Source organism: Manis javanica, chromosome 5, assembly GCF_040802235.1.
Source record: "Manis javanica isolate MJ-LG chromosome 5, MJ_LKY, whole genome shotgun sequence".
Lineage (NCBI taxonomy): Eukaryota > Metazoa > Chordata > Mammalia > Pholidota > Manidae > Manis > Manis javanica.
In genome coordinates, this window is record NC_133160.1 from 18,176,735 (window position 1) to 18,248,823 (window position 72,089).

General features: G+C 43.3%; 1 long non-coding RNA gene across 2 annotated transcripts; it reads right to left on the reverse strand.

The window, feature by feature from the left end:
- Nucleotides 1–29,934: 29,934 nt before the first annotated feature.
- Nucleotides 29,935–50,635, reverse strand: LOC108406630 (uncharacterized). 2 transcript variants are annotated; one of them, XR_012131934.1, is made up of 5 exons: nt 50,357–50,635; nt 44,382–44,440; nt 44,090–44,242; nt 32,753–32,861; nt 29,935–30,291 (listed from the first exon to the last, which is right to left on the reverse strand). It is a non-coding gene; the product is annotated as an uncharacterized lncRNA (long non-coding RNA). The 2 variants fall into 2 exon arrangements; XR_012131935.1 differs by lacking the exon at nt 44,090–44,242.
- Between the last annotated feature and the right edge of the window lie 21,454 nt (nt 50,636–72,089).

Here is a 72,089-nt window from a genome sequence, read left to right on the forward strand (position 1 = left end):
GTTTTGCTTGTTTTTTTGTAATATTCATTGAGAGGAAAAAGCCATGTGCCTGACTTCTGTGGTCACACCTGCTCCCAGACACCAGCACTGTTCCCTTGCCACCCAACGGCAGCAGTGACCTTCTTTTCCTGAAGAGCTAAGGTTGAAAAATAAAATAGGGCTGGACCATGGTGTGCCTTGGGTATCTGCTGCGGCCTTCATCCTTGATACCACACGTGACACATTGCATCAGAGAAAGAGAGATGCCCTATTGGACCAGCCCAATGCTCCCAACCCCTCCTGTGAATCTTTGTGTGTGAGCCTGCCTCTAGCCAATGTTTTGCTAGCTTGGCTTCAGAGTGGAAGTCTCCCTCTTTCTCTCATCTTTACTAGAACTTAGCATGAGGCCTTGCAGAAGTGGGAAGAAAATGGAATGGATCATTTGTAGATGTAAATGAACCCTTATTGATTGAGTGAATAACTGGCATGGCATATGCTTGGTCTCCCATGACAGATGTAAGCATTTAGAACATATAAATAAGTCAGGTGAATATCTCTGCTTCACAGATGTGCTCTTTTTTTTTACCTGAATTATTCAGTCTATTAGGGATAGGATTCCTAATCTTGACCATATGTTGTTTGAGGGCCTTGAGACACATGATTCCCCTTAAAGAGAGAATGGGAGTGAAGGCAGAAATGGGAATCCCGTTGCCTGTGCCTATTTTTCCACATTTTGTTCAAGAATGGGGCTCAAGAGGGTAGGACTACCCTGGAAAGGTGGGGTGCCTGGAGTGTTCTCTGCACAGCTGTTTACCACGTGTAAGTCAGGAGCCTGAGATGGTTCCAACCACCCATGGAGCAGAGCAGAATAAGAATAGGAATGCTGAGCACCTGGGCTGGCTGAGGAACCCGGTTCCCAGGGTTTGGCCCCCACCCCCACTAAATAAGCATGGAGCCACAGCTCCTTACAGTAGGTCAACAGAAAGAGGGAAAGCTGAAGTGCAATAGGAAAGTACACAAATTTTATTTCAGCTACAAAGACACTATTTAACTCCCCTCTTTTTACTCGGAAACTTGGTATCTGGAATAAGTCAAGCAATAGTGACAATCTTAGGTATTTCTTCTAATTACTCCAGAGTTATCTAACTGCCCAACCCAACAGCCTGAGCTCCTCCAAGCAAAGCCATTCTAATGATTTCGATTAAATCCTGGACTCCTCCCAATTGCACACAAATTAAAAGCATTACTGGACGATCCTAGTTCCAGCCCTTGGAAGTGTTGTTATATAAAGAAGGAGGAAGTTTGCCAAAGGCTCGTTGGCATTTCCTCAGTCATAGGAGAGGATTAACACCTTGGGTTTCTGGGATGGAGAGATTTATTTTTCCTTCTCCCAATTTCAAGTCTTTTTTTGAACTTTTCCTTCCAGCGTGCTTTAAACAGATTGGTGGTGTGGAAGACACGAATGAGTGTTTAAATAATGCACACTCCCCCCCAAAGCCTTAGGGATGCTAGCTTCATGTTTCTAAGATGATGTCTTGCCTGGTCACAAGTTGATCTGTCCCATTTTGTAAGGAAAAGGCCTGTCTCATTTGTCCGGAGACTTAATATGGGACTCAGGGGCTGCCATGACTCCTAGGCCAGCCTCCCTTAGCAACATCCTAGAGGAATCTAGAGTCATTGCTCAAGCGTCTGCTCCCCAGAGCTACCTGATGCCACAAGCTCACATCCCCACCTCTCTCTATGCTTGCAGGCAGCAGGCTGACAAGAGGAATTAGAGGAGAGGGAAGGGACCCAAGGAGAGATCCAGTCCCAGTTGCCAGTCCCAGCTGAAGGAACTGGAGCTGGGAGAAGGCATGTGGCTTGCTCGAGGACACACCTATAGCAAAACCTGAACCCAAGTCCAGGTCTTGACTCCTCTTCCAATTCTTTTTCCACTTCACTGCATCACTTCTGCACAGGAGAAATGCCTGTTGCAGGTCACACGAGCTGAGAGGGCGAAGGTGCAAGCAGAGGTGAGCAGAGGCAGGACTCAGGATGATGGGAATTCGTACCGGCTGATAGAGACTTTGCACCCTTTTTACTGAAGTGCTCTTACCACAAATGTACAGCTGGAGGTGTTTTTCCAAAACTGGATACACCCACCAATTAGCACCCAGTCAGACCACAAAACATCCCCACCTTCCAAAAGGCTTCCCCACATCCCCTCCCAGTCACGGCCTTGCCCCAGGGCGACCCCATCCTCTATCTAACGCAGAGAAGTTCCACCTGCTGTTGCGCCTGATTTCATGGAACCACACAATACGCCCTCCCCTGTGTGTCTGCTTTCATTTAACAGCATCCTGTCCAATTTGTCTTCACTTACATGCGCGGTTGTGGACTGCTCAGTCTCTGAATTGTAGTATTCCCTTGTTTAAACGGGACACAACCATACGCATGTAAAATTTATCTGCTCACTGTTGATGGGCACTTGCCACCCTGAGTATTTTTTATTGGCTTGATCCCCATTTGGGGCCATCACAAGGCATTTCTTAAAACCTGAACCACCTCCACAGAGTGTCAGGGAAATGCCATTCTGACAAATTCTTCCCCTCCCATTCTGGGCTGTCATGGCCAGTTTGGTTTCCCAGTAATTCTCTTATTCCTGAAGGGAGTTCACTTGGGTGATATGGGTGATTTTATTTTTTTTCCGTCCATCATCAGAGGAAAGCTTAAGGCTGAAAAAGATCACTGATTCCAGGGATGTGGAAAAGGTTTCAATTCCACTGTACAACCCTCAGCTACTGGAAATGGCCTCCCGGGCATTGGGATGAGAAGACGCCTTCTTAGGTCAGCAGCTGTGATCAATTAGCAGCGTCTGCCACTGGTGAGGGGTGAGGGGAACCATTGACATATAATGTTTTGTCCGACCTCCATTGTACAAACAAGTAGCTGAAACCTGGTCAAGTCAGGGGCAGAAATGTGCACGGGCCTGTTCTCTCTGTATGTTGATGAAAAATCATTGGAAGTGTTGGTTCATTATATGACAACATGGAGATCTGTTAGAATCTGTTAGGAAGACTTCTGGAGGCATAAATTATCCTTACTTCTAAGAGAAGTTAGGAAATAGAAAAAAAGAAAAAGGAAAGAGGATGAGCCTGTGGGCTGGCACCACAGCCACCCCATTGTCACTCCCGCTCCAACTCAGTGTCCACGTCTAGCCCGGCTGCTCCTGCAGGGGAACTCAGCTCTGTGGCCCAGGTCCAGAGGCGAAATCGCTGCCTGCCTCACTTCAGCAAATACTCTCCTGTCTCCATCAATCAGTGGGCTCCCGCTCAGAGCCCCTCTCAGCCCCCGCACCCTCCCCACAAGGCCCAGATGCTTTATTTATGGGCTGGTCTCTTTAGCGGGGAGCAAGTCACACGCACATCTTGCTTCCTGTTATTCATGAGTCTTAGGTACAGGGAGGCCACAGAGGCAGATGAGAAAAGCCTTCAATCAAATCTTGATGAAATAAACTAATTAGGGAGATTACACCTCCATAATGATGTTAATTGTACAGACAGGAAATCACAGCCTTCTCAGCTGACTCTGGCTTTGCCTCCACAAAAGCATCTTTCAGCATCTCCAGAATTCAATGGCAGCCCTTGTCTGATGTGTGAAGGGGGCAGCCACTGCCAGGAGCCCAGGGCTTCCCTCTAGGAAGACCAAAAGCCTTGGTTCTGGCCTCTCATGCTAGTTCTGTGGCAAGGAATAGGAGTGTGCCCCAGAACTTGAGAAAGATGGATTGACTACTTTTGTTGTCATTGTTAATAGTCCACTGGGAGTAGAGTGTCAGGTGACTTAGTAAGAGTCAGGTTTACAGAGAGCTCCCCAAAGTGGACACAGGGTTTCAACCCTCCTTCCTCTGTTCCCTGCCCACCCCAAGGTTTGCTGCAGCCAGCAGGTGTCCATACAAAGTCCCTAAGTGGGAATTAGAATAAAATCCATTCATTCATTCATTCATTCATTCATTCATTCATTGTTTCATTCAACAAATATTTATTAGGGGGCTACTCCATGCCGGGCACCATTCCTAGGGGTGAACAAATCAGAGCTCCTGCCTTTGCAGATCTTACACGGACTGAAGGAAAGAAACAATAAGCAAACATGTACATGAGTAATATGTTGGATGGTCATAAGCGAGTGCTATGGAGGAAAATAAAGCTGGGACGCTGGCTAGAAGTGGAGCCTGGTAATATTTCATACATGGTTCTCACAGCTTTCCCTGAAAGGTGAGGTCTGAGCACAGCTGGCTGAAGTGGAGGAGCTAACCATGGGGAGAGCCGGGAGAAGGGCTCTGGGTAGCTGGAACAGCACGCACAATTCCCTGAGGCAGAAGGGAGTTGGGTGGGCAAAGACCACTGGGGGGTAGGACGCATGGTGCATGGTTATATGTGGTTACAACAACTTCCTCTTCTGTTGGGCTGTCGGATCCATGCAGGCAAGGTCTTTTTGGTCGCTTATTTTTTCCCCCTCAGTACTGTACCCCTGCCCGAGCACATTGCCTGGCATATGGTAGATGTTCAATAAATACCTGTTGACTGAATGAATTGTTAATTAACTAATGAGGAACATGAGGGACATGGAAGGCTCCCTCTACCAAGGTGAGGGTTGATACAGATGCTTACTGTCAGTGAGGCTGAGACAAGGGCCTGGGTGGAGAGATGTCAGAGGTAAATGTGCCAGGACCTAACCCAGGCCCTACACTGGGGAGCAGAAAGGTCTGTTCATCCAGTTTCCCCGGCTTCAGCAGAGCCTCGCCAGCCCCAGTCCTCAGGATGGCCAGGATGGCAGCCTTCAACAGAACACAGCCGGCTCGGGAGAGCAGCAATGGTAGTCTCCTTACCTGAGGTGCTTCCTAACGCAGACCCCGTACCGTTATTACAAAGAACAAAAGTCTATGTGTGTCAAACTGGTGATAATACTACCCATGGGAAGTTTATGCAGCATGCAGGTGGTTTATATGTTTAAAGTACACTCTAAAATGCAGTACAGTGACTATGAAGCACCACATTTAACTATTAAATTAGTAAAAATACAAAATAAAATATTTACGCTCGATGCTAGCAAGAAGGTGATGAAACCCTCTTAATTACAAGTTGGCAGAGTATATATTGGTGACAGTTTTTCAGAAAAAACCTGGCAGTAGATCTCCAGAACAATAAAAAGAGTTTGTGAATATAACTCGGAGACAAGTCTGGGAATGTACTCAAAGTAAAATTCCTAAATATAGAAAAGCTATATGTTTGAAGATAGACATTCCAGCATTATTTGTAACAGTGAAAAAATCTTACAAGCAACCTGAATATCCAAAAATAGCCCTATGGATAATTTCATTTAATTTATAGGCAATTACAATATTATTAACATTTTCTCACTACAGTGGAAACACGGACACATGCTTATAAAACAAGAAACAATTAATTTATGTATGTAGCCATTAGTGCATTATATTTCAAGTATATGTCTGCATACGGACAAAGACACAAAGTGAATGACCAAAGATAAGAATTGTTTTGTTTGAATAATGGGAATACATTTATTTAAGACATGCAAATGCAAATAAACTTCCAGTTAAGCATTGGAGTCGCCAAAAGGCTCTACCTTAACCTGATACAAAATAGCAATAAGGCCGGGTGACAGCAGGTAAAGGAGGAAGAGCTGAGGTACAGAGAGTAAGATGCTTGCCTGTCTCCCAGTGAGATGTTTCAAATTTAAAACAGATTCCAGACTGAAACCCCTGAGTAATTTTGATTCAGTGAGGCCAGAGAATTAAAAAGCTTCCCATGTGGTTTGATACCAGCCAGGACTGGTACCAGGAACAGGAGGAGCAGGCCACAGTGGAAGCCCCGGTGCCCCTGGAGGCGTTTTACACAGGGAGCCCTGAATGCAGCAGTTACTGGGTACTGGCACGGTTCCCTATTAATCATTCCAATTGCCTGAGATGTAGGAGCCACTGTCATCCCATTTTACAGATGAGAAGACTGAGGCATAAAGAAGCACAGAAACGTGCAGACTATAGACCCCAACAGCTCCTTTACCTTTACGTAACCAGACCTTCCTTCAAGAAGGACCTACCACACTCAGGATGAGCTGCCTCCCCACAAACCAACCCAGGGACACCGGCTGCCATTCAGGCCACCATCTCTGCATGTCTGGGACCCTCCCCCCATTTGCACAACGCTTGACTAGGCACCTTCCTTCCTATGCCTCACATCATCCCCTTACCCAATCCCCGCACAGACCCATTGGATTCTGAGTGAACAAAGGGAGAATAACACACGCCAGCCCCTTGGGGAAGGGCGGGCAGGGACTGTGCACTCGGAGGTGTGGGGGAAGAGGCCCCAGCCAGTGTGCAGGGTTTATAGCAGCCAGCATGACATGCCTTCCCGGACCGGACAGCGCTCTGCGGCTGAAGATTGATTACGTGCAAACAGTTTTCGTAGCAATCGGCACCTGTTTTAACAAAATCCAATGCAGCCCAAATCAGACTAATTGTTTCAGAGCACAAGCCACCACTCTTGGTGACCTAGAGGCCTCATGGAGCCCCATGGTGAATTTGAGCTATTCATGGCTTTTTGTCACACAAATCCTAGGACTCACTTAGCAAGAGCCGGAGAGGGGATTTCAGTTTCCAACCCAGGCAGCAAACTGTTTTCACTAGGAAGTTACTCTTTTATTCATCCATTAGGTGCATTTAGTAGAAACAGAATGATCAGCCTCTCTGAGCTTGTCATAGTGACGGCCACAGGGCCAAAAGGAGGACGAAATTAAACAGGGCCTCTGCCCTCCTGGAACTCACAGTCGGCTTAGAGGAGACAGGCAGTAATTCAAGAACTGCATGAAAAACGCAGAAGCATGGACGAAGCTGAGAGCTGTAAAGTGCTCCAAGCACTTAACAAGGATTTCTGACCAGTTGGAAGGCCAGCAAACTTCCCCAAAGAAAAGGTGACCTGAAGAGATCTAAAGAATGAGCAAGACACTGACCAAAGGAAGGGAGAGAAGAAGCAAGTTTTCTAGAAACAGGAAAATACCTGGTTGGCAAGAAACACACAGAAATGCCCAGTTCATGGGAAAGGGGGCCTTGTAAGTGTTGCAGATTCTCGATGGGGCTTTTGCTGGAAATGACATCATCGAATTTGCAGTTTGGAGAAGGTGACTCTGGCTGCTTGTGGGTGACAGATCTAGGGGTGGGGAGCAAAAAATAAAGTGGACAGAAAGACGAGACTGTTTCATTCAAATCACGCTCAGGGGAGGAAACCTGTACCAGGATGGGCATTGAGGATGTAGAGAGGCACAGATGGAGTCAGGAGGAAAGTAGAAAGTGAAAATATCAGGACTTGGTAACAGAAGAGGGACATGTGCATAACCTCCAGCGATTACAGTTCAGCGTACGTGAGGTTCCACCTGGAATAAATACTCACTAAATTATCAGTGTTTGGCTTCTATTTGTGATTATTTTTCAACTTCACAAACCTGGGGAGAAAGTTCCAGGAAATTGGCCCTTGATAACTAACACCCATGAGGAATTCCTGGGGTTTTGTAGCCTTCAAACTATTTTCTGGTCCAGAGATACTGATAGAGGGAAGCGGGTGGAAGGGGTTGATTCAGGAGGAAAAGAACCTTCCTGGGCCCATAGGACCACCGAACAGGAAAGCGGCTGGTGGTCTGCTGTGGGGGTCACTTGTTCTCCATTGGAAATGGAGCCACTGGGCTGGATGTCAAAGGTGAGTCTGGTTGTGCCACCAGCTCATCTGTGACATGAGACAAAGAAGTCACCTCCTAAAGCTGTATAACTGCAGTTGGTGCCATGACAAATGCTTTATGGCTATGAACCTGGCACTGCCAGTCCGCAAATGGAAGGGCCAGTGTGGGAACCTCCCACCACTTAACAGCCACCGGCTCCGCGTGCCAAAGCCTCCCTGAGGGGCCCTGGGGAGTTGTAAAGAACAGGCAACACACAAACTCCAACCTTAACAAGGCTGCAGAAAGGCGGGGAAAGGTCAACGCCTGCTCCTTCTGCCCCCAAGCAGGGGAAGCTGTGATCAGCCTCTGCAAACAGAGCCCCAGGGGCTGCTCGGAATAAAACTGGTCACAGCTTTTGAAACAAGCTTCAGAGTTCACGTTCTCCCACACACTGGCAGCAGTCACAGTCATTGAGAACAATGGAAACTGGGCTGGTCTGCCCTGCAGAATAAAGCCGGAGGGAAAAGGCCTTGTGGAAATGAGAAATCCATCACCCTTGCACCTGCAAATGAGCAACCTCCCCAGCTCTCCCCTCCCCTCCCCTCCAGCATCCCCAGCCCCAGCAGGACTCTGGCTTTACTCCAAACTCAGGTCCCAGCGAGATCACAGGGAGTCTGCAGTCCAGGACTTCAGATGTCACCACCGCTTGGTGCTGGAACCTTGCAGAACAAGGATTTTAGTGAGAAGAGTATTTGTTCAAAAATGCAGATTCCTGGGTGGCACCTGCCAGAGCGCCAATTCTAGGCTAGGGCTCAGGACTTTGCATTTTTAACAAATGCCATCTGTGATCCGTGGGTCCATGTTCTGAGAAATACCTCTGGAGAGTCTGGATACAGTAGTATTAACATTGTACAGACTTGTTTGAGTATCTGCTGAAAGTTATGGATGTACTCTGCAAAAAAATCACATGTCCATTTTTTTTTTACCAGATTTTGAACAAATTGCAGGATTGCTAGACCGAGCTTCAGTACAATTCTTGTATCTCAGGGAGGAGTGAGTAATCTAAGGTGGAAGTCCAAGGTGTGGGGGACAGGACCTGATGCCAAAGTGGCTACGTGATTGATGTCCCAGAGGAACAGACCCCAGGGCTCTGAGCCCTGTGCCTCTAACGCCCGCCATGCTGGGTGCTTGACTTCCCACATGGAAGCCTGAAGCAGGCAGAAAGAAAGCTGAACAAAAGAAAGCAGGGACCTGGCTCCCCTGAGCTGAGGTTATGGCTTTTGAGGATGCACGTAAGTGCGCGTCTGCTAAGGAAGAGTTGCTGGGAAGTACCTGTGCTGTTCTGTGGATTGCAGAGCTGGAATGAAGAGCATTTACCAGTTTTTAAGAGATAAGGACATTGGACATATCAGTGCTGCCTCTGGATTCTGCCCTTTATTAGCCTTGTGACCCTGGAGATGTTACCAGATCTCCATGAACCCCAGCTTCCTCCCATTGGTAAAATGCAAATAATAACACCTAACTCACAGGGCTTTGTGATCATAAAATAAGACAATGAGGTGGAAGCACTTAGCAGAGTGCCTGGTGCCTGAGAAGGGCTCCATGAAGTGTGGTCATCAACGTTACCTTTCTTCTTCTTGAAATTAAGACTGTTCTGGCCGCTTCTAGTAAAAAGATGGCTCCTTCTCCATATTGGTAACCTACAATGCACCTAGTACTTAATAGAATAAGTATAAGGTTTTAATAGACGCTGGAAAGGAAGTATAAGGAGAGAAAATAAGCAATAGATAGAAAGTGAGTGAATGAATGGATGAATGATGAACATTTGAGCGAGCTGATCACATACCTTGTGGAGCATCCTGGTGTAAGTCCTTTTAGCATCACCATTCCAGATCAGAATTAGATTTTCTAAGCAGAGCCAAGCCTACTCTTTGTAGGCCTTTCATTTGCCAAAGAAGTGCTCAGAACTCATTGAACCGGCTGGTTCCGAAAACCATCGACTGTATTTTAGGGTAAATTGTCTCAACACCGTGGAGCCTGCCTATCTCCTGTTTCCTGCCATTGACAATTAAGTGGGCACTGTTAATTAAATTATCATCACACTTAATGGAGAGTCAGATAATAGTGATTTTAATGAACTTGAATTGCTTTTGGGTAAAACTATGCAGTCATTGGAGGAGCCACCTTCCTGCTATATTGCTAATCGAATTCAATCGTATCTGTTGGAGTGGGTAATAACAATCATACCAATATCCCGGACCTTCCCTTTAACATGTGGAGTGGATTTGGCATGGGGGTGGGAGTTAGTTATCCAGAACTTACTTCACCGGGATGGGAGAAGATGTCCCCAAATTTTGAATTTTCCAGCAATCTGCAGTGCCCCTCCAACCAAATGCAAACTAAGTCATATCATAAATACCAGTGTTAAAAAATGTCGAGGCCTGGGTTCATGGAGTCTGCTAATGTCAGTTGTCCATTCCAAAGTGCAAACAGATTTTTCTATCAGGAATGACAAAGGAAAAGACCAGTTGGAGTTATTTGAAGTCAGAGTGAAGGAACATTTTAAGGCAGGGGTTGGCAAACATTCTGTAAAGAGCCAGAAATGAAATATTTTAGGCTTTATGGGCCACATGATCTACTCAGCTTTGCTGTTATAATGCAGTCTTAAATAAATGGATGTGGCTGTGTTCCTATAAATCTTTATTTACAAAAACAGTGGGCTGAATTTGATGGCCAGAGGTCATAGTTTAAAGGAAGATAATTTCCCTATAGAATGTGTGGCAGAAACTGGCAAGATTGTTTTACACATACACATGAAACAACAGCTGGTGTTTAATTAATGAATAGATAAAAGTGATTTGCAATTGTCCATCAACTTTTTAAGCCCATAAATAAGTGATTTTGTGGGTCTTTTCCTCTGTATTTTTAGTTTCAAAAATAAAAACTCATTACAGAAAAGTTCTAAAGCAGAAATGATAAAAGAGATTTCTTAAGAGGAAACACAAATATAACTACCATTTTGGCATATTTCCTTCCAGCCAGGTTTCGGTGAAAACTTAACATAATTGTCATTATAGTACACAATTTTCCTAAACTTGTGCCTTTTACTTATCATATTACAATCATTTCAATGTTGGTACCTAATGTTCAAGGTCATTCTTTTAAGCAGGTGCATAATATTCTTTTTTATGTATACACTATGAATGTTTGCTAAGTCTTTCCTCTGTTATTAGACATTTTGATTGATTTCAGTTCTTTTACCATTATGACATCCTTGTGGTAACATTTTTGCATCTTGAGGTTGTTTTCAGGATAGATTCTCAAAAGTTGAATTATTGAGTCAAGGTCTCCATTTTTATAGATACTGATAAAAATGTAAAACTATTTCCCAAAAGTATATGTTAAAATAATCTGCAAATGGCAGTAGTCTAAGAGTGCTATTTCAAATTGAGTGTCTGGAGTTATGAAATTTGTTCTCTTTTGTAGTTTTGAACATAACCTTCTATGAGGTTCTAGCCTCATCCAAGTCAGAGAGGTCAGTCAGCTGTCACTGGAGGAGCAGACTTCGCGTGCAGCCGCGTGCAGCCCACCTTAACCAAATCTAGTGAACAGATGTCTGCTGCATGCTGATCGGTTAGGACAAGGCTCCCCTCCGCACAGCCTCCCCACAGCCTCAGAGAGAAACTGAGCTGCATGCTTGGTTGTGTCCCCACCCGGTGGAGGTGGGAGTGACCTTCCTCATCCAAAATGAATGCAGGAGGGGTTTGGCTGGGAGAGAAAAGGGCAGGAAAGTACTGGAAGTTGCCACCCCAGCCTCAGTGTAGATCCTAGTGAGCACTGAAACACAGAGGCTTGCTCTGAATCAAAATTCAAGCTTGAGGCTGTAATAGTTTCTTAGGGATGCTGTAGCAAAGCGCTACAAACTGGGTGGCTTAAAACAATGGAAATTTATCCTCTCACAGTTCAGGAGGCGCACAGCCTGAAATCAAAGTATCAGTAGAGAAGAACCCAAAGACTCTAGAGAAAAATCCTTCCTTGTGTCTCCTCGCTTCAGGTGGTTGCCATCATTCTTGGGCATTTATTGGGCTGTAGGTCCATCCCTCCAAGTCTGTCTCTGTCTTCATTGGTCTTCTCCTCTCTGTGTCTGGGTCTCTCTATTTTGGGGCTTCCACATGGCCTTCTTATATGGATACCAGTCAATGGATTCAAGGCACCCCTTCCAAATCAGCATGACCTCATCTACCTTGATTACATTTGCACAGCGCCTATTTCCAAATAAGATCACAGACACAGGCACTGGGGTTTAGGGCTTGGACATATCTTTTGTGGGGCACAATTCAACCCACAACAGGAATAACAGGAAAAATGAGGATAATCAAGACTGTCAGGGAGGCTGGTGGGGGACGTTAAGTAGTCACATCTTCCGGGGTGCTTTCCCTCGCTTCCCCTCCACCTGTGTCTTCTATGATGGAAAGCAAAGCCCTAAGCCATCATTATTACTTGGATATCTATGCTCCCAATAGACTATAAGGTCCTGGAGGAGAGAGGATGGGTGCTCTTGACTGTGTCAAGCCTTGGTAGCAGGCACATTGTAGGCAAACAGTACACTTGCATTAGGTAGATAGATGGGTGGCCAAGACCCATCTGTCAACTTGCAACATCAATTTGAATTTATTCTTCTTTATCCACCTTTGCATTCTACCAGTACTAGACGGACTGCAAACCAGAGAATTAAGTTCATTAATATTCATTATTCCAGCACGCCCATCCCCATCCCTTTGTTTTCTGCAATAGCTTCTTAGACTGAAGTCAAATAAGCTCAAGGAAAATGATGTGACTTGGCTTTGGAAATAGATTCCTCTGGCTGCCAGAATGGATTTAGCAGACCCCGAGCTCAGTTTGTCACTCCTTCCACGATGGCCTCTGTGCACACAAAGTACTAAGACAGTCCCTGAGTTATGACGGGCCATTCCAAGGCTGTGATGGATTTGATTGTTTTATGCGCTGACTTAAGATCTCATTTCCTGCCACATTCACAAGTGCTTTCTGGGCCGCTGCAGGGAACCCCCTCATGTTGGTTTTTGCTGCCCCCGCCTCCCTCCGGGCTCCACTGCAGACAAGATTGCGGAGCCCTGAGTTTCCTATCTGAGCAAAAGCCTCAAAAAGATCAGATTATTTAAGAGTTGCCAAAGGTGGTTGCTGTTATCTCCGAGCTAACCTTCCTGGATTATAAAATATCTACATATTTTTTAACTCTTCTTTTTTTTGGTTGAGTCTCACTGAAATACTCTGCAAAAGATGGGAAACCAAGGGGTAGGCAACTCTATTAGGCAAATAACAAGCTGACATCTGAAGAGCACTGGATTGGTTTACGAAGGAAAAGAATCCTTCTTTGCTGGAATGCCTCATTTGAAGAAGGCTCTTCGGACATCCCAGGTGTTGGGGTATCACTTGACTATCGATCTGACAGCTTCGGCATCCATCTGTATGTTTCACCATCGTGTAAACAAACTCTGTCATGTCTTCCCCATCAATAGTTAGGTTAATCACGGTTTGATGCTCTCCCCACATGGAGTGGGGGGTCCCTGAAGGCAGGGTCCAGCTCGGCCTTGTTCACTGCTGAACCGACACAGTGGTGCTCCAGGGCCTGGCTCATAGTGAGTCTCTGTCCCCAGCTGGAGAGGCCAGAGGGCACCCGTGTACCTGAGATGGGCAGTTAAGAATGCAAGATGAGTGAGTATAAAGTAGTCACTCAAAGTGGAGTCCCCACACCAGCAGGATTGGAATCGCCTGGGAACTGATTAGAATGCACATTCTTTGTCCATCCCAAACCCAGTGAATTGGAACCCTGGGGATGGGGCCCAGCAATCAGGGGGTTAACAAGGCTTCTGAGTGCTTCTGACACAAACAAATTTGAGGACCACGGAATGATAGAGATACGTACAAAGATGAAGTCTGTGTGCTAAGAGTGGGGCAAGTGGCTCTTAAATTGACTCCAAGATGATGCAAAATGTGTTAGGGAGACAAGTGAAGTTTAGAACAGTCAAGGGGGAGGCATAAAAGTCACTGGAACAAAATGTGGGGATGCCCCATCCCACCAGCAGCCAGAGAGAAGCAGCTCTCAGTGTCATAAACATGAAAAACTCTGTCAAAAACACATAAAACATGCTGTGAAACAGGTGTTATGGGTCTATTTGATTTGGAGGATGGTAAAAATGGTTTCTATTCATCAATACAAAACATTAAACTTATCACCTACAAACCCTAAGCAAATCTCAGTCCTGCCCCTTTTCTACCCCTTCCATCACACATCCTTCCCAAGGTATCCTCAGAGGTAGTGGTTGGTGGGAAAGAAAGAAAATAATTTCAAAGTCCAAGAATTTGGTGACGCTGGAATTTACACAATCATAAGTACAATCACGTGTACACATGTACGATTTTTCTTCAGGAGGACTTGCAGACCCAGGAAGGAGTGGAGAGAGAAAATGGCTAGGTTCTGTGGGAGATTAAGAGGGTGGGTGCAGAAGACAGGGTATGAGTCTGAGGAGAAGGACATGGGTGATGGGTTGAAATGGCTGGTCCCAGACCTAGGTGGTGTGGCATTTAATCCAGGGGAGGAGGTGCATGCCTGGAGACAAGGGGACAGAGCCGGGCCTCAGGCCCTGCGTCAGCTTCTGGACGTTCGACACCCAGTGCTGCCTCCCTGGTCAGGGGCAGGGCCTGACCACTGCTCTTCCCCAGACAGAACTAACTTGCCCTGAGCTTCCTCTTCTGCCCAGAGGAATCTTCACGGTGTCCTCTGACACTCTTACTGCCACTAACCAGTTCTGGGTTACAGGAAAGATGCTGAGGATGAAAAATGCCCCAGGTGTTCCCCTCGCCTGGCCTGGGCAGCAGAGCCACGCCGTGGTGAGTCCGCTCTGCCAGCTAAGATCGGTGAGCTTCCCGGCTCTAACTCCCATGCCACCCTGGGCCCCTTACCCTCCTCACTAGTGAAACGGGGGCGCTGGTGAGGATTAAGCATGCTAACCCAAGTGAGTGCAGAGTTTGGAACCCAGTAAGCACTTCCTCAGCACTGCTGTTATTAGCCTTCATGAAGAGAAGACATTCAAACCCACACTATCCCAGAGCACCTGTCCACCCAGTGTGAACACCCCCTTTCTGCCCCCACCCCACTTACCGCCTGCCTTCTCTCTCTCTCCCCATCCCCTCCCCACCTTCCCCCTCTCAGGTCTACAGACACATTGTCCTTTCCCCAGATCAGACCCAGGATCAGGTGCCCTGGAGGAAGGAGCATCAGGCCATCTATGCTCAGGAGTATGGCTGAGAGATTAAGAGTTAGGAAATTTCTAGAAAAGAACTCTAACCAGCTCCAGCTACCATTCGAGGAAGAAAGTCTTGCGAAGGCGACTCTTCAGTCATAGCCTCAGCATACAGGACTGTGGTGACGGGCTCAGAGGCTTAGGGGTCCTTTGGTCCTTTTCCTCCTAGCCCCTGGTCCATCCTCCCATCACACTGGCTGCCTGCTGTCCTAATATGTGTGGATTATTTATTGCCTGTAGTTGTGAGACCTTGGAAAATTTCTGAACCTGTCTATTTCTCTATTTACTCTCCTGTAAAATGGGGATGGCATAATAGCACACATCTCATAAATTCTAAATTGTAAAGATTATTAGGCAATATGACACAGGCCTAAAATTGTACCCCACACAATAAACAGTAGCACTAAGTTACTGATTTTGCCCCTTTAAAGCTTGGTTGTGCACATTTGGGCTTCTGGCTTCATGATGGACTCAGCTGCTATCCCATAGGGAACCTTTCCTAAGAATTGTCTTGGGCCTGAATTCTGTAAAATACCTGTGTGCCAAGGTAAAGCTTCCTTAGACGATGCCAGGACTCCTGAGGCTTTACTAGTGAGTCCCTTAACTTCCATCTCCTTCCATGAATGAAGATGGTTCTCATGGAAATAAAAAAGAAGGCCTCAGAAAATGTGACTTCAGGGCTGAGATGCACCGTGGGAAACTGCGGGAGGCAGTTTCAGGCAGAAGGAACAGGGTGCAAGGCTCCGACACATTGAAATGTTCTGAAGAGCTGGGAAAAAGGGTCCGTGAATGGGGGAGCAATGGGATGAAACCAAAATGCTCAAATTTGGAACTGGTATTGCTTCACAGAAAGGATAGACTTCAGGGAGCCAAGGAATGGTAAATTTACCTAGGAGGGAATCATCTGAATAAACACCATCCCTACCCTCAGGTATTGTCAGCACATCAAGACTCTGTATTGTATTTGTTTATGTATTTTTTCAGTGTTTCTCTGAAATCTTCCTATGTTTCACACCTGCTGAGAAGTCCATAGCCTGGCTGATGTAAGCCAAACTGCCTCCTGAGCAGGTGGGGACAGGGGGTAACCCCAGCACACCCCACACCGTGAACGTGGGTGAGGGGCTGCCTCTTCTCAAGGCTTGACTCTGAACCTCTTGGGTGTGCATTTTCATGAGGGAATGTATAGTCTGCCAACTTCATTGTCATTTATCCCTGGACAATTTGTTAACTTCAAGAATCCTTGAATGCCAACCTGGATGTCTTTATAATTGCTGTCTCTGTCAGAGCCTGTGTGAAAAATGTCGCTGGGAGAATGAAGTCAGAAAGCAAAGTTGCAGCTTGTTCTTCACAAAGGTGACAACGACCGAAAGCATTACTTGCTTTCAGGACAGTTTTGAGAACATTTCCAGCTCCTGAAAGAAAAGACATTTGTAAAATTGGAAACACTAGCTTGCTGACATTGACAGCGAATTCATAATGCGCATGTTAATCTACTTGAGGGGAGCAGGCTCATGCAGCAAAGGCAGGCTGAGACCCAGTTCGAAAAGGCTTTAATCAAAGGCAGGAAAGTTTGAAGAGTTCTGTTACAAACCATAAAAATGTGTTTTTTTTCCCCTGTCTCTTGAATATGCAGATATAAAGAAAATAAGTGACACTTCAGATTGTTTCTGCCTAGCACACACCACTACCTAGTTTTTTATTTGGGGGTGAGTCCTTTCATTTTGAATTTCATTTTCCTCTCAGTAGAAGAAAAATTGAACCAAGTCATCCTTAATAATAAGTTCTAAGTTCTCTGCAGAGACTGTCCACAGTTACAGCTGTCTACTCATGAAGATCCTTTAAGAGCAAGCACTCAAAGCTGCTGAGTAACTTCAGAGGTGGGGCTAGTCCCACCTCCTAAACACCTGAGCCAAATCCCGCTCTTGGGCCTCATACTGCCCTCCTGTCTGTTTCTGTAAGCAGTTTTACCGGAACACAGCCGCATCCATTTGCCTACTGTCTACGGCTGCTTTCCTGCTACAAACCAAGGGTTGTGTAATTGCCACAGAGATCCAGTGACTTGAAAAGCTGAGAATATTTATCTGGCCCCTGACTGAAAAAGCTGGTCAACCCATGTGCTAAAACATCTTCTTCACTCTTTTTAGCACTCTAAATATTATACAACCCTTCCTTCCCAAAAGAGCGTTCAATCAGAGAATCAGGCCTCACAGAGGCAAGAAATGCTATAGCGATCCCACTTCTGGGTATATAACTCTCAAGGTCATCACAGCGTTAGGTCTCACTAATCAAGACGTGAAAACAACCTAAATAGCCATTGACGGATAAACAGATAACAAAAAAGTGGTAAATGCATCAAACGCAGTATTATTCAACCTTTAAAATAAGAAGGAAGTCCTGCCGTTTGCAAAGACATGGGCAGACCTGGAGGACATTATGTTAAGTGAGATAAGCTGGATACAGGAAGACAAGGCTGTCTGATCTCACTTACGTGTGGAATCGGAAATAGTCAAGCTCATAGAAGTGGGTAGTAGAATGGTAGTTGCCAGGGAATGAGGGGCAAGGGAAACGGGCAGGTGCTGGTCAAAGGCACAAAGTTGCAGTTGTGCAAGCTGAGTAACTTCTGGAGATCTACTCTATAGCGTGGTGCCTATAGCTAACAATATTGTATTGTATACTTAAAATTTGCTGAGAGGGTAGATCTTATGCAAAGTGTTTTTGCCACAAGTAATAAAAATAAAGATGGCAGGAGGAAACTTTGGGGAGTGATGGATATGTCTATGTTCTTGATAGTGGTGGTGGTTTCAAGGTTGTATACTTACCCTCAAATTCTTTGAGTTATGTACATTAAATATGGACAGATTTTTATGTGTCAATCATGCCTCAGTAAAGTGGTTTCTAAAAAAAGAAATAGAAGTGCTGCTATGTTATTGTCTCTTATCCAACATCTGGCTCTTTCATCAAGCCTTGAGAAGACAATTCCTGTCCTAAGTTCTTTCTTATACTCACCAGAGATCTGCAACCTGACTGTTGCCCTTTGGACTCAGCTCTGCCACCTAGTGGTTAGTTTCTCTTCCGCGCTGCAGCTGTCTGGACAATCAGCAGGTGAGGTCCCTAGGAGAAGCAGTCCTAATACCTCCAGAGTTCCTCATGCGTTTTGGTTTAGCACGTATCCTGTATAGGACCTCACCTTTGGTCATTCACGGCTTCTCTGCCATTTGTACTGTGGATCTCACACCTGAGTTTACGGCCTGACTGCATTTATTGTATTGTGTGAGCTGATGAACAGCAGAAATTGAGTCTTATTCATCACTGTATCACCAGCATCTAGCACAGTGTTGGCACATCACAGACTGTAAGTACATTTTGTAAATTAGTGAACAGAGCAGAGATGTGATTTGGCCCCAGATTGAGAGAGGAGGGTCCTTCACACAAGGACCCGAACATCCTTGGACTTCTGGGCATTGTGTTTTGAAACTGAGTCCATGCAGGGCTCTGCTCCATACCACTGACATTAGCTCAGCTCTATAAACATTTTCCATAAGGGCTTCTGATGTCAAGCCACATCCTCTCAGCCTGTCACAGGGTAGTTAGGTGGTTAGGTCACAAGTTTTAGGTCAATATATGAACCTTTGCATTTAAAATGAAAACTGTGATCATTTATTTCAATGTATTCAGTTAGATGGGATCTGGGCATTGCACCTACTCTATCCAGATCATGCCTAGAATTGTGTTTACATTCATGCTTAATCAGTTCTCCATACTTACCCCTTCCACAGCTGCCATCCATGTGGAACTACCAAAATCTATCTAAACAAACTGTGTCCTCTCTGAGTGCCTCACCCTGTGCCTGTTGTATCTTTCTTTTCTCCCCAGCCAATTTCTCTGGCCAGTCCACCAGGCATCACGTCCTCCAGGAAGCCACTCCAGCTCTAGCAGATCGGGTTGGAGGCCCCTTTCTATGTTGCCCAACACCTGAGTTTACCTTCTGACTACGTTTATTGTATTGCATGAGCTGATGAACAGCGGAAATTGTGTCTTATTCATCACTGTATTGCCAGCGTCTAGCACAGTGTTGGCACATCACAGACTGTAAGCACATTTTGTAAATTAATGAGCAAATGAGTGGAGATGTGATCTGGCCCCAGACTGAGAGAGGAATCCAGCAATGGGGGGGTGTGGACTATGTTTAAGTGAGTTATGAGTATCATATGCCATGATGAGTTGAATTTTAGAAAAAAATTAAGGCTGCCCTAAATGGAGGCTGAATATATTGAAGAGGCAGAGATTAAAGGTTTTTAATTCAGGTGAGTGAGCCCAACAGTGGCAGTGGAGCTGGAGAAGGGAGAGCAGAACTGGAGAGATACCCCCGGCGCAGGAAGGGTAGGTAGTACGTGATGAAGCGTCAGATCTCCCACGGGGAGGATGATGTCCGCAGATGACTCCTGAATGACTTGATTCCATCCAGAGTTAAGTTACTCCTTGAAAAAGTCCCTGAAAGCACTTTGCTGTCTTTATCCCTTCTGTAAATAAGTAGTTGCTTACCCCCAAACCTGGCTGATAATTCAGAATCTCCTCAATTCCTTTTAAAATAATACAGATGCTGAGATTTACTGAATCAGAATAGTTTTTAAAGCTCCCAGGTGATTCACCTGCCACGTTTTGGAACTCCTGGCTTAAATGTCCAGTTTGATTGAAATATCCTTCACTAGGTTCCCCTAAGTTGGGCAAGTGGCTTCTCCTCTCTGCCCACTCAGGCTGGAAGGACATCCCCTCGTTAAACCACTATATTCCTTATCTTGACTGGCTTACAAGTTTTGTTGATTTCTCTCTTTCAGCATGCTTATTTTTTGGCACGTACCTTTTCTCTTTACCTCTGGCATTTACTAACAGAAGAATAGTGGACATGTTCCTTAAATTAATTGGAATTCAGCATCCTCACCTGTAAAATGGAGATAACACTGCTTCCTCTTTGGGGCTGTTATAAGATACTGAATGTAAAAATACATAGTACATGCATGGAGCAGACAGGGTGCCTAGTAAACATTTGGTCTCCCAAATCTCAGTTAAACTGCAGACACTTTTTATAGCAGAAGCATTCCTTAGGTGAGTGTCTTTTATATCCTAATAGAGTCTAGTCCAGCAACGTGTGCTTTTTGAGTGCTCAGATGGTATTGAACTAATGAATGAATCAATCAATCAATGGGTGAAAAATAAATGAACAAAAATATGGGTCTCTAGCAATAAGCAATTGACTGTCCATATCTGACCATCTCTAGGCTCAGAGCCTCCAAACCTGGCTGCACATTGTAACTGTCAAGGGACCCTTCAAAGAAAACCTCAGATGCCTAAGTTCTACCTCAGATCCATGAATCAAAATATCTGGTGAGCAGGACCTAAAAATTTGAATTTTAAAATGCCTTCTTATGTATTCTGATACTCAGTTCATCTGGGGAAGCCCCTGCTCTACAGAACCAGTAAGAGCCCATCTTGCTTTGTTTAATGTAAGCAGATACATTTTCTTGTTCTACAGTAGTTACTGAAAGTTTAATTCCAACTGATTGTTCAAAACATATCTATTAAGGTCCAACATCTGTTTAATAGGTATATCCTATTACATTCTTGTCCTTAAGGCCACAGTCGAGACCTGACATAATCAGAGACACAGCTTGAGCAAACTAATTACATAAGGGCACGTGGAGGCTAAGCTGAACAGGGGCCTTTGAACATGACATATGCCTTTAATCAAAACCAGGCGTCAGGCAAAAACAAGAAACCCCAAGCGTGAGTCAGGCAGCACACTGATTCTATGGCAGATATTCCCAAAGCCACCCGTCTGTGAACAATATCACCACTCCCCGCCCCACCGCCTCAACACATGACATCTCTGAGACCAGGCTGGGCAGACTCCAGCTGAGGGGGGGCAGAGCAAGAGAGCTCTGTCCGCTGTCCTGAAGCATGCTGTTTCTGGACCACGGAAGCTCCCTGGCAGGGCCGAGTGGCTGGTTCCGGCCCTTCATGAAGCAGTGAAGGTGTTTTCTTCCATCTCCCCGACTCTCTCACTGCTTTGGGGTCGCACTTTGTCTCAGATTCCCATCAAGAGGAGCCACACAAGGACACTCATTGCTAAGCCCTTTTTTGTGCACTTTGTAAACAATATTTAATCCCCAATTGTCCATCTAAAAGAGGTATCCATGTGCCCTTTTTTATAGGAAAGGAAATGGATAATCACAGAGTGAACTTACCCAAGGTAACCCACCTGCTCAGAGTGTGATTCCCAAGGCCCTGGTAGTATTTTGTTTGTTTAGTGGTTGGTTCTGCTCAGTTTTGGTCCTGCTCTTCACCCAGTTAGGTGTATCTGATTCAGCAAACACACTTAATAATTGTTACTATATGCTTAGAGTGGTGTTAGATGTTGCCAGATTTGCAATGGAGAAAAATTAGGAAAAATGGAAAAATGATGCAATGATTCTGGGCCGGTCCCCTGCCCCACACAGTCACACAGTAAAAGTATGGGGACCTGACCTCCAAGTCCTTTCTCTTCTCCTAGGTGACTCAGGGTTTCTCTCATTCAGTGGTAAAATTATCTTCCTGATTACATCTATGATATGATGACAAGCTAATTAATTTTTTAAGTAAACACCAGACAATATTATGTAATAAAAGGTCTGGGAAATTATGGGGCAAGGCTAGTGTAAATGTTCATATCCAGAACTCCAAATAGCAGCTAAGGTCGCTGGAAGGCCTATTTGAAGGAGGACATACAAAGAGGCATGATATTGGGAAAACACCCGACTTCTCTGAAACTTAGTTTTGCCACCTGAGAAACTGAAATAACAACTATAAAGTAATGTGTGGCCAAGTGTTTGATAAACTATAAAAGTTCTAAGCAGACATAAGTTATTACATTACACCCGGAGTTCAGAAAGACAATTAGGCACCCACATTATACCATGGATTCAACTTGATTAATATATTCACTTTAGAAAGTAGGAATTAATAATCATTTGCCATACATTCATTATGATCGCATTAATCATTATAATTGATTAGTTAATTAGCTAATTATGGTTATAATATAGATGTCATATGCATTTCCATAGGAATTCTTGGTAATTCATTAATTAATGCCTGACCTTATCTTGATGCTAAACAGATCATGGGAGTGACCTTCTAGCATTATTTTGATCAAAAGGGAACTCCACAGAAGAACATAGGGGGGCAGGCATCATGATTTCCTAGACACTGGGCTTTAGTGGGGAGGAGAAAGAATTTTTGAAAAGTCAGAAGCTTGGAAGGTTTTTTTTTTTTACAAGTACCTTTAAATTCTTTTTATTCCTTCCCTGCACATGCTCCATGTGGTAAATCTAGGTCCATATCGCAGTCCTTGCTCCCCAGAGCAAGATTTTTCTGAAAATGGAAAAGTAAGCATTTGAGAGTGAAACAGGAAACAGTTATTGAGAACTAACTACCTGCCCACCGCTTTATTGGTGTCCACAGGAACACAAGAGGAATGAGCTAGCCTCTGTCCCTAAGAATCCAGTTTGCTGGAGGCCTCAAGAGATGCACAAGAAATAGAGAAATTCAGTAGAGCATGTTATCAGAGAGATTTAGGCAAGTAAAATCTTATTTTTATTATTTATTTATTTGTTTATAAATTCTTTTGTTATACTCTACAGATTTGGGGATGCTTAGAAAGGAATTCAAGGGAAATCAGGATTAATTGCTCAATTGGAAAAAACATCAGTGTTTGCTAAGGTGAACTCAGGAAAAATACTATACTTTGGAAACACTCAAAATGTGGAGGTTAGCTAAATCTAAATTAATTGAAAGCTGGCACATAACTGCAAATAAAGCAGTTACACATATGTTTTGTGAACCCATTGATTGCTGGGTTATCCTTCTCGGTATGCATTGTCCTAAAAGTGAAATATCTTTAAAATATAGAAAGTTAAATGAGTGGAAACTTTGCTATCCCAGTTTCCTGGATGGCAAAATCATCTTAGTCATTATTGAAATTTAAGATACATAACATTTGGAACACATTACAAAATCCATGAAATATGACATCATGGAAGATTAATGTCTAAGATTCTAACTGCTACTGTGACAAAAAGTAAGATTTTTTAAAATAATTTGAATGTATCCATTAGCACAAAAAATTAATTTCCTCCAAAGACAGAAAGTTCAAACATAATTATGTATAATGCATTAACAGAAGAGTTCTGTGATTTTTATTGTGATCAAGTGATTTGAGCCAAAAGTTGATTTTTTTTCTCCCTTTAAAAAAGGGGAAATAAAACTCTGTTAATACATTTGGAATGGTCACAGTTAAATTAAGAACTTGTAAGTAGAGTCACTTAGGATGATAAAAGGATACAGATAAAATCAATCATCCCTATGGAAGCTGACCAGACACAGGTAATAGGGAACGAAACCCTTTTCCTTGAGAGGGGATTTGTGTTAGCTCACGTCTTCAGAAAAGCAGACACTAAGACAAGATCAGAAATGCAAGAGCTTTATTGGTGGTAAAAGGGAGTGAGCTAGAGGAGGCAGAAAGTGCTTCCAGATCGTGATGCAGGTCTGACATCTGTGAAGGATTGGATAAGACTCTCAGACTTCTGAGCAGTTCCAAGAACATTCCACCCAAGCCAGTAGATTACAAGGACAGGAGCCATTCCCATGCCTCCTTCACTGTGAGGCAGGTGTCCTGGTCAGATGCCATGTTGCATGGGGTGCCATGCCTTAAGGTCAGGCACTCCACAAGCCACTGCACAGGTGAGCTGGCTGGAGCTCTGCAGGCAGGAGAGGCGGGCTCAGACTCAGAGTAGGGTCTGTCCCTGCAAGAATGACCTGTTCACCCTCTGAGATGAAAGGGGCCACATGAAGCCTGCTTGCTAGCAAATGGCAGGGGGGCCTGCTCAGGAAACAGTGCCAGACTTGGGCATCGCTACTGATGGGCTGGATATCGGGCCACGGCAGCCAGCTTGGCCTGTGTAAGTGCAAACCCACACTACAGACCCAGAGTGGCTCCCCCCGCTGTCACCATGACCAAGCAGCCCAGGTGCTCCTTATATCACTTCTGGGGTGGCTGACGGTGCAAGTGACCAAAAGCAACTAGCTGAATCATTTTGTCTCCTGGGCTGGGCTGTTCAGCGCCTCTCCCACAGTTAATACTTACCAGTGGGACTGATACACTTCGACAAAAATCTTACCTTTTCTGCCCAGTCCCACGTGTCCATCCAAATGCCTCTCCCCCAGATCTCTTTGCTCAGATTTTCCAGTCTTTTTCCTTGCAAGCCAGTGACCAAATGGCCAGGCCATGGGCTACTGCCTCAGGATATAGATACGTTCTCTGAGCTACTTCTCTTTTGACACAAAGTAGATGAACAGATGACTCTGTGATGGGCTGATCCATGTCCCCCCAAATCCAGATGTTTGAAATCCTAACCCCCAGCACCTCATAATATAACTATATTTGGAGATAAGGTATTTAAAGAGGTAATTAAGTTAAAATGAGATGGTTTTTTAGTTGGTCCTAATGCAGTCTAACTGGTGTTCTTATAAGAAAAGAAAATCTGGACACACAGAGAGACACTAGGGTGCCTGCACACGGAGAAAAGCAAGAGGGTGGCCATCTGCAAGTCAGGGAGATGGGGCTCTGAAAAAATCAAACCTGCCAACACCTTGATCTTGGATTTCTGGCATCCAGAACTATGAGACAATAACTTTCTGTTGTTTAAGCCACCTAGTCTGTGGTGTTTTGTTATAGCATCCCTAGCAAATGAATACTGACTACATCTACTTCAAGCTCTATCCACTGGGAAGAGTCCTCCCTCTCTACCATCTTTGTAGGCATGGTTCCCTTGATATGGTTCAATGTCTAAGTCATTGCACTGGAAGGGTTTTCCCTCTACTGTGACAATCTCTCAGGTCACCACTGGTGACATCGTTAGCAGCTGGGCTGCCCGCTTGGGTCAGGGACTGTCTCTGCCCCACACACCACTCAGGCTGCTATGTTGTTTGCCAGCTGAACAGTGAGTGAGACAGTCTCCACGCCCCATGTTTCTGCCTGGCACTACTTACGTGCATGCAGATGCTCTGAGAAGGCAGAATTCAATGTGCATGAGCTTTAGTTCAGGGAGTGCCTGCACAGAAATAGGAGGAGGATGTGGGAGGAGGCAGGAAGGAGCCTGACACCTGTGGAGGAGAGGGGTTAGCAAGAGAGAGAATTGGACAGAAGAGCTGCAGCCCACAGTGCCGTTCTGAGATTCTCAGCCAGGCGAATGGCAACTCTTCAAACCAAAGTCCTCTAATAAAAGCATATAAACTTTCAGTTATAAGATGACCAAGATCTGAGGATCCAATGTATCATCACATGGTGATTATAACTGAAAAGTCTGTATTGTATCATTGAAATTTGCTATGAGAGTAGATCTCAAGTGTTCTCACCAAAAATTTAAAAATAAATAAATATGCGAGGTGATGGATGCATTCATGGACTTATCAGGATTCCCTTCACAATGTATACTTATGTCAAATCAACATGTACGCTTTAAATATATCAGGTTTGTTCGTCAATTATGCCTCAATAAAGCTAAAAAAAAAAACATGAAGAAGTCACCTATTAAAGGAGTCCTGAATCTTGCAGGAATGAATCCCTATTATAGTGTTTGTCCCTCATGCTAGACTCAGTCTTTGCCTGTCCTGGAAAGTACGGCCCAGGTGCCACCTTTGGGGGGAATTTGGAAGCGCAGCAGCAGGAAGTCATCAGCCGGTTCTGGCCACTGCAGCCGGAGTATCTGAGAACTGCATGTCCGTGGTCACCAAGGGGCAACAAAAGTAACAACAAGGTGCCACCTTGCTGTCTGCACACTGTCTGGGAGGATGCACGTGGCACCATTATCCGAGTGGCATCATCACTAAATGTTGGTAAGCTTTGGGGCAGGGCCTTGAGTCCTGTGAGAGCAAAGGAGCAAGGAGAGATTAAAGGATGACTTCTCTGAAATGCCTCTTCCTTTGTTCTTCCATCAGCTGTGATCAGCTGTTTGGCAGGAAAAAAAGCGAGAGAGAATGAATGGAATGAGTCATTGGACTCCCTCCTAGCTCAGGGAAATGTTTTATTGGATTTGCTTTGCTTTGATGCCTATTAAGCCCATAAGGGTAGAGCAGGCCAGAGAGTGAATGTGAGGGCTGGGGGGATGGGGGTGGATACGGGGTCTTCCTACCATTGCCAGGCCATGCTTATGATTTATTAACTATCTTTTCTTTACCATGGTCTATTGGACCCATCCAGGGGGCCAATGCCTGGGTCCAGGACTGTGATTCATCCAAGCAGATCAGATGAAACGTTTTATTTACTTGCTTCTTTTCTAAATTTAGAGTGACTCAACCTGGCCCAGGGCAGAAAACATTTGCCTGACCTTGACTGAAACGGTGAACTTTGGGAGAACTCACAGTTAGGCTACTGGTCACATGCTCTTTACTCATCACCTGACAAGGTGCCAAGAACGTGGTGGAAAAGTCTAATTCATACCTTCGATGCCATGGCCTTATTCTAAGAATCAAAATTAAAAATTATTTTTAATGCCAATCATCTAGTACTCAAGACAGAGTATTAATGCACCTTGGTTCATTCGTTCACACAACAAATATTTACAGAGAGCCCACCTCCTGTCCACTGCTGTACATGCCAAGTGCTAGAGACGCAGTGAACAGAAGAGGCAAGAGCCCTACGTTTGGTGAGGGGACGGGAGCAGTGTAGAATATGAGCAATATCAGGCCAAAACTAAAATCCAATATAAATACTAAAATTTTTTAATTTAAGTTTTTTTAATTTTAAAAATTAAAAATGAAGCAATTCTCTAAAAATAAAAAAAAATGAAATTAAAACAGAAATTCAATACATTCAGATGGTATTAGGCACTCTAAGGAAAATGAAGAAAGAGATGTGAGCGACTATGTTATAAAATGTAATCTCAAATCATCACTTTAGGCGGTTGCTGTTATTCCCATGTTATCAGTGAGGGGAAGGATGTTTGGAGAGGTTATTTAACTTGTCCAAGTTTCAATAGCTCCTAAAGGACAAGAACAAGGATTTGAATGTAGGCAAGTAGCTGAGCCAACATGCTAACCTAACTTACTGCCAAAATGGTTAAAAGTTCAGATCAGCCCCCAAGTATAGCGAGAGTCCACTCTCCCTGGTCTTCCCCTTGCACTGAATGTTCCAGCCAAACAACTTCCTTGCAGTTTCTGGGAGTCCCCACATCTCTGGCCTCCAGTCCTGTGCACCCCCAAGCACAAGATGCTCCCCACAGGTGGTTCTGGGAGATGAACATGCACGGCACACAGACACATCTTTGAGTAACACTGACTCACATAGAGATAAAGTGATTCTCTTTTCAAGTCTTTCCTCTACTTCTGATTACATTGGATACCATTTAGTACTAGACAAACATTTCTTAACACTTTCTGAGTTCCTCTTTTTAAAAGCAAAGATTTATCGAGGTATAATTGGAATGTAGTTATCATACACTTTTTTTTTGATGTTCCTGTTCTTTTTAACTGTGTCAGGTCTAGTTTGTTTTCAATTTGTTTTTCTCCTCCTCGTGGATAAAAATCTGTTACTTCTTGCATGGCTGGCAATCTCTGACTGGATGCAAGACATTGTCCATTTTACCTTGGTAGGTACTGGTGACATTTATTTTTCTAAAAATATCCTTAACTTGTTCCTGAATGCTTAAGTTATTTGGGAACAGTGTAATTTTCTGGGATCTTCTAAGCTGTGTTAGGTGGGATCTGAGAAGTACTCACTTTAAAGTAGGACTGATTACTCCCCATGACTGAGGCAGGATCCTCCGTGCACTTTACCCCATGCTCCATGAATCTTGAGGTTTCCCGGGCTGGGTGGTAAGAGCAGGCACTTTTCCCAGCCTTCTGGAGAAGACAGAGTACTCTTTTTAATCCCTTCTTCATGGGAAAGGACTGATTGCCGCTCACCTGAATGCCTGAGGGCCGCCCTCTGCAGCTGTCTGGGGTTCCTGCTCTGTGCAGCTCTCTCTCTCTCTCCAGAACTCTGTCCTTGAATTCTAGCTGCTTTCATCTCCCTGGACCCTCAGCTCCACCTCCTCAGCTGCCAGCCTCCACCTGGGCTTCTCCTCTGCTCCTGGCAACCTGGTGATTTTTATATTCCTATATGTATTCTTTAGCTTTGCTCTAGAATGAAGTTAAATTACTTGGAAACAGTTTGGTCCTTTGGGGTCCTGCTTCTAAGATTTGTTAGGTGGGATCAGAGCCATACACACTGAAGGGCAGATTATTCCCTAGGCAAGAAGCCGGGGCAATCTCACAGCTCACCTCATTTTTTACCACCTCTCAGGGATCACTGTCCTCTGTGGCCTTTGTCCAAGTCTTGAAAACCATTACTGCACATATTTTGTGGCTCTTTTGGTTGTTTTAGAAGGGAGCATAAATACAGTCGCTCAGGTTCCATCTCCGTCTGAAGCAGAAGTCTCCTCACCTCATACCCTCTTTTTTTAAATGAACAAAGCAGACCACAAAGCTTTGCACAGGCAAGAATATTTAGCTAGAATTTAGAAACTTGGTTTTTGTTTGCTCAGTGTTTATGGTTAACTTATTTAGAACAACCAAACCTGCTTTTCTATTTATGCTAATATCAAAAAATCCCATAGTTGAATGAATATAAGTTTAAAAATAAATTAACTTAAATAAACTAGTAAAAAAGTAGCAGGACAAGTACAAACAAGACAGGAAGTCAGGTCATCAATCACTAAGGGGGTAGGGGAGCATCTGAGGTCAGAGGGACACTGACCTCATTGGCCCCTGCTTTCCAACCTAACTCCCTCCCAGCCTCCTGCCCATCCCATCAGCCGAATGAATCCTTCCTCAAGGCCTTTGAATTCCTCCCTTCACCACTTCTTGACTCACCCTGTGCTGGTCTTTCTGAGAACAAATGTCACACTGTAGTGATATGTCCACCCCCTCGCATCAGCCGCCTTTGTTTTCCTCTGGACCAAAGCCGTCCGGTCCAATGGCCACAAGCCACATGTAGGCATTGGGCCCTGGAAGTCCAGCTAGTCCTAATTGCTACGGGTCCTAAGCATAGATACACAGTGGGTTTAGAAGACAGTACAGGAAAAGCACTCAGAATATCTCATTAATACTGTTTATGTTAAGTACGTGTTGAAATAAATATTTGGGATATATTGGGTCATCTAAAATATGTCATTAAAGTTAATTTCATCTTTTTCTTTACCCTCTTTGTGACTACTAGAAAATGTCACATCACCTGCGTGGCTTGCACGCCATTTCTATTGAACAGAACTATACATACGTCATCCCGGCTCCCAGCACAGAGCAGCAGTTTATCAAATACCTGTGACACTTTAATGATTAAATGAACATGTGAATGAGTGGCTTTAACTAGATTGGGAGTTTCTAGAGGGAATATTGAAGCGCACCAGGAGATGCTTCAGTTTCTTCATCCATGTAATGGGGATAATGATAACACATACTTCACAGAGATAGTGACAATAAAATGAGATAATTCATGGAGAACCCTTACCTTTGGGCCTGGGTGGGTGGGTATGCTCAAGAGAAGTTACACATTATGGGGAAAATTATGTCCATGTAGAACATTATGTCCACATAGAATCATACTGTGCAAAAGACCTTAGCCACTGAGTACCAAGAATTAAGAGAAAAGATTCTTTTCAGTGGTGTTTCTCTTGCTTATTATGCAAATGTGCTGCAGACACTTCCCATGGCTCATGTGTAAGGGCCCAGTTCTGTGGCTTAAACACCCTTCACCTCGTGCCCATCCCCCCTACTTATTGGTGTTCTGATATCTAACTACTTACAAGCCATGGTGTGTGTGCGTGTGTGTGTATCAGTAAAACACTTTCTTCCAGGTCTTATCTTATTGCTAAAAATAATGTACTTGTAAATTGCTTTATAAATTATTTATCATGAGGGGCTTCATCATTGAACAAGTGCTACAACGTACTGTGAAAATGGGGGGCAGGGGGACTGGCTGCAAAGGAGGGAGAGAAGAAGGCATAGGAATCACTTATAAATAATATATTCATCGGTCAAAGAAAGTTATCGCCTTTTAGGAAGTGTCTGGGATTCATCTTGCACACTAAGTAGGCGTCCTCTTGCCGACTCCTGGGCGAGCTGGCCCAGCCTCTTTGCTGCTCCATCTCTGATTTTGGTGATAGGATGCTGTTTATTTATTTCAGCCAAAGCCACAATTGCCATGTCTCATCACCTGGAAATAAAAAGCAAACCGGGCTGACTGGTGCCACTGAGGAAACGTAAAGATGTGTTGGCATCTCCTGGGAGTGAAGCCGGTGCCCCTGAGTCAGGCTCCGTATTTGGTATTCACCACGGAAGTGCTGCTCCTAATGAAGGCATTTGGTATTCATGTGGGTGTCACATGTATTTCCAGCGACGCTGGGCTCTAATTGAGCGAGGGTTAATGGACACCTCTATTAAAGTGTTATCGAAAGTTTGACATTCATATGACCCAGTTTAAAAATCAGACAAACCTAGACATTAAATCCGAAGGGGAGAAAATGCAGGAGCCAAATACATAATGCCGACTTCAGACAGAAACATTAACCTGCCGGGGAGAGGGACAAACGGTTGATCCAAGTGCTTCTTGCTCCTGTGCTTCTCCTCACCCCTCCTGTGCTTAAGCGTTGGCATGTTCCCCATGCCCCAAGGGCCAGTATCTCTGCAATAAGTGCATGGGGTGGGGGACCAGAAGGAAGGGCACAACCACTTTAAATGAAAGGCGCCACTCACCTCCTACAATCCCCACCATACCCTTGGCTGTTCACTAACTATCTAAGGTACGTTTCATTTTTCCTGTATAGACTGAAATTGAAAGCTCAGAGAACTTAATTGAGTCTTAACCTGATTTATGGAGCCTCACAGTTCACAAGTAAATAACAAGCAAGGATTAGAACATTCATTATGCTTGCATGTATTTTCTCTACTCATTAATTCAACAGATATTTATTGGGCACTTACTTTGTGTCAAACTCACTTACTAGCTGGTTGATATTAGTAAACAAAACAAACTCTTCCTACAACTACTTTGGGGAAAAGTCCAGCAGTGTTTCATGAAAATAAACTTGCACTTATTCTATGATCCAGCAATTTCACTCCTAGGTCTTTATGCAAGACAGATGAATGCAATAAAATGTAATAACAGAATACTCATGGCCTCTTTACTCATAATGAGCAAAAAAATAAGATAAATGAACGCAACAGAATATTCATAACCTCTTTTTCATAACAGCCAAAAGTAGAAAATAGCCCAGGTGTGTCCATCAATGGAAGAACAGATACAGGGTGCTACATCCACACAATGGAATACTACATAGCAGTAAAAAGAGTGAACTATTGATTATGTTACAACTTGGAAGAATCTCAAAAACAGAGTGAAAGAAGTCTTGCAAAAAATGAATACAGGCCCTCTGATTCCATTTATATGAAATTCTAGAAAAAGAAAAACTAATTAATGTTGAGAAAGACCAGAATAATAGCTGTCTCCAAGGCAAGTGGAGTTGGGTTTTAACTAAACAAGAGACATAGGAATTTTGAGGGGGGTGACAATAAAGTTTGTCTTGATAGGGGTTTGAGTTTGATAGGTGTATGCATTTTCAAAACTCACCAAATTGTATAATTAATACTTGTGCATTTCATGAACACCTTACCTGAGAGAAAAAAGATTCATAAATGAATATTGAACTCTGGTTAATAATGATGTGCATGCTAAAGTGCTTAGATGTGATGTCTTCAACTCAGTTTGAAATGCATGAAGAAATAAAATGGATAGATGAATGGAGGGAGGGATAGGTGGATGAATACGTGATGAAAATAATATAGCAAAACGTTACTTGTAGAATCTGAAGGATATGTATATGGAGGTTCCTTTGACAATTCTTTCAACTTGTTTGTAATGTTTGAACTTCTCTGCTATAACGTATTGAGAAAAAATATCTTGAAATGAGCAAAAAGACTCTTTCCCTGTGTTCATGTTGCTGACATTCTAGTACTGAAGACAAATATTCAACAGATGAACACATAGGTAAATAGGTAACTGCATATTTTGGTGAATGTAAGAAGGAATAAAGAAAGGGTGCAGTGTGAGAAATATAATAGAGGAACTTGTTACATGGGTGGTCAGGGAACAGTTTTGTCAGGCATTAATGTTTGGAAAAGTGAGACAGGAAGTTGAGAAAGAAGCAATAATGAAAAATGTGTGCATCCAGGTGGGAAGTAGGAACACAGCCCAAAGAGAGGACAGCATAAGTGAAGACCCTAGACAGGAGAGTCCAACATAGGCAAAAAATGGGAGAAGGCCAGTGTGGATGGAGTGTGGCCAACACAAGAAAGAACCAGTGAGAAGAGAAGGTGGAAGGTAGGCAGGTTCTAGATCATTCAGTAATTTACAGGCCCTGGTAGGTTTTCATCATCTCTGGGTAAGTCAGAGCACACCTAAGGTATTATGCTCTAAGCTGAATGATAAAACAAGGATGATGGCTATTATTTATTAAATGCCTGCTATGTGCAGGGCACTGTGTCAAGCACCTTATAATTTACGTTTTTTAAACTTCACATCTCTCCAAGCCATATACCACTTTAAACAAATACACAAATAAACGTTTTCCATTTTACACATGGGAAAACTGAGGTTTGGGAGAGGTTAGGTACTTTACCCAATGCTGCACAGCTAGTCCAAGGTGGAGCTGGGATGTGAGGCTGAGATAATGAAGGGCAGGTAGTCACGTTATCTGAGAAGCACTTGCAGGGAATGGAATGTTTAACCTGTAAGCAGAGAAATCTCCATGAAGCCACAACTGTTCTCTTTGAATCTGTAAAGCGATCATGGGGAAGATTTCATTTGTACACTATAGTCACAAGGATCTGAATTAGGATCGGTGAGAAGATATTCTAGAAAAGCAAATTTGTGGCTAAGAAATAAAAAATCATAATGAATAGATTTGTCCAGACGTGGAGAAAGCCGCATCAAAGATTATGACTGATGACAGACTTGCTTCCACTGAAGCCAGTGAGGCCTAGTTGGATGGCCACAGCGCAGAAGGACTCGAGCGCAGAGAAGGCTTGGACCTGCTGACTTTTCAGTGCTTCCCAGCCCTGAGATTCTGGGTCAACCAGCTCTGTATGTGGCCATGGCTTTTCCAGCAGGTTGGCAGCAGCCATCGTCCTAGAACTGCATTAATACATCTTTATCAACACGTCATGCACAAACAACATTTTCGCTGTAAGCCACATTCAATGTAATCCTCCTGAGAAGCGTCAGTGACTTGGGAGCGCCGGCTAAAGAGAAGAAGGCTGACGTGGGAGTGCAAGGGCATTACCGCTCACGAGGGACAACCTGTGCAACTCCCCCGAGTGGGGAAGCTGTCTGGCATTTGCTGGTCTACAAGGCTGCACTACAGGGGTAACGACAGAAAACCTGGAGGTGCCCAGTGCCAATGAATAGATTCCTGCGGACTCAGAGATTTCTCAGGGTCTGGAAATACAGGGCGTGAGGAATCTAGTAGCCTAGGTGGCACAAGTAGAAAAAGAAAATCCAAGTGCATGTCAGCCCTGAACCTACCCAGGGAGGCCAGCAAGGGTTGTAATTGTCATTCATGTTGTAGGGATCTACTCAAGCTTTTATCCTTCACCAGCATCCTAATATGTAAGGGGACAAGAAATGAAATGACTGGGGGCTTGCTGTGAGCCAGGCACTGTGTTAGACGCTATTGTGACATTTCACATACTCTTCACAGTGACTCTGTGAGCTAGATTCCATGATCGCCCCAGTTTATAGATGAAGGCAGAGCTATTGAGTAACTTTTCTCAAACTCACGCAAATGCAATACGGTAAAACCAGTATGCAAAGCTACCCGGGTCAGACTCCAAGGTCTTTGTTTGTAACTACTATAACCTATGAATGAGTGAATTGAATGGCAGCTTAAAGTAAAATTGTGTATCCAATAAACTTGAGCCATTACTTGGGATTAAAAAAATAAATAAAAATGAAGGGAAAATTATTACCAAAACAGCAAGGCTGAGGAAATCAAAAAAGCCAGGCACATCATTTTGCTCTATGCTTCCTAGTAGCCAAGAGAAAGAGAAAGAACCCAGATGGGTTATGTGGCTCTCATACTCACTGAAGGGAGGAAGATGAACCCATCTGGAGCCCCGTGTGCGTGAGCATCTCTGAGCAAGGTCCCAGCTCCAGGGATGAGCATATCTAGGCTTAGAATCCTATGTCTGCCCATGTAGTCCATTTAATTGCCCTTCAAAATGAATTCTTCTGGATATGAAGTGTATTATTTCTTATGGAGAAGTGGTCCTGGCCTTCTTAGAAACAGTTTAAATTCAATGACACAGAAGTATTACCATTATTAGAAAACAGAGTTGGCAAAGGTTGGCTGGCATATGCACACATCTGTGGAGCAAACTGTGGGGTTACAATAAGTGCACACTACTCCGTTTATGCTGCTCAACCCCAGAGCCAATTGTCCTACTGTGGGTATGACCTAGCTAGAAGTACCCTGATAAACTCTACTCCCTATTGTCAGATTGGTTCAGTTGATTCCAAAGTAGGCCTTAATCGCCCTGACTTGGCTCCTGTTAACAATACACACCCTCTCCTACATTTCTATCCCAATAAGATGGCCTGTGACTCATACATAATATCATGGTTCCTCTATCTTGTGAGGAAAATGTTATATAAACAGTTCAAATAATAACAATGTGTTCCAGTTTCTGAAGAAAGAAAACTGAGGCTTAGAAGAGGCAAGTTAATGTCCTCAGGTTCATATATATTGTAAGCTATAAAATTAAGTTGCAAACCCATGTATGTCAGGCTCCAGATCTCTTCCCACTGCACTACCCTGTCTGTCTTACAAGCACAATTAATAGCCTACTCTTAATGAGGTGCAGGCACAGTGCCAACCCAGGCTTCTCTGTCAGGGCTCACATTTTCCATGTTATTTCAAAGGTATGTGAAACTAAACGATTAGCCCTCACACTGGGGTCTGCAGTCTGTGCTACTATCTCGTTAGGCAGATCTCTACTAAAGTAGCAAATGCCTCCTATCTTCTTTTCTTGTGCTTATTGTTATTATAATATTGCCCATAATAAGACTGTCCCTTTAAGAGTTGAAACCCCCATACTTCCCTATAGATTTCCCCCTGGCGACTCTAAGGTCCTGCCCAAGGACCTCTTAGCATCTGATTAAATATGAATGTGGAGGTGGGGTGCTCACTGACTTGTGATCCTTTCCCTTGAAACCCCCATTACTAAAATACGGCTGAAGAGGGCTGGAAACCGTGCCATCCCATTATCTATTAATTCTTAATAAACTGGTGGATTCTAAAGATGCTTGGATGATGAAAAGGGATGGGTAGACAAGATCTTGTCTGTACCTAAGATCCAATCTGAAAGAAAGCCAAGAAGCTGAAATGATACCCTGGACACCCTAGGAGAACATGCAGGAGCCCATTTGCACTCAGCTTGGATCATCTGAGCGGGAGACTCCCTCGCCACATCTGATGGACTCCCTATGCTCACAGTCTGACCCAAAGCCACAGCCTGAAACAGGTGCTCTTCAAGCATGTTCCTGCCTCTGTCTTTGCAGTTCATATTTCTTCACACTGGGTCTGAGAAGCAAGCCTCAAACTGCTTTGTCATCTACCACAGGAGAATACTAAGATCGCATTCTAGAAAGGACTATAGAGGAGACAACCCAGAAGCTAGTTTGGGAAGTCAGTTTCATCTTAAAAACCATCTTTAATGGATTGGTACTGCTACTTGGAAGGCTGTGTTGAAGACTCTGAAGCTATGTTCAACCCCAGTGGGAAACGGGCAGTAACTGATTAGTAATATTTTCCACAGACACAGGGAATAGGAGTGAGAGCAGCAAGTGCGTCTGACGTTCACCGCATCTGAGAGATGTTCTTTGTCTCTCTGAAATGGAGAAAAATTTCCAGTCCCTGCAATTAGATCAACTTTCTGTGGCAAAGATGTGAAACAGGCAGCCTCTGCCTCATGAAGAAAGCAGACTCCGGGCAGGACTTGTAGGAAATAACCTTGAGATTCAGCCCCGTGAAGACGCACATGGCTCCTGGTCACACTTTGATGCTGTGAGCAGACTCACCAATATTCTCTCTTCCCCTATCAGTCTGAGACACGGACACCTGAGACCCCTTTGAGCTTCTGGCTCCTAGAGCTGGCTTCTGTCTTGATATCTCTGTGCACAAGCCCAACATAATTGCCTAATGACCTTCCAGGCCCAGATCAGAACCTGACTTCTCTAAGAACATCAAAACTGCTCTCTAGGACCTCTTTGTTCTCCAGTCTTAGCATGAATAATGCCCCTGCATGTTTACCTATCTAGCCCTTCACTCTGCAAGGAAAAGTCTGAGAGATACAAAAAGCAAGGGATTTTTGAGAGGCCACCCACAGATACAGTAACAGGAGAGCTGTGATGCTGACCCAGGGTCATGTGTGTGACTACTCTGGTTCCAGAACCAACACCAGAGAGCAATGTCATTACTGCAAGGCGACACCTGAGACTTACGACATACTGGACATATGCACACTCTCATTACTATAGTGGGAACCCTTAGGTGAAGACTTCAGTTATGTACTTTTGAGAGCACCTAATACAGCTGGGGGCACTGGGAAAAAACATCATGCCGTGAATTTCATATAGCCCAAGACCTCATAAAATAGTCCAAGCTGGAACTTTGAGGCTGAGTACTAGGATATACAGGCTCCCAGGAATAAAGACTGTCTCTGAGACCCTCAACCAGCCCATCCTAAGGCATATGAAGAGCAGAGAAGACCCTTAAAGTCTTCTTCTCCTGTGTATGCATTCATATGAAGGCATTCGAATTCTTTTCAGAATCACTTGTTTAATTGTACAGACATTCCCTGTGTGGACAGGAATCAGGTCTGCCTTCCAGACCCCTGTGGTCCCCACCCCCATCACCAAGTGCCTACAAAAAACCCAGACCTGTGGCTGTTGTCTACAAACGTCACGTGGAGGTGAGGACGTGTGGATGATTCTGTGGAAAAATGTGTGGGTTAGACAGCCTGGAGGGGGAGACGGCGCCTGGATACAATCTAGGATTAGTCCAGAAAACCATGGGAAGCCAATGGCATTGTGTTGCCATGGCTTTATGAAGAGGTGCAACTTTTTCAAAGGCTGGAGTGTGGTGGGAAGGAAGGATTTAGCATCCAGTTTGCCTCAGTTCCAATCTCACCTTTGACCCAGGTTCAGACAGGTCACTTAACCTTCCCATCGCTCAGCTTCCTCCCTGCAAGATGGAGATAAGGACAGTACTTACCACCTAGAGTTACTGAGAAAATCAACTGAGTTAATGTAGAAAGTGTTTGGAATAATTCCTGAATTCTCCAGGCAGGCTGAAGGAGTGTATGTAACAAGATTCAGTGCCAAAGGAGAGTGTGGAAGTGAGTGACAGACAGTACAGCAACAGGCCTTTACCCAAGGGCTCTTCAGCATCCAGTCTCACTACTTGGCTAATGGTTCTAATTTTAGTTTAGAGACATGCCCCTCACCATCCTCAGCCTTCAAAATTTGGGAGGGCTGTAGGTGGAGGACGTAACCCATAGCCTTTTCCTTCCAGACTAGAGTTAGGATGGGCACATGTCCTGACTCAGTCTGATCGGGAAAATTCTCCAGACTCTTTGGCTATGACCACCTAGGACTCCTTTCCACTGGAGGTAAAGCTGGAAGGAACTGCCAGCAGCCACTTTACAGGATGAGGAGAGTCAAACTGAGAACGGAAAGGAAGCAAAAAACATATTTATTTAACTTATCTAAAACAAATCTCTCAATGACATCATTTGACCCCCCTGTATCAAGCCACATCTGAAGGCTGTTACTCATGGAGTTTTTAGTTATATGAGCCAATAAATTCCCTTTTTGCTCAAGCCAGGTTGGACTGCGTTTTCTGTGACTTAACTGAAGAAGTCTTCAGTTACAAATATTTAAGAGCTTAAGAGAAATGTCTGAGAGTTTGGCTTTGAATAAACTTTTAAGAGCTACTGCCAAACCTATCACTGTGGGGTGACCAATAGCTCATCAAGGTTTTGGGTACTTTATTCAACCTATGAGACATGCTATTTCTTGCTATGGGAAAAATGGGAGTGATAAAACTAACCTGAGGGGTTGCTTTAAGAATTTAATAATATATTAGAAAATGATTAACACAGTGACCTCCACACTGTGGGGGTCTCAGCAATGTCGAGCAGAATGTCCCAGAAATGTGGGAGCTCGTATGAAAATACATTTGCAATTCAGATCATAATTATTGCTAGAAGAGTTTTAAGTGGCAAGATAACCAAAGAGTGTGCTGAAACCCGGGTGGGTACTTGATAAAAGGTGGAAGTTTTGCAAAAAAAGAAAAGGAGGCAGGATGCAAATTGTTTTCCTTCTAAGAGTACAGCAAAATAAGAAAGCATCCTGGATTTATCAAGAAGTTTTATATTACAAAGCAGTTTGTCTCAAATTTTCCTAGAAATAAAAAATAGATGGTATACTGACTGGTTCATAAGCCAGGTGCCTGGGCCTCACCCCAGACATGGTCAGTTGGAATATCCAGGAAATAAACCTGAGAATCTAAAATTTGTAACCACTATCCAATGCAAATTTGGGAAAAACTGTTGCAATATTCAAAATGCTTCATGCATATGATGCAACTTTTCTTCCCACTGCTTTTCTGATAAGCTAAAGTCTGTATCACCATTTTAGAAATTAAGTAAGCGTAAGAGCTGAGAAACTTGGTTAGTGCCAGGAAATGTTTTAGAGGCAAAATTCCCTATAACTCCAGGGTGAGAAACTCATAAGCTCCATCTTTTGACTGCCCAGATTCTGCAGAAAGGAGAGTGGAAAATACACTTGGTCCAAAGCTTATTGCTGTGCTCTCTACATTAGGAAAACTGGAAAACACCTTTAACTAAATCCTGTGATGCCTCACCCAGGTGGTTCTGCAGGGACCTGTTAGTCCACCCTCAGCTTCTGCCCTCTTTGGGAATCTCCTTGCCTGAAGAAGCTGCCTTGCCCAAGGTGATAGCCCACATCAAATGACTGATTGATATGGTGATAAAAAGGCCCTGTCTTCTTGCCACAACTTGAGACAATTCAGCAAAACTACCCCAGCCTCAGAGCTCTTTCTGGGGTCAGCTGAGCCCTCCATTGCAAAGGCATGACAGCTCACCTTCTCCTTCTCCCAACCCTGCTTTCCATGCCTGCTTTCCTCAGGTGTTGCCCCCACTCCATCATCAGCCTTCTGCCTGGTCACCCCCTCTTCGAGCACGCTTCCCATGGAGACCAACCTGGGGCAAGCCTCCATGTGTGGGAGTGGGAAACTAGTTAGATACATTGTTGTCCAACCATTGGATGGAATACTTTGTTGCTATTAAAAATGCTGCTTGTGATAACCATGAAGGAAATGAAAATGAAATATAAGTGATAAATTATAATTGATGAAAGCACAATACAGATTTCTATGAAGGCCACAATTACTATTATGTACAACATCTCCACAGGGTCTGGACTGAGAGCAATGCACACAAACTGAATTGTTGTTTGGGATGGAGAGAGAAGATGGGTCCTCTGATTTATTTTGAGATGTTTAAAATCATTATTATGACATCATTTCCATAGCAGATGGAAAGGTATACTGAATAATTAGTCAGAAATTAACCTGATAAAAAGAAGACTAAAAAAATTTCAATAGTATGTATCCTATTTTGTAGAAAACACTTCTTCTTAGGGAGAAGAGTTGGATCAAATTCTTAATATGTTCTTCTGTCCTGTTGTTGTTATTGTCACCCCTGGTTGGATGCCCGGAGGCAGGAGCTATGAAAATATAAAAAAGTATCCCCGCCCATCCAGCCCACATGCCCAAGAAACCTAAGTGAAATAAACATTCCCCTTTCACCAAATCACCATCCTGGAGTTTCCTAAAAATAAGAGCAAAAAGAAACCCCTAAATTGAATGTCATCACTTTTGTCTTATGCATAGTTTTTTCTACCTATTTAAGATCTTTGGCATTGGAAGCATTTCTCAGGCTTCCAGGAATTTCCCCCTTCCTATGAATTCAGTTGCCTTTTAATCTCTGATCCCGCAGGACAGCCCCGTTCTTTCCTCGGAGGCATATTCTCCACAAGGTGGATAATGGCAGTCCCTCACTGAGCTCGTCCCCCTGCAAGACCCCTCAGAGTGGGTGCCCTCCCAGGCATGTCCCCACCACTCTATTTCCCTGGAGAGCCAAGCTCATCAGAAGAGAAGCTCAAGGAAGGTTAAGACAGGTACATTCTGGTGTGACAGTTTCTCAAAAAATTGAACATTGAATTACTATGCGATCCAGCAATTCCACTTCTGGATATATATACAGAAGAACTGAAAACAGGAACTCGAATGGATATCGTACACCCATGCTTCTAGCGGCATTATTTGTGAAAGCCTAAAGGTGGAAACAACCCAAGTTCTGTTGAAAGATGAGTGGATAGACAAAATGTGGTATATGCATACAATGGAGTACTATTCAGCCATAAAAAGGAAGGAAATTCTGACACATGCTACAACATGAACCTTGAAGATATTATGCCAAGTGAAATAAATAGATCACAAAAGGACAAATATCATATATTCCAGTTGTAGGAAATACCTAAAGCTGTCTAATTCATAGACACAGAATGGGGGTCTCTAGGGATTGCAGAGAAGGAGGTATGGGGGTGTTAATGGGGAAGGAGGTTCAGTTGAAGATGATGAAAACGTTCTGAAGATGGATGTTCATGATGGTTACACAACAGTATGAGTGTCCTTAATGATGTCTCTGGACTTTCCACTTAGAAAACAGTTAAAATGATAAATTCATATATATATAACCACCACTTTAAAAAATATAAATAAATGAAAAAAATTAAAAAAGAGGAAGGCACACTCCTTCCCTGCTTCTGTGCTTCAGTTAGCTGGTGACCAAAAATAGACCCACAGCATTAGCATCGCGCCTGTCTTCTTGTTAATTGTCTTGTTTTAGATGCAGATGTTTTTCACTTACAGACAGTGTTTTGGGGGGAATGGGAATACAAAATGTGCTGGTTTCGCATTTCTGAACCCTGTAAAACTTTGATTAGCTGGAATGGTATTGCTCTGCTGGAGATAGACACCACATCCAGGGGTGATGCAGCCCTTTTGTCTTAGCAGTGAGGCCTCTTTTAAGCAGGAATGCCTGTGGAATCAAGCATTTTCTTTGTTCCCTGAGATTCTGTCTTTTGATGTTATGAGAGAGATGCATGTATGTGTTTTCTCTTTCATTCTTTTTCATTTTCCTGTTTTAAAATATCTTTTTGCCTACATAAGGTGAAAAAGCAGAAATGATCAGTGGGCTAGTCACTGCTGTAGTCTCAGACGGGACGAGGAGCAAGCCAGTCTAGCAGAGCCTCTTGCCTGTAACACCAAAGAAGAAACACGTCCCAGGGCGGGGCTTCCTTGTGCTCATCCACTCTCTCGCCTCTTGCTCACACTCCTGATTGCTCATTGGCTGCACTTCAAAGACTCTGTCCACCAGTCAGGGCCCCAAGAAAAATTAAATTAGGAGAGAGCTGGGCCTCTAAGGAGGAAGCCCTAGGTTTGACTCTGAGCTCTCACTTACAAGCTGTATGACTTCATTAATCTACTGAACTCCTGTTTCATCATCTATAGATTGGGGGTGATCGTAGTATCTACTATGAAAATCAACTTAGGTAATAATTAGACCCACCTAGCACACACCATGGCATACAATAACAGCTCAATAAAGTTCACTTTTTGTGAAATAAAGCCCATTTTATATTTGCAACTACTGATTCTAAAAAGGAAGAGAACTGCATTAGGTTTATCTCCAAAGAAAAGTTCTGTGCTCCTTATAATTTAAAATACCCAACCACACCTCTTGATAACACAATTCACACCGAAGGCTACTAAAGAGATGTACAACGGCATACAACAAAGTATATCTTATTTTCAAAAGGATTATCTCATCCCTGATGTTTGCCAGTGGTGATTTTCCACACACAGGCAAGAATTTTATAGACTCCCCTTAATAGCGATATGCCAGGATCAGTAACTGTGACAATATATCGTTTCATGACTCCAAATTCAACTCTTCTTCAAAGTACTGGAGCAAAATGCCAGCTAAGTGTGGAATTTACTGATTTAGCTGTGGAGGAAAGAAATTCTGCAGATCAGATCAATACAGCCAGTAAAAACAAACTGCAGAATCCCCATTTTCTGCCGGAGGTCTATAAGTGAGGGCATTAGATGAGGGGCCTGAATTATTTCTGAGCACTTCATCTTGAGTGGTTGGAAATGGTACTTTAAAACCATTACAGGGAAAGACTATGATTTTAGGTCACCATGATTAAATTAAACGTCCTGTTCAAAAAGTTACAGTTAACAGATTTTTAGGTCCGAAAATTAGAATCCATAAAAGAATAGTTCTAATCAGTCAAAATACCAAGACAAGCATGAAACCCCAATTAATTCTTTCATGACTTTTAGGAGCCACATCTCTTGCAATAAGAAGATGTACACTTAGAATACCATTTTTTTAGACAATGGGCAGCCATATATGGAAGGATTATTATCCATGACTACTTTTAAAACTACTTGACCATTACCATCACTATCATCATATTATATTTTTACTATTAATAATGCTTCAGCACTATAGTAGTTTTACTTTGATCTGCCTAGGGAAGTTAGTTGCCAGTATGAAGATCAGCCATATACGATTATCAAAAAAGACTGATAGTGTCACAAAGGTATCAACAATGGTACTGATAAGACTATAAATTAGTGGTTATTTTGAAGGGAAATTCAGCCTTGTCCATTATACTGTAAAACCCATATTTGCTTCAACCCAAAAGTACTACTGCTAAGTAATTCTCTAAGAAAAATATTCACAGATAGGTCGGCACAGGAAAATAGCCCATGAATTCAGAGAAATGCTGTGTGTATAAGTGAAAACATGTATATAATGTGAACACCTTCCTTCAGGAAATGGCTAAATGAGCTTTACTCATCCATGGTGTTAAAACTTTTGCAACAATTAAGACAAAATAACTGTGTACAAATAGACATGAAAAGATTTCTATAATCAGCAGTATATGTTTAGTAACAGGCTCTCCAGGAAAAGAAGCTGATTTGCAACGTTTGCTCTTTCCTGTGGTGTAAATACTCCTATCATGGCCAATTTCAAGCTCCCAATATGACGCTACTGAATGTGAAGTTGGAAAGAGATGCACACAATTGGCCCTGGCAAGCTGGCGCTAGTCAGCTCCAGCGCACCACTCTCAATACATCGTTCAGTGAGTAAGGAAAGGAGCAAACACGGTGTACTATACATGCACATCTGCATGCATAAAGATTGACAAGCAGGTCACCTCTGGGGAGGGAAGTAAACCTGCTAGTGGAGAGGATGTTAAGTAGTAACTTCTGCTGTGTATCATTTAAATAGTTTTCAGCTGAAAAAGTATTGCCGGTGTGATTAAACTGAATGTAAATGAACAATGACAATCATATATACCATATCCTAGAAAAGATCTGTGAGCATTTGATAAATTATCCTGAGACTGGCTTGAACTTGGATGGATGGATGGATGATAGATAGATAGATAGATAGATAGATAGATAGATAGATAGATAGATAGATAGATAGATAGATAGATAGATAGATAGATAGATAGATAGATATAGATAATTTTGAGGAGTGAGGAGAGGAGCAAGAGAGACAGAGAAGTATGGGAGCCCACAGGGGGTGTGCAGGCTTGTCCAGGTGAGGCTGGGTTGGTTAAGGTGTAAGATAAGAGAAGGCAGGTGAAGGGAAGGCTAGAGGTGGGAAAGGGAAGCAACTTAGGTAGGAACAAAGGCAAAAGCAGGATCAGGAGCCTTCCGTGGATCAGCCCGGTAAGGGAGGAGAAGGGAAGAGAGGCTAGGGAACGGCAGCAGACTGTGACCCACCTGGGCAGGTGGGCCTGGCCGGCACTGCGCTGCTCCGCTTGGGAAGCAGAAAGGCAGGGTGAGGGGGAGCCTCAGGGGCCTGCTGGTGTGTCCTCTTACCGGATGGTGAGGAGAGCTTATCTAATGCTGCCCATTCCACTTCCAAATCAGGAGCTGAGAAGCAGGATACAAGGTTCAGAGAAGTGGGAAAGGTTTGCAGTAGCTCTTGGTAAGAATGAAAATATGGGCTGAGCCATTGCACAGTTGCAGGGGAATGTTAAGGGCCAGCCTGGGTGAGGGGATATGAACTTACATTGAAACCAGTGTTCCCTGTTATGTAACCTTGTCTGACTCTGAGATTCTGGAGCAGACCTGCAGAGAAGAAATAGGTGGGTTAGTTAGGCAGAGGAATCCAGCTTAACAACTCCGATTCCCACTCACCGTGAGACGGGGGGCATCATTCATTGCATCTAGGCCTCGGTTTCAGCATCTGCTAAAGGGGGTAATAGCACATATCCAGTGGCATTCTTGGGCTGTGAAAGAAAGAAGCAGCCGTGGGGAGAGAATGGGTTGGGGATAAATGTGCTGGGTGTGTCTGAAAATATCAGAGCTCAGGCCACGACTCGTGTCTCTGCAGTCCTAATAAATCTCAGTGGAAAACAAAGGGTCAGTCAATAACGGAAGGCAGCTAAGTGAACGTGACCCAGTCTGTGCTCAGGGCAGGAGAAATTCCCAATAATTGGTGTTAAAGAGGTGTTTGACCTCCCTCAAAGGCACCAGAGGAGGTAACTCCCCAGAAGTATGGGGAAAGAGGCCTGGTCCCAGGCCTACAGACTGGCCAGAAGTCAATAGCCTCTCCTCCAAGCCCTATAGCAGGTCTGAGCATCTACACCAGGAGAAAAGTGACTCTCAGAATTTTTACTTCCACTCCCAGTGAACTGAGGTGGGGTCCTAGCTTCTGTTCAAGTTCCCTCTATTCTGGGGGAACAGAATTGTGCTATAAAAAGTCTCTGATCCTAGAGTGTCACATGCACCACAATTATTATGCTGATTAATACATCTCACAAAATACCTAGAATCTTCCTTCCTAATATATTCTGGGTGCATGTTCATGTCAGACCCAAATAGGAAGAGGTGATTAGTAACTGGTTGATCATCACCCACCCCACCACACACCTTGGCTTTCTTTCTGTTCTTTGAACACATCATGATCTTTTATACCTCAGGGCCTTTGAATCTGCTATAATGCCTTCCTAGAATGTTCTTCCTCCAGGTTTTCTCAGGACAAGCTCATGCTCATCTTTCAGGCCCCAGCCAAAATGTGTGACATTTGTAGGAATACAGGCTAGGGCTAAGCCACGACATGCCTTAAATATTGTACTAAGGAGTTAGGACATCATCCTGGAGGCAATGGGGAAAATCAAACAGATTCTTGAGCTGAGGAGAGACTCATTTTAATCAGAGCTTTAGATAAATCATTTCTGTGGTGTTGGTGGGATGGACTGAAAAAGGACAAGGCGGGGCGCAAGGAGATTGATTATGAGGCGATAGCAAAGGCTGAATGAAGTGAGACAGGAAGAAGATCAAGGGTAGTAATGGGAAGACATTGGAACAAGACTCATGAGTCAGCAAATGAATAAGCCCACGTAAACACACCCGCACACACGCACATTTGAATACACGGCTCAAACACCATAGAACATCCTCAGATTAAAGCACAGAGAGAAATGATGTCCAACAAACTTGCATGTGAAAGTGTGTGATGAGACCAGCAACTTGCAGGTTGCATTTGGCTTTTGGATTTTAGGTCCCTTCAGCACTGGGTGGGAGCAGTGCAGGGAGAAATACAGTCTTCTCTTCCTTTAATCTACACATGAAGAAGTCAGGTTTGCATCTGAAAATCAGCTCGTTATTGATCTTCCTCCTGTTAATATTCATGAGGCTCCATCAAGAGGTAGGAGATTTTAACACAGTGGCCCCCACACTCTGAATCAATTCTCATTGATTTCAATCGGCTTCCTCCACCCGAGCATTGACATTGCCCCTCCTGTGGAGACCTCTTCCCAAGGTCATTTGGAACCATCAGTGGTGGAAGTAGCTGGTCGGCCCTGCTGGCCACTTTCTGCACTGTGGGAGCATTTCGGGAGAGAGATCTGGTGTTTATGTAGCATCTGCTCCTTGTAGAGGCTCCATGGTGGGCCTGGCTGCCCCCTAAATCCATTCATCCCCAAAGGCAAGCTCCCCTCAAATCCCAGCCACCAGGATGGCATATAGGGCTTCTGCCACCGTCCGCCACATGTCAGTTTCAGGACAAAGCAGATTTTTCCAAACACATAGATGCTACCTGTCTTTAAGGGCCTCTAACAAATTCAGGTGACAACCTACTCTATCCTCAAATACACTTACAAGTCAAGTTCAGAGCAGGATCCCACAAACTCGGAGCTCTGTCCTCTCCCTGACCTGCCCAAAGACCAACCCTGGGGCCTGAACCTTTCCTCACAGCAAAGTTTTCCTTCAAGGGTCTGGAAAGCCAATTCAAGCAACTATCTTTTATTTTTATTATATTTTTTCCACTTTTTTTCTTTTTACTTACAAATTTTACTTTTGTTATTGCATTTTTATTTTATCTTATTAATGAAAGTACTTGCCTTGTGTATCAAGAAAATGTCCAAATGATGAGTTGTAGGACAGCATTAGCTCCTGATTATACCCCAAGGAAGGAGAATTATAATTGAACTTGGGAAAGCTTCTGAACCACGTGACAAGAAATTGGAGGCAGCCCTTGGCTAACAGCCAGAAACTGAAGCTGCCAACTACCTAAGTAGAACCTTCCCCAGACAAGCCTCAAGTGACACCCCAGCCCTGACTGACACCATGATTGCAGCCTCACTGGGGACCCAGCTAAGTCCTGCCTAGACTCTGGACCCACAGAAACTGTAAGATAATAAATGCATATTGTTCTAAGCCACTAAGGTGTATAATCTGATATTTCCTAATACATAACCAACACAGTGCTTACGTGGTTTACACTGCTGTAGGACTTCATAACTCAGTGTTGAGACAGCAAATACCAGGCCTTAGACTCAACTCTAACTTAAACTCCATGTATTAAGAGAGCTTGGAAGGTACCAAGCACTGACTTTACATTTCTCATCCTCCCCAATCCTATGTGGTAGATAAAACTGTTATTCCCATTTAGAAGATGGGGAGACTGAACTACAAAGAGATTAGCTAGCTTTCCCAATACTGCCTACCTTGACAGAGGTGGGGGCATTGCTTCATACAGTGTCTAACTCCAAAAATACTCTTAAACAGTAAGCTGCCTCAAAGTGCTAAAACCACCCTGCAGAGTACATGGCCCTAAAAACAGGTTAGGTAGGCCGTTGTCTATATAAAGGGGTGTTACAGATGAGGAACTGAGGCTCATTGGATTTCAAGCATTTCCTCATAGGTCATCTCCACTTGGTGGGCCCAGGATTTGAACCTGGGTCAGTTGACTTCAAAGCCTGCATTATTTCTATCTCTTTCACTGCTTCCTTGCTCTGCAGAAGGTATAGTCAGAGCTTCGCCTTTATTTTTATCATCCTGATTAACAAACTCCTCTGAATTTTTCCTCCATTTGTTCATCCAACCTTTACTGAGCATTTTGCTCTGTGCCAAGTACATTGTAGGCCTTGGAAATACAAGGACAGATAAGACAGTATCTTTGTCTATGTCTCCCTGCAGATTATTCTAGCAGCCAAGGGCATGTTTATGCCATCTGCTTTTGTATTTCCAGCACTAAACATGGTACTTGGAACTCAGATGCCCTTTAGGGTTCTTTTAGAGTTAGCAGCTTTCCATGCTGTTGGGGAGCAGTCTATGTCACTCTGCTTTCATAGCTGCGGCTTTAACTCCGTGAGATGGTCCCTAAGCACGGGCCACTCATCTTCACACCTCCATGCCTCTCCCCATAGTCCCTTCTGGTCTTTCCGCCTGGAATGCTCTCCCACCCCTCCTGTCCACGGACTCCCATTAACCCTTCAAAGCCCTGAAATGTCACCACCTTTCTATAACTGCTCTTTCCTCTACCAGCACAATGATGGTCACTTTTCTGTCAGCAATTTTACACATTTCGATTACAGCACCTAATATATTCCATTATGGCTGTTTTTTAATTTCTTTCCTCCACCAGACTAAGTAACTTTGTAAATCCAGCTCCCAACCCAGCACAGAGTAGCAGTTCAGCAGTTACTAGATGAACCGAATTCAGTTCATTTATTCCACAAATATTTACTTATCACACCCTACATGCCAAGAATTAGGTTTAGGGATTCAGCAGTAACCTAAACAGGCAAAAAAATCCCAACCCTGGTGGAGCTTATATTGTGTGGATCCCACTAGAAATGCCTGGTTCTGTCGGATCCCACTGGCAAGGTTTTAATTAGCGTCCTTAAGACTGTCTTTCAGTTTGATGCCAGCTCTGGCTCTGTGACTTGGGATTTATCTTGGGAAGCCAGTCTGTGCACACACCTCTCCAGGCCTTGGGAAATCCTCAAGAAGTCTGTAAATCAAGGAGACCGTGTTGTTAACAAGCATACCGGCGCAAATCTGTCCAAATGAAGCTGTCTTCTCAGAAGCAGCCCCTGTGGGAAGCCATACTCCTTAGTGAGACTGCCAACATTTTGACTATTTTTGGACTCCTGTTTTGGAGCTGTCTGTGGAATGTAAGGCCCATTTGTGAACAGACTCACTGGGGGAAAATGTCCCTTTCCAAAGCTTCATTTGCCACTGAATAATGCCCGGCAGTGTTTCATAGACAAGGCAGGTGAATGAGCTCACTGATGTGGCTGTGTGCAAGCAAGACGAAAAGAACCACAAATACATACGAGTGTCTCATCAGACAGTGGCCCCATCGCTTAGCAGATGTTGCGTACACGGTGACCTATGTCTGGATTGGTAAATTCTCTTCCCTGACTACAATGTACTTATCCTTCCCCCTCTGGTCATCACCAATGTATTGATATGCATTGATGTATGGACATGGTGCCACTGTTACAGGGGGTGTACGCAATGTCCCTTACTCACGGGGAGCACTTCCATGAGCATGTGCGCACACGTGTGGAAGATCAGTGAGTGGAAATACCTAGCAACTGAAGTGCTAGGTTGTAAAGTGTGCATATCTTCAGTTTTATTTATTATTGCTAAATTGATCTCCAAATGAGTTGTGCCGATTTGCATCCCCTCTGGTAGTGTGTGAGAGGATCTCTTTCTCCATGTACTCAGCAAAAACCAGCATCATATAATAGGTGGGAAATGGTGTCTCGTTTTAACTTGCGTATCTATGACTTATTAATGTGGCTGAGCATTCTTCCTATATAAGTATTGACTATTCGATTTGCATATTCTGTGCTTCCCGGTTTTATCCTTTGTCCATTTTTTCTAGTGGACTATTTGTCTTTATAGCATTGATTTACGGGAGTGCTTCATATATTCTAGATAGTAATCCTTTGTCAGTTATTTATACTACATATATATATGTATTTATATACATATGTATACTACATATGTAATATATTTATATTACATATGTCTGTTGTCATATGAAAGACTTTATTTCATTTAGCTAAATTTATCAAACTTATCCTTTATGTTCTGTATTTTTTTTGTTTACTGCTTAAAAAAATCACAACCTCTCGACCCCAAGATCACAAAGATATTCTCATAAATTTTCTTCTAAAAGTTCTATTATTTTGATATTTATTCCTTTGAGATTTGATGCTTGTATGTGATCTAAAGTAGAGATGAAATGTTCTGTTTTTTCTGTGAAGGCTGCTATTTCCCCTACAACATTTATTGAATGAAACATCACCCCTCACTTCTGCTCATTTGCAATCCCACCTCTATCTTTCACTAAGTCACTATATGCATTTAAGGACTTTTTCTGCACACTGTCTATTCTGTTCCTCTGATTTTCTTGTCTACCTCTGTACCAAGTTTACACTGCTTTAGTTACCTTATCTTTAAAATAAACCTTACTGTGTGTAAGGGCAAGAGTCCCCTTCTCCTTTATTACAAGTATCTTAGCTATCTCAAGCCCTTTATTTTTCCATGAGTATTTTCGGATTAACTTTGTCAATTTCCAAAAAAAAAAAAAACCTGTTTGGATTTGATTAAATTTTCTTTACTTTAAATTGAGTCCATTTTTCACCAAAGGATAAAATGTGCCTTTAAGAAAAGAAGGTAGGAGAGGCCCTACAGCACCTTTGGGATTTAGGGCATTTGAACTAGGGGTTTCTTTTAACTTACGGTGCTTCTGTGGCAGATGATACACTCTTGGAGACTTGAAGGGAAGGGGTGGCTTGTCCAAGAAAAGGTTCAGATATTCCTAGATCACAGCCAAATCACCATCAAGGACCTTCTCAGTGTCACTGCCACATCTCCCGCCTGGATCCCACCTGTGGTGCTCACCCTTGGCCTGTGGACACCGTTCCAGCTTGTCAGCGGACTCCAGCTGCAGTGGGCCAGCACCTGCTGGGGCCCCAGACTTAACTCTCAGTGTGGCATCCCCTAGCAAGGTGTGGAATCCCACTGGGTACCCCAGGTCCTTGTCCTGGTGCATGTCCTCTCCTCCTCTCACACTATGGCATCAATGCCACCATTGTTCTCTCTGAGGTATCAGACCCTCCCCCCATTTTTGTCACTCTGGTGCCAGACTGGGCTTCCAAATACACGATCATGGCATCTCTCCAGAAGCTGGCTGTGACTTCTCAGAGCTGTGCTGACACACAGCCACTAGGTGTAAGGACCATTTATGTTTCTGTTCTAGTTAATTAAAATTCAAAAAAAAAATCCAGTTCCTCAGTCACATTAGCCCCATGTCAGGAACTCAGCTGTTCAATAGCCACCCATCTCAGATATGTTTCTACCATTACAGAAGCTTCTATCAGACTATCAGACAGTGTGCCCAGAAAGATGCACAGAATCTTCTGGTTCCCCACAGGGTAAGGGCCAGACACTTATGCAACTGCAGGGCTCCAACCTCACAGCCCCCACCCGGCAGTCTCTCTTCCTCCCCATCCACCCTGATACAAAAATCAGGACACTCGCCCAACCCACTTGGAGCCCCTCTGACTCTCCTGACTCTGAGCTCTGGCTCAGTCCGTTCCCACAGCCTAGAACACCTTTCCTTCTCTAGCTTTTCTCTCTCCCAAAGTGCTTTCTTCCTTCAAGGCTCTGCACAAACATCACCACACCTCTGACATCTCCTTCTCCCCAGTCTCTTCGAAGCTTCCACAGCCCACTGTCTACACCTCTACGCCACTCGGTCACTGTGTTAGTATGTTATTACGCCAGCTTCTCACAGGGCAGCAGCTACGGCATGAACAGTTCTCTGACTGCAGAGCCTCGCTCAGTGCCTGGCACCTGGCAGCCCTCCAGGCATTATTATGCAGGCCAGTTAGTACAAACCTGCACCCTGCGCTAATCTGGTGCCTCCCAGCCCCACTCTGCCCTATCGCTTAGCCCCTGTCTGCCCCCGCCTTTTCTACTCTCTCCCCGACATTTAATTACATTCTCATCAGACGTGCAAAATGGTCTGCTTGGCTCCCTGTGTAGTTGAAAGTGTTTGTGTAAACAGCAGAGAGATCCTGTTCATTATAAAGACTTCCTCACATTCATTGCAGCCAGTTCCGGTCTCCCCTGATTGTAAAGGAGATAGGACCGGCCACTTGGAGACAGGAAGGAGTTTATTGAGAGGGAAAACAGAGCCCTGAGAAGACAGAGCAATACATCTGCACGGTTCGTGGATACCTGGTTCTCTCCCTTAGGAGAGACACGGAAAGACAAGGAAAGAGAGAGAGAGATAAAGGGCGGGAAGAAGAGCAGAGACATAGAGAGAAAAAAATGGAGAGAAGAAAATGAGATAGCAGAGTCAGGACAGAGAGAGGGGGCCTGTCAGAGAAAGAGACACACTCAGGCAGAAGTATGCAGACAAATGCAGACGGAGAAGCGTAGCATCAGAGACGGTGAGCGGAGGGTGAAAGCATTCAAGCTGCTGGTGCCTCAGCCCTCAGAGCACACCTGCTCTGATGTGCTGTAGAGTACAATGGGCATGACAAACACAGAACCTTGGAAACGCCACCAAAAGAACAAACGGAAGACAAACTCAACTTCAGCCACCAGAATCTCAAAAACCAGCATGCCTGACCCTGAATGTGTTTACCTGGTCCTGCCTCTCTGATAAAATCCAAAAAGTTTGGAAATGCAGAATGTGCTCTGCTCCCTCGGCCGTGGTGCCGTTGAGTCCCCTAGCCAGGATTCCTAGCAAGAACCTGTGTCTTTGCTGTGAACAGCACCAATCTGAGGCCCTCATGGAACAGGCCAAGTATGACCAACACTCTCTTTCCCTAAACTTGTGACATCTGGGGAGTTTAGAGTTTAGGATGTGCCAGATAAAAGGAACTGAAGATGGATAACTTTTTAATGATAGTGAGAGGGATAGGTTTTTAATGACAGTGAGCTGCTTTTGAGCCACATAAAAAATTCTTGCCTTATCCCTTTCCAGAGACCTCAAAAGTCTACTTTCAAGTCCACCACATTGCTCATCAATCCAGGCAACTTGTTTTCTTATTCATATTCACTCATTCATTCGCACACATTCATCAAGTATTTTGTGTGGTCCTGCATCACGCCAGGCACTCCAGTGGTGAATGAAGCAAATATTCCTTGCATCTAGGGAGTTCAGTGTATAGCAAAGACAAGCAAACACTAAACAGAGAATCCCACAAATACGTATGGAACTGGAAATATGGACATGTGCAATAAATTAAAAGAGCATGGGGTCCCGAAATAATTGAAAGCAGAGAATCTGTCTTAGCTTGGACTACCCTACAAAATGCCATAGATGGGGTGACTAGAAATTTACTTCTCACAGTTCTGGAAGTTGGAATTCTGAGGTCAGGCAAAGCCTTTCCTTCTGGCTTGCAGATGGCCACCTTCTTACTCTGTTCTCACATGGTGGAAAGAGGAACCTCTGGTGTCTCTTCCCTTCCTTACAGGGACACGAATCTCATCATGGAAGCCCCCCCTCATAACCTCTAAACCTAATTACCTCCCAAAGGCCCCATTTCTTAATATCTTCACATTGAGAATTAGAGCTTCAATACATGAATTTGGGGAGGGACACAATATTTCATCCATAGTAGAACTCAAACAGATACTTCTTGTAAATAGTAGCACTATTTACAAGAGCCAAAAGGTGGAAACTACCTGAATGATAAACACATGATGGTAAATACATACAATGGAATATTATTCAGCCCCAAAAAGGAATGAAGTCCTGATTCATGCTCTGATATGAATGAACTTCAAAATCAACATGCTGAGTAAAAGAAGGCAGGCACAAAAGGTCATGCATTATATGATCCCACTTATATGAAATATCCAAAATAGGTAAATCCATACAGACAGAACACAGATTGGTGGTTGCCAGAGTCTGAGAAGAGGAAACAATGGGGAGTAACTGATTAATGGGATGGTGTTTCCTTTAAGGTGATGACCGTATTTTAGGATTACATAGAGGTGGAAGCTGCACAAACACTATGAAGGTACTAAATGCCACTGACCTGTCCACTTGGAAATGGCTAATTTTATGTTATGTGAACTTTATCTCAATAGAAAAAAAAGAGTATGGTCCTAAAAAGCAGAATATTATGGGGTGACCGAATTTATACTGGGAGCCAAAGAGTGGCAACTCTGAGGAATGGCCCATATATGAAACTTGCAGTATGAATACAAATTAATAAAGAGCATCGTGAGGAGCAGCAGGTTCTAGTCAAAGCAAATAAGACCCATGAAAACAGTAAGGTGAGAAAGGGCTTGGCACATCTGAGAATGAGCAAGAAGTCAGGGTGGCCAGAGAGCAAAGGAAACTGTAGCTTGACGTGAAACCGGACAGGTAGCCAGTCACAGTCTTTATATGCCTTTTGATGCTGCTATTGTTTTCTTTGGTTTTTGTTTTTAGCATTGATGGGCATGGAGAACAGACAAGATCTGATTACATTTTAAGATCAATCTTGCCACTTTGAGAAGAATGGATTGGAGGTCAACAGAAATGGTATCAGGATATTAATTAGAATCAGTCTTTCTCTTCCTGCTTTTATTCTTCTCTTGTCCTTACATATGAACAGAATCTGGGCTGAGTTTAGAATTCTTACATCACAGCCTTTTTACTATCAAAGATCTATAGATACGGCTCCCTTTTGAGCCCTAGCATTTCTGGTGGTAGAAAAGAAATCTGGAGTTAGATGAATTTCTCATTCTTCCTATTTAGCAACCCTCTCCCCTTTTTATGCTTGCCACATTCTTTCATTTTCCTTAAGATTTAAACAAAATTGCCAAGATACATCTAGGTATTCCACTAATGTGCCTTAACACACTGTGCCTTTTCCAAGGAATCAAGCCATTTTTTTGGCTCAGGAAAGTTTCTTGTATTATATCTCTAATTTCAGCTTCCTCCTTTCTCTGCTGGGATCTTTTTCAGAAATGAATTAGATCTGTTCCATCTCCATGCTCTCTCCCATTCCTAGCATCTTCTTTTCCATCACCATGATAGTTCCAACCCTTCCCTCTAGGTCCCTACACCACACCACTTAATTGACTATGTTCCTGCTTTGTTTTAGGATTTCTAGAAAGATACTGAATTCTGTCCTTACATCCCTCTCTCTTACATAATTTAATTTTCTTTTTTAAACTGCCTGCTTCTGCCCATCTCTCTTTTCACTGAAATCTGATTATTTTGTTTCTCATCTCTGGATTCAGAGAGCCCCTAATTTCTGGAATAATACTGAAGACACAAGAAGACATTCTTGACCTTGTCTTTGTTTCGTAGGTTCCTTTGCCTACTGCATGAATTTTCTCAATATTTATAATGTGAAATTTTTCATGGAGCTGATATTGTTGCTTTACTTATTCAGCTCTAAGCAATGTGATGTGTGAGTGGGGCGGGTGTTTTTCCATAAACATTTTGAGTAAATTGTCTTTGCTTCCCCTTCTGGTTCCCTTTGGTTGTTCTTGGCTTCTCAGATCTCAAACTGGAGGGCTTCTTCGGGGTAAATTTATAACACTCTCATTGTTATTGAGCAGCCGGAGGGGAGCTGAGAGGAAGCCTGAACTATGAGTGGTGTTCACAGGAATATTTATCTCTGCAGCAATTTTTTCCATGCATGGTGAAGCTGTTGTTCTCACCTCAGTGTTTTGTATTCACTTTTAATTTGGCACAGCCTCTACTCTAGTATAAACTCTGGCTATGCCCAGGCTCCTTCCTGGTGCTGCTACTGGACACTTGGAGGAAATGCCTCTATAACCCTGAAAGCGTTTTCTTTGATGTGGCAACAACTTGGCTCTTAGGCCTCAGTGTCCCTGCTTCCAGAAGCTTCTGATCTCTGTCAGTGTGGGTCACAGAGTCCAGGCACCAACCAGGGAAGCTTCCTTCACCTTCAACACATCCCACATCTAATTAGGAAAAATGTAATGCTTTCCCCAAGGAATTCCTTCAAATTCCTTCCCAACACACAGATCCTACCATTTTTATCCCTTTCTTCTTCATGTGGCCACCACACTAATCCTGAACTCTCAGAGAGCCCCTGTCACAAAGGATGCCGATCCTTGAGGTTCAACTGAAGGCCAAATTATGAGGTCACCTTCTGCCACCAGGCCCATCCATGCACCCAGGCCTTACTCCCAGGTAAGTGCCTAAGCTTCCACCAGAAGCCCTATGTTTTATTCCTGAGATAATGCCCTTTCTCTGGGAAGAGTTGTAAGCCAACTCCTGGGTATCTTCCTCGGTTGGATGCCTTCTGCACTATGGTTACCAAAACTTCCTGGGTCTCTCATGGTCTTAAAGGATTATTCCCTAGTTTTCAGTTCTTCCTGCCCATTCCTTCTCTTTGTTGTTTTCACAATGGAGATTTGGCTGAAGGTGTAGTGGAGATTTTAAAAAGTTTAAGAGGAGGTAAATGTCTGCGACATCTAATCCAAACATCAGGGACTTGGATAAGGACAAGGGCCTGGCATATACTGTTGCACTTGCTCACACCATGTTTGTTTGAGGTAACGGTGTTTACAGGTGAGCACCTGTGCAAAGGGGACGGCCTGCGTCAACAGCATTCAGTGTGTTCAGATGAACATGCATGGGACTGTTCCCCAAAATACAGACTTACTGAATGAATACAAAAGTTACCCAACTTGGAAAATGCCACCTGGACCCCATTTAGGTGACTAAATTTCTTCCTTTTTCTTTTTTACTCCAAGTTGAGATAGTCCATGGGTCAAGAATTTAAGGATTTTAAAGTAAACAGAGAAACCAATGATGTCTTTGAAAGGTTTAAAGACTATTAAGAGACTATAAAGACTATTAAAATGTATCCCAAAGAAAAATCTAAGGTAACACATCACTGAAGAGCTTTATTCTCCTCCTGAGTCATGTCTGTGTTGGTGGGTGGAGAAGTCAGAAGCAGAGAGTTAAACTAATCTTTATTGTTTGGGATATTTGAGTTTTTTCTAAGCTTTTTCTAAAGTTATATAAGCAAGCATAGATAACTTTAATAAATATAAAACAAGAAGGAAAAATAAGAATAAGGGAACCTACTGCTCACCTAACAGGACAACTCTACTGCTGATCAAATAAAGAGGAGACACATTTTCACCTATTTCAAGATTAAACATTCAACCTGGTGTTACCTCACCTCTTTTTCTGTTGTGTTCTGGCACTACAGAGTAAGGAAGTTGTGACCCACTGGAATAGTCTATGATAAATCTTTGGTCAGTGTACAAGAACCTGGGTAATCTGACTTAATAACAGAGAAGTAATGAATTAATGTCTCAAGTTGTACAGAGAACCACAGTGATTTTCACAAGTGGCAGAACCCACTGGACCTTCCCATGTGTCGTTTGCTAAGAGATACAGCATTTGGTGTCAAAACTGCTTTCTACCTTTCTTCTTGCTCTCACCTCCTGGAAAATAGTGAAAACAGAGGAGTAGGCATATATTCTAGGAAAGAGAAACACACTAGGGAATGAAGATATTGAGAAATACCCAGAGGAGCTGTCTTTTCACATGATTGATAAAATATGATTTTCATGCATATGCAAGGATTAGGGCTCGAGGTGACAGTCTTGTCCTTTTATTTTCTCTGAAATAAGGCTGTGAAATTGTTTCCCACTTGCTTCTCTTAGGGTATATATAAGAAGCCCACACGTTATGACTCTACCTTGATGTTCTGATTTTAAAAAACAAACAAACAAAACCAATCCTGCCTTTCCCCAGACCAAAATGGGTGCTTGTCAGAATGGTGGTTTAATTTGTGCTGAAACATTAGAGTTCCTCATTGTTGCTTTATTTAAAGCCCTCCTGCCTTTGGAAAGTGTCTGCCTCTGTGCTATGTGGAAAATTGTGATCATCATTTTTCATCCTGTTGGGCTGGGCTATAGGAAATCGGCACTCAGAAGTGGGGTCCTACACTGCAAACAGCTGAAGCGACGATTATTTATTTACAACCGCTAATACAATTGGTAGTAACAACTTCATAGGGAACCTCTAAGTGCAGGCAAGATGAAAAATTTACTAAATTGGAGAATAAAAATGCATAAGAAAATGTACAGAATCAATATTTCATGGCCTTCGCTTTACCTGGCTGTTTGCAAATCTATTCCTGAGTTCACATTAAAATTTAAAGCAACGTCATGCGACAAGTTCAAACCTTGGGTTATTTCCCATTAGTTCAGCTTTAGAGGAGTTTTGCTGTTGCTCGTTTCATAAAGTCATGAGGCTCTGAGGAGGGGAGACACTTAGGGAACCATTTAGGCAGGTGACTCTGGTTTTACTTTTTTTTTCAGACAAGAAGACAAAATTATGTCTGACATACATACAAAGGTTGTTTTAGTTACTCTATTTCTGAACTAGCTAAGCCTGAGCAATTCAACCTTGTACCAGACTTTAAAGATTTTTTTTAAACCCCTCCAAAGGCAAACTATTATTGTGTAAGTAATCAAACATTTATTGAGCAGTTACTATGAGCTAAGCATTAAGTAGTATGTATAAAACTCGATTCTACAGGAGAAGGGCCAGAATTCCTAAGTTCTCCACACTTCCATGAGTTACGACATGACACCATAGGAGAATAAACAGCTAGAAAAAGAGATACACTATTGATGCCATCTGCATACTTAAGGCAGAACATTTGTTGTGGTATAAATTTTGAGTAAATGCAGACAGAAAGACAACAGTTAATAGCTCCTTTCTCAGTGCCTTACCAATATCATAAAGAGAGATTGGTATAAAGAGATAGAAGTTCATAAAATCTACAAAATATTGGAGCTATACCAAATTCTTTCTTTAGTTTCTGTTTGTTTTGTTTGGGCCAGTACACAAGAAATTTGGAAGCTATTAATATAACACCCATAACTTCAACTACTTGCCATTATTCTTAGGTCCCTAAACTATTTTAATGTAGCACTTCATCAAGATAAGGCTTTGATGTACACATGGGTATGACTGGAATGAGGAAGAACTTCTGTTAGTAGAAAGATAGTCTTGACGACTAACCCAGAAACTGCTTGTCGATGAAGCTTTATTCTTTGGAGTGGTAAGTATGTGAAGGTACGGGAAGGTTTTGTGTCAATGTCAAAGGGATTATTTTACATACAGGTATCCTGCCTTCTACAGAGAAACCCAAAGCTGCCCAGTGCGCAGGTGAGATGCACTAAGCAAGAGCTGAAGAGAGCCAACAGCCTTTCTGTTTTGTCTTGAATGATTTTTAATCCCTCATGGGTCAAAAAACAAGGATATAATTTCAGTGCCCTCTACCCTGCGTTTTTATTGTCTTCTAATCACCCCTGAACACGGATGTTTTAAGTGAAGGTTAGAAATCCGTTCAGAGATTGAGTGACAATGAAATTATCCCACTGCAAGTTCTGTTGCTGCTCCTCGGTGCTTCTATTTAAAGCTCAAGCCAGGGTCATCATGCAGAGGCGAGTGGGTGGGACTGCTAAGCCCAGGGCAAGCGCAGCAGAAAAGCCTTTTGAAGTATGCCCCTGCTACACGTATTCAAGTCCTTGACATATTCAAGTCGTTGACCTTGTCAAGTAGTTTATAGTACATGGGTGATAGGAAATAGGTAACTGAAGGAGCTGCCTGCTAAAGATCTTTATTTTCTTAGCCAAAAAGAAAACTAATTTCTTAGCTGCAGGTGGAGGTAAGGATTGGGTATTTTGAACTTTTCTCCTTAAAGCACAGTCCTGGGACCAGCAGCTGTGCAGCACCCGGGAGCTTGTAAGACAGCCCAGGCCTCTGAACCAGACTCAGCTTTTTATTTCCTTATCAACTAACTGAGCAATTACTTTTATATAATAAGCCCTATCCATGTAAAGGGTACAATGTGATGAATGTGGGTGGCCATCTACGTGCATGAAACCACCGTGCCAATCAAAACACAGAAAAGTTCCATCGCCCCAAAAGATTGCACCCCTTTACAATCCTTCCTTCCCTCTGCCGTGGCCCCACATAACCTGTGGTCTGCCTCTGTCACTATGGATGGGTTTACATGTCATATAAATGGAACAGTTTATATTTATGTAGATTTATACACATCTATTATATGTATGATTATATATGTATGTTCTTTATGTATTTACTATTTCATTCTATAAATATAGCACGCCCTCCTTTGCGCCTGGCTTCTTCTACTCACAGTAGTGCCCCAGAGGTGCGCCATGCGGCTGTGGGTATCAGCAGTCCGGGCCCTTTTTGTTTCTTGAGTTCCCTTGCATCGTGGGTCTGCACGCCTTTGTTCCTCCATTCACCAGTTATTTGTTTCCAGAGTTTGGCTACCATAAACCAAGCTGCCATGAACAGTCACATTAAGTCTTTGTGAGGTTATTTCTCTGGGATAAATACCTGGGAGTGAAATGGTTGGATCATGGGCTATGTGTATGTTTAATGTCTTAAAGAAATGTCTGCTTCCCAAAGCGTGTTTGCCCTTCCACATTTCCCCTTTCAGCGTGAGTTCAGGTTGAGCCACACGCTCAGTTAACACTTGGTATTATTCATCCCTTTAATTTTAGGTATTCCACTGTGTGTGGTGGGACCTCTTTGGGGTTTTAGTTTGCGTTTTCTTGATCGCCAATGGTGTTGAGACAATCTGCATGTTGCCAAGGTCCTCCTGTGCTTTATATACACAGTGAAGTTTGAGTAGCTGGGCACAGAGCCCTTGAGCAGCTGGAGAAGCTTCAGCATAAGGGTTGGTGGAGGCCATGAGAAGAGCCAGGAGCCAGGGTCAGCTCTATGATGGGCACTGACCACTCACTCGATGGACACTCAGTCCACATGGCCGAGTGCTTTCCACAGCAGCGTAAGAACAGAACTGGCATGTGGTAGGCATCTGTAATTGATCATTTCTTTCTTAAATTTGCATTTTTCTTCTTATTTTGGAAAACAGCTTAAAGAAGAAAACTAAAATTTCCCATAAATCTAGGATGTAGACATCATCTTTTTGAGCTATAGCTTTGATGTTGTATTAATTTCCTATTGCTGCCGTAACAAATTGCCCAACACTAATTTATCATGTTATGGTGGTGAAGGTCAGAAGTCTGAAAATGGGCTGTAAGGGCCTAAAATCAAGACGTTGGCAGGGCTGTGCTCCTTCTGGGGGCTCCAGGAGAGAATTTGTACCTTTCTAGCTTCTAGAGGCCACTGCATTCCCAGGCTCGTAGCCCTTCTGGCAATGGCACCAGGCTAGCTTCTTCTCCCCTCTCTGTCCCACCTCCTTGGATTTGGACTGCTCCACTTTTTTTCTTTTACTTGTGTGGACCCCTGTGATTACACTGGGCTCCCCCAGATGGTCCAGGATAATCACTGTATCTCAAGATCCTTAATTTAATCACATCTGCCAACTCCCTTTTGCCATGTAAACTAGCATATTCACAGGTTCCAGGGAGTAGGATTCAGAGATCTTTGGGGTCCTTTTTCTGCCTACCACACATGCATTTTCTCGCAGGCATTTGTTTCTACCTAATATGACAGTATTGAAATGGATATTAAATCAGAATGATATGCAAATCCTCCCTCTCCTTCCTTGTAAGGAGAAAAGCCATTTTTATGGGTACAGAGGAAGGTTGAAGAAACTGAGGGAAGGTCATTAATCCATGTGATAACAATACCTAACAATAGTAATAATATTAATAGTTGTAATGACAGTTGATATTTACTCAGTTCTTAAACCAAAGGATGATCTGTGTAATTCATATATACTCAGTCATTGAATCCCAAAATAAACCTGGCATGGTTTGAAAGTTTGTGCACCCCTAAATTTCATATGTTGAAACCCGAATCCCCAAGTATGCAAGATGATGGTATTAGGAGGTGGGGTCCCTGGAAGGTGCTTCAATCTCAAGGGTGGAGCCTTTAGGAATGGGAGTAGGTGCTCCTTAGCCCTTTCTATCATGTGAGGACCAGCAAGAAGGTCTGCGAACCAGGAAATAGGTGTCCACCAGACACCAAATCTGCCGGCATCTGGACCTTGGCATTCCCAGTCTCCAGAGCTGTAAAAAACAAATTTCTATTGTTTATAAGCCACCCAATCCATGGTATTTTGTTATAGCAGCCCCAAAGGATCAAGACAGACTTCATAAGCTGTTGTTACCCTTCTCATTCCCATTTCACAGGTGTGGAACTGAGGCACCGAGAGATTATAACTCACCCAAGGTTGTACAGCTATGCAATTTCAGAGGTAGGATTGAAACCCAGGCTTTTGGCTCAAGTGTTCATTTTTTTTATGGACTGGACTAGTCAAGAATTCTCCAGAGAAACAGAACCAGCGGGTGAGAGAGGGTTATTATTATCACATGATTATGGATGCTGAGAAGTCCTGTGATTTGCCTTCTGCAGGCCAGAGGCCCAGAAGAGCCAGTGGTATAATTCAGTCTAAGTCCAAAGGCCTGAGAACTGGGGGAGCCAATGGTTTAAATCTCTGTCCAAGGTTCAGAGAAAATGAGATGTGCTGCTCCCATGCAAGCAGGCAGGCAGGAGGCACAAGGGGGCCAGTCCCTCTTTGTTCTGCCCTTTTGTTCTGTTCAGGCTCCTCAATGGATTGGATGACCCCCCACCCACCTTGGGGAGGGTCCTCTGCTTTTTACTGTGTGCTGATTCAAATCCTAATCTCACCCACAAACACCCACACAGCGCACCCAGAAATAACACTGAATCTGGATACTTTTTGATTCAGTCAAGTTAACACAAAATTAACCATCACAGCTAGACATGGAGGAAACTAAAATAAAAGAAGAGATGGAGGTCAGAAAGGATGGAGGGGTTGAGCCAGAGGATAAATCGTGGCATGGGCAGAGAAACTAATATGAATTGAAATATTTCAGAGGTAAGAAAGGGAGATGAGAGGGAGAAGCAATTTAGCCAGCTGCTTCTGGAAGCTACTGGACTTTGGAGAAAGCTATTGAAAGGGGGCTTTTAGGAATTTTTCTCACATGATGAGCCTGTGGAATGCTCTCCCTGGCATCCCACAGAAACCACGATAAAGGCCCACATGGCCTGCCAATGCATTTGGAGTTTAGCTGGATCCCTGTTTTTCTTCTCTTTGATATTTTGCTGAGGCAAGCCTTAAGGTAAGAGAAAGAGGGCTCAGTTTAACTTCAAGACCTACACTCGTTATTGTCTCTGCGGCTTTTGATTTGCTTCCTATTGTGGATATTTTGCTTTTTCAATGTTACAACAGGAGGATTTTCCTGTAGAAAATATTTTTCAGACACATAGCTTGAATGGCCCCCTAACATCTGTCATCCAAATGCCTCATAACTGCTGGTGTAAGTGACAGTAATTGTGTAGGGCTGAGGTAGACAGCCAAACTGAAGAGCAGCGCTGTCCTTGAGAACTGGGGTAGTGCTTGGACCCCCATGTCCAGTTACGAGAGCCCCCTCCATCCTTGCCATGTATATTTGGAGCAAGATATTTCCTGAACAGGGTGTCAGAGAAGTAGCAGTTGCTATGAACAATTACTGATTGTTCCCTGCATTCTTTGGAAGAACGAAATGGACTTTTTCTTTCTCAGGGTCATGATGTCAATGTTGTATGCAGTGTCCACATTGTCTGAAAAGGTACACAAGCCCTTTGCATGGCACTTGTACAAGCTTCATGACAACTGTGACTGGACAAGCTTCCCTTAGGAAGGAAAAGTTTCAGATGAAGAGTCCCCAAACCAGACACACTCTCAGGGACAGAAATAAGGCAACCTCATCACTAATAATATTTTTTATGATCATCATGATTTACTCTAATAATAATGATACTGACTGAATGTGTGCCAATTGGCAAGCATTGTATTGCATGCTTTAAATAAATACTCTTTTTTAATCTTCATAAGAAACAGGGAGAGAGATACCATCCCTGTATTACAAATAAGGAAACTGAGACTCAGAAATCATCACTTGCTTAAGCTCACATGGCAAGTATATGGCAAATTAGGCCTCAAGCTCTGGTCTATTTGATCCAAAATTCCATACCTTTGACCCTGGGTCCAATACCACTGGCATCAAGGCCCCATCTGAAGGACATGCATACATAATTGATGATGTATCCATGGTGATTGCTCAGAAGCTCTGTGCTGCTCAGATTGGGACTCTACTTCCCATCACCCCCAAAGCTCCACTTCTAGGGGCTGAACCTTTGCTCTCTGCACACCCCCACTGAGCCCCAGAGCCCTCCTGGAATGGAATAGCAGTCCACTAATCCTGCCACCTGGTACCTGCTGCTAATCCTCCCCAGCCCCACAAGGTGCTGTCTGATACCAAAACCTGGCTGCATAAGCCTCAGGTTTGCCCTTTCTCCCTGGGGTAAGAAAAAACTATGAAAGGCTAGACCCTAGGCAGGCATCTTCCACTTTCCCCATCTGTGCTGGGGTCCAGGATCCTGCCCAGCCTGGCTTTAGCTTTCTGTGTGTCTCACCAATCACAGTCACAACCCCAACCAGCTGTGTTTTGGGTGTGAATGCACACTCTGCCTCGCTATTTAGAAATGGTCTGCGGGGAGAGAGATGGAACAAGGTAAGGCACTAGGAAGGTAAAACATTGGGCATTTAGTTTAAGTAACAGTTTGATAGCGCTCACTTTATTTTCAAGTAAAAATCCTTATGGCCCACGTGTTCCCTACCACATGCATTTCAATGTTTTTTATTTTCAGAACTGACTATAAATTTCTTTCTTTACTGCTAAATAAGGTAACTGATACTCATTAAGAAGGTTTGAGTCTATCTGTGTCATAAATAGGACAAGAAAAAAAATCTAATACCCTTGCACTAGAAGTCGAGTGCCAAGATCTTAGGAAAAAGTGGTAATCACTTATTACTTATTATAATTCATTAAGCTTGTAGGAAATATTTAGATACTTAATTGGCATTTAACAAGATAGCTATTGAGAGTAAATGAGACATTAAATTCTCTTCTTAAATGCCCATTAAGTTTGCTTTAGAAATTAATTGATATCTAATTCACTTGCTATCAACTATTTCATCCTTTGCCAGCTAGGAAGTTCAACATATTAATGATAAAACAGCAGGAGAAGGGGAACTTGTGCTGACTGGGCCCTGTTCAGGCTACTTTAAAAGGCAAAGTTCCTCACAACACCTTAGTCACATCAAAAAGGCATTGCTGTTAGGTTTAGAGGGAGAGGGGATCTGAGCACATGTCCAGCTGCTCCCTCAACGTCAAAGTCTCATTTAAGGACAGTGAGCAAACAATGCATGGGGAATCCAGAAAGCCTTTCAATGAGGAACAGGTGAGTGAGTTAAAATGCTCCACTAATGCAGATGCATGTAAATGGCATCCAGGGGTGGTTATGAACAGGAATTGGAGTGGGTACATCGGTTGTTTATCAGTACTCAAGGGTCAGTCCTCAGGAACGTGGAGGAGATGTTTCATGTCACCCGAGGCAGTAGAGCAATGGACAAACATCACACTGGAGGGCCAGGAAGATGAGGAAGGACTTGCTGCCCCAAACGCTGGGCGGCAGTCAGCAGATCACCCCCTCCTTCAGCTGTCTGCTCCACCAGGGTTGGCCTCAGCTATAGAAAGCTGTCCTCAACTAGAGCACACTTCCCCTGTGGCAGCCTCCAGGCCCTGAATGATCACAGGACATACCATTCAAGCCCACCATGAGACACCTCTCATGGGCCATATGTGCTTCAAAAGCACTGGTAAAGTCGGCCGCATTTGTGGATGTATCGCAGTTCAGATTCTCCCTTTGCCCAATCCTACTTCCTTCCACAGATATCCACCCCTTCTCTATATTCTTCACACCAAACCATCTCACCATCTGCCCGTGGAGAACCTAATATATGACATATGGGGAAGGACGAGGGTGCTTTTGTCCATTTTATATGCTGTTATGGCTCCTACCCCTATATGGTGGACCACTATGTTCCCTTGCATCCTCCCGCAAGTAACTCTGGGAGTCACCAGGCGGTGTTTCCCAGATGCTCCCTGGAAGGGCTGGGTTGGCCATGGCAGGGCGGCAGCGTTTTTTGACCTTTCCTGCTCCATCATGGCCGTTGTTCCTGCCCAAAGTTAAGTTGCCCATTATGGCAACACTTTCTCCTGCAGCAGAAATTGCCAGCTGGTCACTTAATGCGTTTTCTTCTTCTTCTTGGGCAAAGAATTAGACTGAACCTCCTCCCCACCAGCTGGTCTTCCTTCAGTCATATGTGACCCTGTGATTAAGGTCCTGACAACAGAGTGTGAGCAGAGGTGATGGGTGTGTCTTCCACTCCCGGCCACATCTCACACGTGATCCTCTAAGAGCTTTCCTCTTCCACTGGCTGAATGCAAATGACTCTGAGACCCAACTTGAAAGATGCCTAGATCTCAACATTTAACCAAAATATGGAAGGCCTCCATCATGTCAAGAATACCCATTTCCTTAAGTGAGAGGTGAACTTCTATTGTCTTAAACCACCAAGATCTGATGGTTTATCAGTTATAACAGTGCATGTTGGTGTATCAGTTATATAACTGCTAGTGCCGGCTAAGCTAAGAGAGCTCCCATCAGATGCCACTGCCCATTGCCAGGCCCCCTGCTGCTCACCTCTGCCATCTCCTTGGATACCTGCGTTTCCTGCCTGTCTCCCCTCCTGCCACTGATGAGATACGCTAGACTAAGGTCTCAAAATGACTCCATGTTCTCAAGGCATTGAAGTCAAGAAGAGTTTTTAAGAATGAGAGGACATGTTCCCATCCTGCTTTTGTGTCATTATGTTCTGGTGAATGGGCCTCAACATAATGGTAATCACACCCTAACATAATACCAAGTTCTGGAACCAGTTCCTTAGAGTTTGATTAAAACAGATAACCCTCTCCACAAGAGGCTGACTCAAGAGGCGAATAGGATCAACATTAATGTCTATGCAGAATTTCCCCTTTCCTTTTGGTGACTAGACCTTGGGTTTGAGTCACGCTTGCTGTTCCTAACTCTCTCTTCCTGGATCCCTGCCTTCCCACCTGAGGCCCCTCAGTCAGTCCTGAGTGTGAGCAGACTTCCAAAGGACTGGCCTCACTCTGGGCTCCATGAGGGCAAGGATCTCATCAGCCTTTTTCACACTGTATCCCCAGCATCTAAAATATAGAAGACGCACAATGATGCTTGTCAAATGAATAATGAATGTGTGAAATTGAGTAAAGAGCACAACTTATGATCAAGAGAGACCTTTTACAAGTCCTGCATGGTCAGTCTTGGGGAAGAAAAGTGATAGAGACAGAGGACCTTGAGAATTCTGTGTTTCTGCTGCACTCAACCCTCTCAGATACCCAGCCTAACTGCCATCTGTGTTGGTTAATTTTTTTAAACACATTTTATTTCCACTAGAACAAGAAAACAGCTATAACCTCAAACCATAAACTATGAAGCATACCAGCCAAATATTGTGAAATCTGTACCACAACAAGGTAAGAAGTTGACATCTCATATTTCTCTTCGGACCCTGACAATACAGCACATTTTTCTAGACCGAACATTAGGATCCTAGAAGCCTAATGGTTTTTTGATTAGCACCACATGGTCTAGGGAGATGGTCAAGCCTTTGTAGCACAGAATACACCCCTCTAGAAACTTTGGGGAGGTGGATCTGAAGAAGACACTATAGAGACATACCAGTTCTATGTCCCTTTGCCAGCTTCCTAGATGAAGCAGCTGCCAAGGGCCAAGAGACATAAAGCAGGCAAGACGCAGCACAGAGCTCTATGTCGAACCCCTTTCTACTCAGAGTGTGGCCTGAAGACCTCAACATGTGACAGTTAACTTTGTGTTTTAACTGACTGGATTTAGTACCCAGATATTTAGTCCAACTCTATTCTAGATATTTCTGTGAAGGTATTTTTTGATAGAATTAATATTTACATCAGTAATAATATTTCTACCAGTCTGAGTAAAGCAGATTGCCCTCCATAATGTGGGTGGGCCTCATCCAGTCAGTAAGAAGGCCTTAAGAAAAAAAAAACTGAAAAGAAGAGGGGATTCTGCCATTTGAATGGCTTTGGACTAGAACTGCAACTCTGATTTCTCCAGCCTGCTAGCCTCCCCTCTAGATTTTGGACTTGCCAGGTTCCAGAATTATATGAGTCAATTCCCTAAAATAAGTATCTCTCCCTGTTCAGGAGAACCCTGACTAATGCACCATTCAAAAAACATCTCTAAATCCTCATACCACTACGTCCTTTTTCCAACAATATCTCATTCTGTATGAAGAAAGGAATGTTACCATTCTCTGGTCCTCTAAATTTATGGTCTATTCTACTTATCTGGCATTTTGCATTGACTAACATATAATATGTTTTGTAAGTTGCATTTACTTTCTTTATGTAGTTGAAATGAAAGTTCCTGAGGGGCAAAAATTGCCTGATGTACATTAGCAACAGATTGAGCTTCTGGTGCGGCACCTGGCTCTTTGAAAGTGAAATGAAAAGGCTGGTAAGAGCTGGAGTGAGTTACTACACTCAGTGTAAGAGAGGTGTCCAGGAGCTCATTTTTCCTTCTTGCATCAACTCTTGAAGGTCTCTTATGAAATGTACTTCATAGCTTCAATGATGGAACATTGAAGTCATGTGAAACCAATTATTCTTAACAATCTACCAAAAAGTCTTGTTTACATACCCACAAAACAGTTGGAGTTTCAGTCAATTCAGCCAACTGTAGTTTAGACAATCAATGAATTAACAGGTTGTCCCAGGGCTCTGGTTCCTGTCTTTTTACATCATCGTACATGATCTTACACTGTAGCACTCTGCATATATTGTCTTCAGATACTTCACTGTGAACAACAGAAGGAAGTATCTTATTCATTCCTGGTTCTCAACCATTCATGAATAGATAGGTCACCTGGACCTCTTGTTTAATCTGCAGAATTTGAATCCTTCTCCAAATCCCCTTCTTCGCTTTATCCCAGGATTCTTATTCCATAGGTAGGGCATGGGTCCCTGGAATTGCTTGTTTAACAAGTTTCCCCAAAATTATTCTAACCTACCTGGTTCACAGACCACACTGAAAAACACTAAGATAGAGAATTTAGGTTGCTCAACTAGATTCATGAACAAATTTATTGTATCTGGATTAAAGTCGTTATGAGAATAATGCACTGATTCTTCCCCTGCGTCGAAAGGTTTTTTCCAATTGCTTTAATCCCCTGTATCAGGGCTACCTAGTCTGGTTTTGTTGGTTCAAAGGGTTCCTGAAATATGGCCAAGTGACAAATTGTGGCTGTCTCAACATAAGAAATGAATCTCAAGCTGCCAGTCCCAGACACAAGGAAAGAGGCTCTCCAACCCTGTTCTATGAACCCAGTTCCTCTAGTCTTGACTAAATCACTGAATACTTAGAAAACACAAATAAAATTGTAAAAGACCTAAGAAAGAAGACCAAAAAAGGAAGGAAACATTTAGATTTCCTTTTGCCTTCATATCATAAGAGAATGCTACTCATACTGATTCAGTTTTACAACACTTTTGTGAAAGTCAACCATGGTGCAGCTAATCAGTATCATGTAAAAAACAAGCTGAAAGCATCGGGAACCATGGCCATGAATTTGATGATTCTCCAAACCAGACTGATGAAGTCCTATGACAACTGCAACCAACCTGGAACCAAGCTCAACTCTGCTGGTCATACAGCACTCCGCATATGCAGACTCAGCTATACAATAAAGACACATCACAGGGATTTGGAGAGTCAGAGACAGTCATGTCACATGATGAAATAGAAAGCGCAGGATTCATTCCCCTGAAGCAAGCATGATGGGTGTGTGGCAGCGACCACAACAAGACCTCTTCCTTTCTGCCACTCTGTCCATTCTCACTGCATCAGATCCTGTGTTATTTCTTCCATTATTGTGTCTTAACTGTGGCTCAGAAGTACTGATTGAAGCACAGGTCCAAAGTCCATAAAACAAAGTGGTGACTAGACTTGAATGGTTGATAGATGTGAAGCCCATGCCAATATTTTAGATAGAAAAGAGAGAGGAGGCTGCTTTTGCTTATGTGAAAGGAGCATGGATGTATCCCAAAGTAGGTTCCATGTAAGCAAGATTATAGGTGCCTGAAACTTTCCAGAATAAAATGATAGCATCCGCAGTCAGAAGTAGGCCCAGATGCCAGGATCCCATAATAAGTACACCACACAAAGCAGTAAGCTTCATGAGCTAACCAACACTTAGAAAGTCCCTGTGATGTGAGTGGGTGTGTTAAGGGAAAGAAAATCTTTTAAAAAGAGAGATTCTTGCCCTTGAGGGGATCACTGTAGACCTGTGTTGGAAAACATTTTTCTGTAGAAAGCAAGATAGTAAATATTTTAGGCTTTGTGAGCTTGATCAGGTCTCTGTTGCAACTACATAGCTCTATTGTTGTACTGAAAAAGCAGTCGTAGAAAACACAAATGAGTGTGTATGGCTAGGTTCCAATAAAACTTTATTTAAACAACCAGGCAGCAGACTGGATTTGGCACTTAGGGCTGTTTGTCAATTCCTGGTCTAAAGTAAAAACCATAGAATTTGCCATAATTATTTCTGCTGGAGAAAACAGAAAAGAGAGGAATTTAGTGGACTTTAATAAACAAGAAAAGAAAATTGGAATTATTGGCAACTATATGTGCCAGGTAGGCTCTGATCTAGGGAGAGGCAAAAGAGATACTTGGGTAACAAAATTTAAGGAGGTGCTTACACTCACAACCCTGAACTCACACAAACCTGGTGCCAGGCACTCTGACGTATGTTTCAATCCATTGCCTGATTTAATCCCCACCACAGCTATGTGAAATAGTTATCATTCATGCCACTACCACCCCTTTACAGGAATTTGAGGTTCAGATAGTTAAGTGATCTTGTCTAGGTCACCCAGTTCATAAGTGGCAGCATTAGATTTTCACCCAGATCTACACAATGTCAATACCCATGTTCTTTGAAATGACCATTTGTCAATGATATGCAAGATATGAGCATTTTGCATAAGGACACAGTTTGATCAAAGACAGAACATCATAAAAGCTCTTAGCATGTTTAAGCTTCATAAATGTTTACTAAGGAATGAAAGAGCAATTGTCTGAATGATTTTGGATGAGGATGAGGGTGAATCCTTGAGCTGTAAGCAGCAAATGGCACCTAAGGGTGCCACCATAAGAAAACCAGGGGATATGGGTAAAGCTCTGAGAGTTTCTCAAGGTGTCTCATGCCCTGACCCAAGCCATCTGGATCCTAATGGCATCCAAGACACAGGCCATAACTGTAAAGATCCCTGGCTATCTCTCCATTCATGGTCCTGGGGCCTGCATGTGGTTTTAGGACTCAGTCCTTCATCCATTTACTAACTGAGCCCTTCTCAGGTCCAAGTCTGGTGCAAAGTATAAGTGATATAGACAACTGAGAGAAGCTTCTACCTCGAGGAGCTCACAGTCTAGAAGAAGGTGCTCTGTAGGAAATATATTACTGGAAGACCAACCCACCTCACCCCACAAAGCATCAGAACCAACTGAGAGAGGCAAATTCCCAAGAGTATATCATCAGATGCTAACTAACAAAACGTAATCTTGAAAACCTTGCTAGGCTACTTTACAGGAAAGCAGTGCAGCTAACAGTAGGTAATATAGTTGCTTCTTATCCCTGTGGGCCTGAAGACACACAGTTTCTTTTCAATGGAAGTATTATAATTTACATACAAGAAAATGCACCAATCTTAAGTGCATAGTTCAGTGAGTTTTCTTCAAAGGAATACACAAAATCTGTGTGACCAAAAGAGGCGATGCAGTTTTAAAAGGCTGGGGAAGAAAAATGGAGGCAAGAAAATTATTCTGCTTGGTATAATAATAAACAGTGTTGACACCACAGAATCAGAGTGCCTGTGATATAGTTGGAGGCTAAGCCCCATTTAGCATAAATAGTGGAAGAACTTTTTAAAGACCTGGGAATTCTAATTTCTCATTTTAAACCTCTGAAATGCATTTTCCCATTATACAACTCTCCCATTTTTCCAAATCTTCAAAAAAATAGACCTGTGAAAAACCTTGTTGGGGTTTTTGTGAACATGTGTAGCTCTGTCTATACTATATGTGTAGTATATGTCTTATATGTCTTATGTGTATATGTCTTATATCTATATGTGTAGATATAAGGGAGTATGTAAGTAAAAGAAAGGAGTTGAGTCTCACATTTAGGCTACCATCCAGAGGAGATAGAGAGACAATTTCCAAGTACAGAGTTGGGAACAAGAATCCAGTGAACGTTCCTTTGGAGCATTTACCACAATAAGGATTTCACATTTCTTTGTAGAATCATTGCTTTGATTGCTCGCTGATGCATTGTACAGGCTGGAGTCTTTGGAAGCAATTGCTAAGATGAAAGTTGGGTATAAGATATTTACTAGGAAGAATTGTACATCAGTTAAACTTCAATTTAAAAAATGTTTATTATGTAGGAGGGGGAAAAAGATGGTGGCATGAGAAGTGAAG